The sequence below is a fragment of the Spinacia oleracea genome, chromosome 2 (assembly GCF_020520425.1).
Source record: "Spinacia oleracea cultivar Varoflay chromosome 2, BTI_SOV_V1, whole genome shotgun sequence".
Lineage (NCBI taxonomy): Eukaryota > Viridiplantae > Streptophyta > Magnoliopsida > Caryophyllales > Amaranthaceae > Spinacia > Spinacia oleracea.
This window is the reverse complement of record NC_079488.1, coordinates 7,377,659-7,442,998: the sequence shown is the minus strand read 5'-3', so window position 1 is coordinate 7,442,998 and position 65,340 is coordinate 7,377,659. Positions and strand designations below refer to the sequence as shown.

The 65,340-nt window shown below is 36.5% G+C and overlaps 2 protein-coding genes across 2 annotated transcripts; one reads left to right on the top strand and one right to left on the bottom strand.

Moving 5' to 3' along the window:
• The first annotated feature begins 19,206 nt into the window (after positions 1–19,206).
• On the top strand, positions 19,207–22,866 carry LOC110797725 (uncharacterized). Its single transcript, XM_022002839.1, has one exon. The coding sequence runs from the start codon at positions 19,207–19,209 to the stop codon at positions 22,864–22,866; it is 3,660 nt and encodes a 1,219-aa protein (XP_021858531.1).
• Positions 22,867–24,239: 1,373 nt separating this feature from the next.
• On the bottom strand, positions 24,240–31,989 carry LOC110797727 (uncharacterized). Its single transcript, XM_022002841.2, has 5 exons — positions 31,725–31,989; positions 29,090–29,221; positions 26,832–27,024; positions 25,514–25,557; positions 24,240–24,885 (listed from the first exon to the last, which is right to left on the bottom strand). Exons 1-5 carry the CDS (start codon positions 31,741–31,743, stop codon positions 24,452–24,454), a joined length of 822 nt encoding a protein of 273 aa, XP_021858533.1. The 5' UTR covers positions 31,744–31,989; the 3' UTR covers positions 24,240–24,451.
• Positions 31,990–65,340: the final 33,351 nt, after the last annotated feature.

Sequence of the window (65,340 nt, the reverse complement as noted above, 5' to 3'; positions counted from 1 at the left end):
AAACTCACTTTGAATACTTGAACTCGTTGTAAATATGTGACCCTAGGCACCTATTTATAGAGTTATGGAAAAGGATTTGGAATCCTATTAGGATACTAATTTATTTAATTATAATCCTATTAGGACTCTAATTAAATAAACTAAATCTTTTAGGATTAGATTTAATCATATGACAAATCCCGGTAGCCTTAGGATTCGAGTAACACACTTCGAGTAATACGCTAGCACCGCACGCAGGCCTTGCGGCCCACGCACAGCGCCAGCCCACTCGTCGCAGCCCCGCGCGCGCGCCCAAGCTTCGGCTAGGCCTGGCTTTTGCGCTGGGCCTGGTCGTATGCTTGGCGTGTGGTTGTTGCGCTTGGCTTGCTGGGCGATGGCCCGGCTTCGTGCTGGGCCTTCGTCTGGCAGGCCTCGTCCGATGCTAATTCGTACGATGCGCTTCCGATTAAATTCTCGATTCCGGAATTCATTTCCGATACGAACAATATTTAATATTTCCGATTCCGGAATTAATTTCCGTTTCGAACAAATATTTAATATTTCCGTTTCCGGAACTATTTTCCGATTCCGATAATATTTCCGATTCTGACAATATTTCCGTTTCCGGCAATATTTCCGATTCCGGCAATATTTCCATTTCCGATAATATTTTCCGATACGTACCATGTTTCCGTTTCCGGCAACATCTACGACTTGGATAATATTTATATTTCCGATACGATCCATATTTCCGTTTCCGGCAATATCATCGTTTCCGGAGTATTCATTTCTTGCCTGTGACGATCTTAGCTCCCACTGAAACCAAGATCCGTCGGTTCCGAATATTCATAGATGGAGTATTTAATGCCATTAAATACTTGATCCGTTTACGTACTATTTGTGTGACCCTACGGGTTCAGTCAAGAGTAAGCTGTGGATTAATATCATTAATTCCACTTGAACTGAAGCGGCCTCTAGCTAGGCATTCAGCTCACTTGATCTCACTGAATTATTAACTTGTTAATTAATACTGAACCGCATTTATTAGACTTAACATAGAATGCATACTTGGACCAAGGGCATTATTTCCTTCAGTCTCCCACTTGTCCTTAGGGACAAGTGTGCATTTCCTAATTCCTTTGTCGCTCGATGCTTGCTCTTGAACATAAGGTAAGAGTTGTCATCCTTATTATGTCCAGAGGTGTTCCTCGGTTTCAGAGTTCAACTGATCAAATAAACAGATAATCATAGCCTATGATTCATCCGAGCACGGCCATGCATTTCACAGTTTCTAGCTCTCCGAGTGGCCTTGTACAACTTTTAAGCATCTCATCCCGATTTATGGGAGGACAATCCCAATCTTGCGATCTTGAGATTAGACTTCGTTTGATAGGTGATTACCTGAGCGTTGCCTTTATAGCCTCCTTTTACGGTGCGACGGTTGGTCAACGTCAAAGCAACCAGTTCTCAAACAAGTAATCTCAAATCACTCAGGTATTGAGGATTTAGTGTCTAATAATTTAATGAAATTTACTTATGACAGACTTTCATCTCTTACAGTAAAGTTTCATAGGTCTTGTCCGATACTAGTCTTCCCAAAGTAAGTATCTATGCAAATGATTATGACATTGCCATGTCCACATAGTTCAAGAAACAGAACTACTAGTCATCTTGCATTCTAATCGTCTAACGTTTTCTATGCGTCCAATTTTATAGAAAACTCCGATTAGGGACCATTTTCAACCTTTGACATTCAAGTTCACTTGATAGACATTTCTTAGTCACAGGACTGGTCCTGACATTCTATCTTGAATATATTGTCAAATTGAAGGGACTCATCATTTAATAAACCACAAATTAAATGGAAAAATGAATTCTTTTCATTTATTGTGAATGATTAACCAATAATGTTTTACAAAGGTTTAAACTCTAAAACTTTAAAACATTAAACAGGGACATCAAAGCCATTCTCCAATATGCTTGATTCCCATAGCTGCAGTGTGCGAGTTGTGCTTCGCCTGCGGCAGAGGTTTAGTCAATGGATCTGATATGTTGTCATCAGTTCCAATTTTGCTTATCTCGACTTCTTTTCTTTCAACGAACTCTCGTAGAAGGTGAAATCTATGAAGTACATGCTTGACTCTCTGGTGGTGTCTAGGCTCCTTTGCCTGTGCAATAGCTCCGTTATTATCACAATACAGGGCTATTGGTCCTTTAATGGAGGGGACTACACCAAGTTCACCTATGAACTTCCTTAGCCATATAGCTTCCTTTGCTGCTTCATGTGCAGCAATGTACTCCGCTTCAGTTGTAGAATCCGCAATGGTGCTTTGCTTAGCACTTTTCCAGCTTACTGCTCCTCCGTTGAGGCAGAAGACAAACCCAGACTGTGATCTGAAATCATCTTTGTCGGTTTGGAAACTTGCGTCCGTATATCCTTTAACAATTAATTCATCCTCTCCACCATAGACCAGGAAGTCATCTTTGTGCCTTTTCAGGTACTTCAGAATATTCTTGGCAGCAGTCCAATGCGCCTCTCCTGGGTCTGACTGGTATCTGCTCGTAGCACTGAGTGCGTACGCAACATCCGGGCGTGTACATATCATAGCATACATTATTGAACCAATCAATGATGCATATGGAATCCCATTCATTCGTCTACGCTCATCAAGTGTTTTTGGGCACTGATTCTTGCTTAGAGTCATTCCATGAGACATGGGTAGGTAGCCTCGCTTGGAGTCCGCCATCTTGAACCTATCAAGCACCTTATTGATATAAGTGCTTTGACTAAGTCCAATCATCCTTTTAGATCTATCTCTGTAAATCATGATGCCCAATATGTACTGTGCTTCTCCAAGGTCCTTCATCGAAAAACATTTCCCAAGCCAAATCTTGACAGAGTTCAACATAGGAATGTCATTTCCGATAAGTAATATGTCGTCGACATACAATACTAGGAAAGCAATTTTGCTCCCACTGACCTTCTTGTATACACAAGATTCGTCTGCGTTCTTGATGAAACCAAAGTCATTGACTGCTTCATCAAAACGTATATTCGAGCTCCTGGATGCCTGCTTCAATCCGTAGATTGACTTCTTTAGCTTGCATACCTTTTTAGCATTCTTTGGATCCTCAAAACCTTCAGGATGTGTCATAAACACAGTTTCTGTTAAAACGCCGTTTAAGAAAGCAGTTTTGACATCCATCTGCCATATTTCGTAATCGTAATATGCAGCAATTGCTAACATTATCCGAATAGACTTTAGCATTGCAACTGGTGAAAAGGTTTCATCGTAATCCACACCGTGGACTTGCCTGTAACCTTTTGCAACCAATCTAGCTTTGAAAACTTCAAGTTTCCCATCCTTGTCCTTTTTCAGTTTGAAAACCCATTTGCTTCCAATGGCTTGGTAGCCATCTGGCAAATCGACCAAATCCCATACTTGGTTTTCAGACATGGAGTCTAATTCAGATTGCATGGCTTCTTGCCATTGCTTGGAGCTAGGGCTCGTCATAGCTTGTTTGTAAGTCGCTGGTTCATCACTTTCAAGTAATAGAACGTCATAGCTCTCGTTCGTTAAAATACCTAAGTACCTTTCCGGTTGAGATCTATACCTTTGCGATCTACGCGGGGTAACATTTCTAGATTGACCATGATTCTCACCAGATTCTTCTAAAGATCTCTGAGTTTCATCCTGAATGTCATCTTGAGCATTCTCTAGAGTTTGTTGTTCGACTCGAATTTCTTCGAGGTCTACTTTTCTCCCACTTGTCATTTTGGAAATGTGATCTTTCTCCAAAAAGACACCATCTCGAGCAACAAACACCTTGTTCTCAGATGTATTGTAGAAGTAATACCCCTTTGTTTCCTTTGGATAGCCCACAAGGATACATTTGTCAGATTTTGGATGAAGTTTCTCTGAAATTAATCGTTTGACGTATACTTCGTATCCCCAAATCTTAAGAAAAGACACATTTGGAGGCTTTCCAAACCATAATTCATATGGAGTCTTTTCGACAGCTTTGGACGGAGCTCTATTTATAGTGAGTGCAGCTGTATTTAGTGCATGTCCCCAAAATTCTAATGGAAGTTTGGCCTGACCCATCATTGACCTGACCATATCTAGCAAGGTTCTGTTCCTCCGTTCCGACACACCGTTCCATTGTGGTGTTCCAGGAGGAGTCATTCTGATAGAATTCCACATTCTTTCAGATGGTCATCAAATTCATAGCTCAGATATTCACCGCCTCTATCAGACCGCAGTGCCTTAATCTTCTTGCCTAATTGATTCTCTACTTCACTCTGAAATTCCTTGAATTTGTCAAAGGATTCAGACTTATGCTTCATTAGGTAGACATAACCATATCTACTCAAGTCATCAGTGAAAGTGATAAAGTAGCTGAAACCACCTCTAGCATTTGTACTCATTGGTCCACATACATTTGTATGGATTAAACCCAATAGTTCATTTGCTCTTTCTCCAACTTTAGAGAAAGGTTGCTTTGTCATTTTGCCAAGTAAACATGATTCGCATTTACCATAATCCTCTAAGTCAAATGGTTCTAGAATTCCTTCCTTTTGAAGTCTTTCTAAGCGTTTCAAGTTTATATGGCCTAATCGACAATGCCACAGATAGGTGAGATCTGAATCATCCTTTTTGGCCTTTTTGGTATTTATGTTATATACTTGTTTGTCGTGATCTAATAAATAAAGTCCATTGACTAATCTAGCAGATCCATAAAACATCTCTTTAAAATAAAACGAACAACTATTGTCTTTTATTAAAAAGGAAAATCCCTTAGCATCTAAGCAAGAAACTGAAATGATGTTTTTAGTAAGACTTGGAACATGGAAACATTCTTCCAGTTCCAAAACTAGCCCGGAGGGCAACGACAAATAGTAAGTTCCTACAGCTAATGCAGCAATCCGTGCTCCATTTCCCACTCGTAGGTCGACTTCACCCTTGCTTAACTTTCTACTTCTTCTTAGTCCCTGTGGATTGGAACATAAGTGTGAGCCACAACCTGTATCTAATACCCAAGAAGTTGAATTAGAAAGTATACAGTCTATAACGAAAATACCTGAAGATGGAACGACTGTTCCGTTCTTCTGATCTTCCTTTAGCTTTGGACATTCTCTTTTGTAATGGCCTATTCCATCACAATAAAGACAGCTTGATGTGGACTTGTCCTGCTTTGATTTAGCATTGCCCTTGGACTTTCCACCTTTCTTGAACGGTCTCCTTCTAGCCTTGAGTAAATCTTTGGCTTCACAGTCTAGTATTATTTCAGCCTTTCTGACAAGGTGAACAAATTTTGCAACTGTTTCTTCTCTTGGTTCACTTAGGTATAGTTGCTTGAAGCGACCAAACCCACTGTGTAGTGAATTGAGCAAGATAGAGACTGCCATCCTTTCGCTTATTGGTGTTCCTAGTAGACTTAGGCGATCAAAGTATGAACGCATAAGATCCACATGAAACCTCAGTGGGACGCCTACCCTCTGTTTAGTGCGAAGGAGCTGAACATGTGTTTCTTGGACCTCCATCCTATAACACCTGTTGGGAGAACTAACCTTTAGACCAGACATTGATTCAATCAACTCATGGACGTTCAGGTCCCTGTCCTCCGTGCTTCCACGACAGATATCCCTCAGATTCTTGATGAGCGTAAAAGGTTCATAGGCTACAAACCTTCTAGCCCAATCATCAGGGATATTGTTCAGCATGAGACTCATAACCTTTTTGAGATCCGCATCCCAGGCGTAAAATCTCTCAGGGGTCATGTCTCTGGCATAGTAGCTTGGCATGGGATGTGACAGTACATACTCAAGTCCATTGAGTTTGACTATTTCAACTAGCTTAGCTTCCCATTCAAGAAAATTTGCCAGGTTCAGCTTGACCATAAGCTCAGAACCTATGATGATGTTTTGATTGTTGTTTGCCATATTTAAAACTACAATTGAAAAGAATAAACAAATAAATAACCATTCACAGTTTCTCTTAATAAACTTAAATTCTAGCATACATGCATAATTCAATGTTTATCAAGCATTTTATTCAAGTTATGTGTTCCGGCAGGTGTGAATAAAATGATTCCAAGATCCTAAAATCATTCAAGAACTAAGCACAGTTTGTCGACTTAATCCTAAAACATCTTAGGTAAGCAAAATCCTTTTGCTAATAGTCTAGAAACTATTCTTGGTTGATAGGTACGTCTAAGAACTTATTAGGTAAACCTATCGATTTTGCCACGACATAAAAGGACTCCTTACTTATATCGTTGAGTTTCACCAAAACTAACATGTACTCACAATTATTTGTGTACCTTGCCCCTTTAGGACCAATAAGTAACACCTCGCTGAGCGAAAACTATTACTAGATTGATGTAAAGGATATCCAAACAAGTGTATATTTTGGCATGGCACCTTTTAACTCAATTTTTAAGTTTGGAACTTAAGGCTCTTACTATGTTGGTTAGATTTTAAGTGAACTAAAATCCTTAATCATGCAACATGATCAAGCTTTTGATCTCATGCATTTTAAGACATATTTAAAAGCAATAAATAACTTAAAACATGCATAAGATAAATGTGATCTAGTATGGCCCGACTTCATCTTGAAGCTTTAACTTCAAAGTCCGTCTTGAAAATCTCCGTGGGAGGCACCATTTTCTTCAAATAGGATAAGCTATAATTAAAACTAATTACAACTATTTGATGGTACGCGGACCATATTTGAATTGAAAAACAACTTTGGTACTTTAGACCAATTACATTCAAATTAATGGTACGCAGACCATATTTTCTATCCTATTTGGGCCATACTAGTCACTTCATAACCTGCAAAACAGTACATATACAATATATACCATTCACCCATTCATTATCATGAATGGCCCACATAGCTGGTTAGTAAAACACATTATGCATCACGTAAACATTTGCAACAATTAATCAAGGGCACCAATAATCTACCAATTATTCAGTCCTTATTAATTCTAATCAAGTTGTTTTAACCTTAAGGATTTGTAGACCTAATCAAGAGTTTATGACTAAAAGGGCTCCCACTTAAACCAATAAATTCATATGCTTTACTAATTTTAAACATAAAAATGTATTTCTAGTCTAACCGGAAACATACAAATTTAATTAAAATTTAAAGCTCATATAAATTTATAATTGAATCCAAAAAGTTTAATTTAATTTCAGTCGTATTTAAATTAATTCATGATTTTAATTTTAGTAAAATAATTAGAATAAGTAAAATTTTTTATAATTACAATATTCAAAATTAAAAACCAAGAAAATAATTTAAATTATTAATTTTAAAATTAATTAAAATTACGTAAATTGAAAATTTCAAATTAAAATTTCAAAACGATCTAATCGCAACGCAACAACCTCACGCATCGCACGCCCATGGGCCACACGCACACAGCCATCGCTGGCCATGTGCGCGCAGCCCATGCGCTGCGTCGCATAGCTGCTGCTGCTTTCCTTCGCAAGGCTCCACGCGAGCTGGTGCTCGCTGCGCGCGCGCCAGCGCTCGATGCACGCGAGCTATCGCTCGCTGCGTTCGCTCGCCAGCGCTCGCTTGATGCGAGCCAGCGCTCGCTGCGCGCGCTCGCCAGCGCTCGCTGTGCGCGCTCGCCAGCGCTCGCTTGTGCGAGCCAGCCCTCGCTCCGCGAGGCATCGACGCTGGGCGCAGCACTCGTGGCACGCGAGCTTGCGCTCGCTGTGCGCGAGGCTGCGCGCGCTTGCGCGAGGAAGTGCGCGTTGTGGCGCAGCTCGCTTGCTGCCCACACGCGACTGCTGTGCCTTGCATTCGCCCTCGCCCATTCGACCATTGCTCATAGCCCACGACACAAGGCAGGGCTGCTGCCTTGTGCTCGTGCACCATGGCCTTGCTCATTGCATTCGTGCCGCATGGGCGACGAGCTCCCTTGCTCGTCGTCACATGCCCGCACTATACAACACCCCTTAAGGGTAACACGTAGCGTCCATTGCTTTGTGCGTGCAAGTTATATGAGCGAATCGCATAAAATTAAAAAAATTTATATTTAAAATTAATGACAAATTAATAAATAATATTAATTTCATAATTTTAGGGCGAAAAATCGAAAATTTATTATTCAATTGATTTCCGATTAACATGGATTCAAGCCTAGGTCATAAAAATTTAAAATTTATCATAAATTTACAATTTTTATGGTGGTTTTTAATCATAGGTATCTAATTAAATTATAATTAATTATGAAAATCAAATTAATTCTAAATTATTCTAATTTTCAACAAATTAATCATAATTACAAATTAGATTGCATAATTAACAAGGCTAGGCATTCAAACTTGTTAAACATATACAGTAGGTCAATCAAAAATTCAAGATTTATCAACAAGAATCGCAAATATTTAATTTAACATCTTAAATTTACGAAATTTTGCATTCGAAAAACTAAAACCTCCGAAAAGTCATAGTTAGGCTTCGAATTTGAGAATTCTGGGTTCGGCAGAAAAATGATATTTTTGTCAAAATTTTAGAATGCCTTTTACATGCGGAATTGACACAAAAATCACTCGATTTGGATGAGTAACGAAGAAACTGCCGAAAAACTGCGTACGTATAATTAAATAAACGCAATTTGCAATTAATTAACAATTACGAAAATTAATCACCCCTTTTAATTCTTGCAAATTTGTATTATTTAACCATGTTCATGCAATTTAGATTATGAAAATAATAAGAGGCTCGTGATACCACTGTTAGGTTATGATACATATGACAATTCATAAATCATGCGGAAAAACCATAAAGCCAGGAATACATATTATTTACACATAATCATTTAGCATAGTTTAGATGCATACTCTTTGTTGCGTGCCTTCCCTAGCTGCGCCCGAACCGAACAAGAACAAGTCTTTAGGACTCCAAGTGTCGTCCCTCCGTAGATAGTCCACAGCACGTCCGGATCCGCCTTAAGATTGACCAACTAGAATCGCCCTTAAGGTACTATTATTTTCGGCACTTTTAGGCAAATGTGTGACTGAATTTTTCTCTCAAAAACTCACTTTGAATACTTGAAAACTCGTTGTAAATATGTGACCCTAGGCACCTATTTATAGAGTTATGGAAAAGGATTTGGAATCCTATTAGGATACTAATTTATTTAATTATAATCCTATTAGGACTCTAATTAAATAAACTAAATCTTTAGGATTAGATTTAATCATATGACAAATCCCGGTAGCCTTAGGATTCGAGTAACACACTTCGAGTAATACGCTAGCACTGCACGCAGGCCTTGTGGCCCACGCACAGCGCCAGCCCACTCGTCGCAGCCCCGCGCGCGCGCCCAAGCTTCGGCTGGGCCTGGCTTTTGCACTGGGCCTGGTCGTATGCTTGGCGTGTCGTTGTTGCGCATGGCTTGCTGGGCGATGGCCCGGCTTCGTGCTGGGCCTTCGTCTGGCAGGCCTCGTCCGATGCTAATTCGTACGATGCGCTTCCGATTAAATTCTCGATTCCGGAATTCATTTCCGATACGAACAATATTTAAAATTTCCGATTCCGGAATTAATTTCCGTTTCGAACAAATATTTAATATTTCCGTTTCCGGAACTATTTTCCGATTCCGATAATATTTCCGATTCTAACAATATTTCCGTTTCTGGCAATATTTCCGATTCCGGCAATATTTCCATTTCCGATAATATTTTCCGATACGTACCATGTTTCCGTTTCCGGCAACATCTACGACTTGGATAATATTTATATTTCCGATACGATCCATATTTCCGTTTCCGGCAATATCATCGTTTCCGGAGTATTCATTTCTTGCCTGTGACGATCTCAGCTCCCACTGAAACCAAGATCCGTCGATTCCGAATATCCATAGTTGGAGTATTTAATGCCATTAAATACTTGATCCGTTTACGTACTATTTGTGTGACCCTACGGGTTCAGTCAAGAGTAAGCTGTGGATTAATATCATTAATTCCACTTGAACTGAAGCGGCCTCTAGCTAGGCATTCAGCTCACTTGATCTCACTGAATTATTAACTTGTTAATTAATACTGAACCGCACTTATTAGACTTAACATAGAATGCATACTTGGACCAAGGGCATTATTTCCTTCAATTAGCATGTTCGGTTTTGGTGCCGAGCATTGTCGTCGTAGGAGACCTAACAACGACACAAAGAGTTATTTATTTTTTATAAGTCGCTTTTAGAATCGAGTGCTTTTTCTTACGCCCTCGTAGCAATTTTTACGAATGGATTTTTTTTTTGCTACGTATTTTTTGCGCGGGCACCGAGGCTGCTGCGCCTGACCAGAAGGCCAGGCAGAAAAATTCGGCGCCCAGCGTAGGGCGTGATAAATTTTGGCGCCCAGCCAGGGGCGTTGAAAATGCGTCCCTGGCTGGTTCTCGTTTGCTGTTTACGTCTACTTTTTGTTTATGCGACTTTGATTTAGCGTGCTTGCCTAATAACGTCCTTTACGCGTTGTGTAGAGTTTGTGGGATTCGTTACGGGCCATCCCGAACATCACTTATTTTTGTGGCGATCGTTCGGGTTTGCGGAACACGTATTTTGGTATAACTCTTTGGCCAATTGGTTTATGAATGTTTGGGCAATTTTTTTAAGGTCGTTGGTTTTCTAGCATGGTTTGTCACACACAATCATATATTTCGCTACACATAATTAACATTACATCATGAGGCAATAATAACATGTCATGTAGTTTTATGATAGGCTTCTATGGGTAGCATTTGCGCCTGGCTTGGTACCGCTTCTATCGCACATCCAACACATCCCCGGTCGAGGTAGTGTCTTCAACAGACGAATTTCACCCAAGAGGCCAATCACGATGTAAGCCAAGGGGGCATGCACCAATGAGAGGGACCTAATGGGCGAGCGATTGGGTTTGGGACGGGTGTACTACTAGCGAAAGTGCCGAGTGGACAACATTCGAAGCGTATGCACCCCCCGGTTGGAGATGGGTATCCTTAGTCCAAACTTCCTGAGGGAGCCAAGATTCGTTATGCGGTTCTGCCCGTTCACATTAATATGCTGATTTTCAGGTCGTCCCAACTTGATGGGGAAATAAACGCGGGGTAGGATCGTTTCACCCTTCGGCTATTTTGATTACCTACAAGCACGAGTATTTCCTTCACTATCCCCAGTGGAGTCGCCACTGTGAGGGGGTCGAAAAAGCACGAGACTAATGCGTGACCTCGTCCCTCGTGGGTGTGACGCTTCTTTTTGTCAAATCAAGTGTAATTGGATTTCCTGTGAGTTTACACCCAATTGACTAGTAATATAGGAGTCGCCATTCAGTTTTTAACGACAATGAGAAAAACTGACAAAATCCGGTTATCGTGACATAAAGGGAGTGCAATTATGTTTGACCACGACGACCGTATGTTCCCTTGTGATCCCTGGTGTGGGGATCTCTCAACGTACACCCGCAGGGTAGAGATTGAGGGTTCGGGGGACTGTAACTACCGAGAGGAGTACTCGCTCGTCGATAACTCCAGAGGCAGGATAACTTACTAGCTCAGCATAAATAATTGAAGGGACATACGTTACCTATTAAACTAATCTGAGTTGATTTTAACAATATGCAACATGTAATACTTGATCGAGCGCGATTATCTGATTTAGATTGTATTAAGGGACCTAGCATGATAATCCAATTTCCCAAAAATATTATATTTATTAGGCGTGATAGAACAATCAGATTTAATTAGTTTAACAGTTCATAAAAGGGCGAGAAAAGCAATTAAATCATGGAAAAGGGACACATTACGACGCACCCTTGAGAGGTGCGTCACGGTTCTCAGAAAACTAACCACTTTCACTTTGCTATTTCTCCTTTTATTTAACGAATCTCAAGATACGGGACAGGATACGTTTTGATCCATTTTTGGATCGATTGCGACAGAACGCGTGATCAATTTCGCAGCGTGAGGCTTAGGCTTAGGGGTTGGAGTCAATACTCAGAATAATAATTGTGTGTCTGTCTTTTTCACGTCGAACTTGGGGCTATATTTATAGAAAAGAGTTCGTGGAAAGATAGAATTGTAGAGCTCTAATCCACGAAGAATTAGGAAAGAGCATGTCCCAGGTAATTTCAGCGCCCAGGGCTGGGCGCCGAAGATTTCGGCGCCTAGAGCCAGGCGCTGAAAATAGGGCCTGGGCCGTTTTCTTAGTCAGATTCGGACTCTTAGAATCCGGAGTGTATGAGACTTAATCGAGTCTTTTAGTGCGTATTAATTTTATGACGGAATGCGTCTGGGCCCGTTACGAACTCTAGGCTCGTTAGGATTTTAATTAATACGTAATTCTTATTTTCGAATCGTATTAGGAATAGGATTCTCTCGCAATTTCTATCTCATTTAGGATTTATGTTGGAGTGCAACACCTAATTCTGACAGGTTCCAATCTTTTATGACTTGCCACTTTTAACAACTACCCATTACGACAGTTTACTATTTTTAGCAGGTTTCCATAAATAGTAGGTTTCAATAAATAGCAGGTTTCGGGTGAAATAAAAAGGGGGATTGAGATTCGTTATTTTATAGGAGATGCGTTGCCAAGTGGAGATTTATGTTCTCATCATCGAACCTTCCCTTTCGGGAATGGGGACAAAAGTAGGTGTCTACAGATTCCAAGTCCTTTTCCATAACTCTATAAACAGGTGCCTAGGGTCACATATTTATATCGAGGATTTCAAGTATTCAAACAATAAAAAGTTAGGATTTTTAAGTAGAAAAGTCAGCCATATTCTTGCCCTATTAGCCGAAAATATATAGTACCTTAAGGGCGATTCTAGTTGGTCAATCTTAAGGCGGATTCGGACGTGCTGTGGACTATCTATGGAGGGACGACACTTGGAGTCCTAAAGACTTGTTCTTGTTCGGTTCGGGCGCAGCTAGGGAGGGCACGCTACAAAGTGTATGGATCTGAATTATGCTAAATGATTATGTGTAAATAATATGTTTCCTGACTTTATGGTTTTTCCGCATGATTTATGTTTATTCATATGTATCATAACCTCACAGGAAGGGATCGAGGTGATGAAGAGGGGATGAATTTTATTTTGTACCTCTCGACATGGGGGTTGGGAGGGGTTAGTAACGTTCCTATAGTAGATGGAGGGAATAAAGATGTGAATTGTAGGCGGGTGCGGTGTATAGGCCCTTCCCCGTCTCAAAGTCATATCTAACTCAATAAATTAAATGGTCTAGATAGGTGTTAAGTGATCGGGTCATGAGGTTGACGAGGCGACTATACGAGTATTAAGTGGGTATATATTACTATCAAAGTGAAGGGCGAGTGAGATAATTTTATGCTTGACACAAGTGGTGAATGAGAATGAAAATTATTTTTATCTATGCACCCTTATTTTAAAAAAAAATTTCGAATGAGCAATAACAAATTTATCCATCATTATTATTTTTTATTTGGAGAATATTTATAAAATCCAGTTTGATGATAATTGTCTATCATATTTCACACGAATTTATATTTAGATTATAAATCGTGCATCGCACGGGTACTATACTAGTTACTATATACTAAAATCGCACCAGGAATGACACGTGTCAATTCCTGGTGCGATTTTTTCCCTCCAAAAACCACTTTCCAAAAAAAGTGTATATGTTTTATTTTATTTTTATTCTCTACCTACCTTTTTTATAAACTATTAATAAAATTTTGTTTATAAATTATGGCAATAATAGATACGACGTAATAATAATTATTCTAAATTGGTAGTATTTAAGTCAAATCTCTATATTAATAATGGAAAATATATCACTCAATATTTTGGTCAATTTACCATATTAGCATTTTAAATATGCATATTAGATGAATAAATTTAAACGAGTATGTTAAAAATGTTATAACTATGAAGTAGTTTGGGAGATATATGCAGTAGTTTGGGAGATATTCAGTTATTTTGTGAAAAAAATGATCAAAATCCGTGGGTGCACGGGATCTAATCTAGTGATTTAAATAAAGGTGACCTTTGAAGGTAGAAAGAATATAAAATATAAACTAAATGGTGAATTGATATTGAATGAGGAAAATGAAGTGAAAGAAGTGTTATATTGTAACATATAGCAAACAATGGAAGGAACAACTAGAAAAATAAAAACAAATTGATGGGGGGAATGAGGGGATGACACATGTTATATAATCATTTATGGTTTCGCTTTTTAAATATTTCACTAGGTATAGATATTTCAGTGTACTATTTAGGAAATTTGGTGAAACAATACCTTAAAGTTTGGTAGTTTTGTGAATTGCTACCTTTTAAAAAGAAAGTTATATTTTACTACCTTATTAGTTTGGTTTGTTTGACTAACACTACCATTTGACGTTTTTCGCTAATATTTTACATCATTGAACCCTACTACAACTGTTATTTAATATGTCAAATGAACAAAATGACAAAGAACGAAGCTATTTAAAGTACTAGAAGAAATACACGCTGGAAAACATTAACGGAAAACGTAAAATAGTAGTGTTAGTGAAATAAACGAAACTTATAAGGCAGTTAAATTAAAAAGAGTTTTTAAAAGATAGTAATTCACAAAACCACCAAAGTTTAATGTAATGTTTCACAAAATTTCCTACTATTTATGTGGTGAAAGTTGATTGTACTTTTTCTCCTTCATTGAATCATTATAAGACAGATGTTATCATGTAAAATCATGTTGCATTTGTATTATATTATTAATTTTTATTTTTATGATATCAACTTTTTCGTGATTTCACTTATACAAAACTAAAGGCATTATTATTTGTGAAATTTGAGTATTTAAGACTGCCCAGTATTAAAACTGGAACATTTGTATGGAATAGATGGAGTAAGTCCTCCCTTAAATGTTTAATCTAATAAGATGGAATATTATTTAGGAAAATTAGAAAGTACCTTTTAAAACACAAAAATTGTGAAAAAGAACCTTTTAAAAATTAAAAAAGTTGTGAAAGAAGGCCCATTGAGTTTTTTTGTTGTGATAAGGACTATAAGCGATTTTCCGGTGGTTAACGATTATTTCCCGGCGTTGACCATTACGTGACACGCACTTGTCTTAAATTTTAACAATTTTTTTTTTAAAAGTTTCCCTCCAATATTTTCTCCCAACCCCAACTAAGTTATTCAGATGTAAAAAAAAAACGATTTTCTCTCTCCTGCTCTGCTGCTCCTCCGCCATTTTCTTCTTCCTTCCAACCACGAATTTCTTCTCCTCAGTTGAAATCAACCAAATTCGCACAACCCAATTGCTCGTCGGTCCTTTCCGCACGAGGTAACACTAAAAGCCCAAATTTTTTCCCCTCAAATTTCTCCAATTTTTGGATTCTTGAAATTAGGGTTCTTTATTTATTATTATTATTATTATTATTATTATTTTTTTTTTTTTTTTTTTTTTGATTTTACTATACAAGATGAATGTGACTAAGAGAAAGATTAGGACATGACAGAGGGAGAGAGAATTTGTACCTTAATCAATGATGAGATGATTTAAATGTTATTTCAACAACCCTTGTTCAATGAATACTGGCAGGAGCAATGAATTGTCATTAATGATGAAGGGAAGGAGAAGCAGCAGAGAGTATCGAGGAGAGAGAAGCTTTTTTTTTTAGGGTAGTTGGGGTAAGTAAAGGGTGGGAGGAAATATTGGAGGGAAACTTTTTAAAAAAAATTGTTAAAATTTAAGACACGTGCGTGTCACGTGATGGTCAACGCCGAAAAACAGTCGTTGACCACCGTAAAATTGCTTATGGTCCTTATTCACAACAAAAAAACCCAATTGGGCTTTCATTCACAACTTTTTTTTAAAAGGTTCTTTCTCACAATTTTTGTGTTTTAAAAAGGTCATTTTTGACAAAATTTTCTATTATTTAATACTTTGTATGTTTAATTTCTCTTTAGTGATTTTCTAAGTCTTTGTTATATTCTCTTTATGTTTATTACTTATTAAATTAGAACAGAAAAGTTATACTAGACTAGACCAGTTCAGACCACATCAGACCAGAAAAAGTAAAAAAACAATTACAACAAATATTCAGACCAAACCAGATCGAAAACTAGAAAAATCAGACCAGATTAAGTGAAAGAGAAATATTATGCATATATACAACCCATACATCAGCACTGCAAATCTGCAATAGCCAACCCATTTAAGCCAAGCCCAAATTGTAGGTCCAGACCAGCTGCACACCAAGAATAATTAATGTATTAAAGATTTTATCTTCCTTCTTGTATGTAGGACAATACTCATCCAACGCACTTAACTTCTCCATCTTTTTTTGTTTTCTCTCTCTAAAAGTTGAGAGCCTCTCACTCTAGAAGTTTTATAGAGCCAGTTCAACTTTCTTCTTTTCTTCTATTTCTCATCATCAAAGTTTATCTTCTAACACCCCTATTTTGTTAATAATCATGGCAAACCCAGCTAGTCAATCCCCCCCAAGGATGGGAGCAATCCTAAACCATTCGCCTAATGACTCATCGCCAACCGCGAACCGCTACTCCCTGTCGGTGGTGGGGAAATGCTTAGACTACAGGCAATTTACTCAAACACAAATCCAAGATTGGATATATCATAAGTGGAAATCAAATGGTCCAATTTCAGTCAAAAAAGTGGGATACACAAAAGCCCTATTCTTCTTCTATTGTTCGAACTTGGAAGACCGAGATAACCTAATGTCGTTAGGTTCAGCCTCTTACAAAGGGGCTCTTTTCGTATTCAAAGGATGGCATGAAGGAGCTTCAGCAACAAATATTGATTTTGGGGACTCTTACATGTGGGTAAGAGTGGAGGGGCTGCCTACACCTGAAAATAACTTGCACGTAGCTCATAAGGTTCTGGAACGAATAGGCAGACTTATCAGGTTTGATGTGCCGTCTAGGCAGGACGGTCCAAAAGCTTTCATCAGAGCAAAGATGGTTATTCCAACCGAGAAAGTTCTAATCCCAGGTTTCTACTATGAGTACCATCAAAACAGCTTCAAATGGGTTTACTTCCGATATGAAGGCGTTTTTAACTTCTGCCAGAACTGTGGGAAAATAGGTCACCGTCGCCCAAACTGTAAAACTCGACCTGAAGATGGCCTCACAAAAATCAAAGTTAGAGTAAGAGGAGCCTGCGGGAGAGACCGTGACTTCATGGAAGAAAGCTCTAACTCATCTCTGTACACAAAGAGAATTATGGGCCTGGAAGATGTTGAAAAGTACAGAACTTCCTCGATAGATCTTCGAATTTATCCGGCACCGGCGCCGGGTGGATCTTCATCCAACTCAAGTGGGGGAGATAGCTCTGATAATGAACCGCATCAAGGAAATGAACCATCTCAACCTCCTCGTCATACCTCATCTAATGCTAGTGCTACCACCCCAACAGCAGTACGGGGAATCCGACCCATCCCAAGAAGTCCACCAAAGAGGAAACGTGTTCATGGGCAGGAAGAATCTGGCCATAATCCACAGCGGCGAAGACTTCATTCCATGCCAAATTTGACTACCGATCAAACTATCCGATCCCGGAGAGGATTGCCGTCGATGGCTAGATTGCATATCCCACCGCTACAGTTCGAAACGGCAACTCAAGGGCCTTTACTTGTGGGCCTCGGCCAAAAGGAGGATGACAGTGCAGTTACTGAAGTTCATCTTCAGTCAAAGAGTCAAGGTTCGAAGAGTCACACTTCTGGTCAAAACTTCTGCTGCGAAACGGGAGGTTGTGTTTCAAAGGTCAGTAAGCAATTAGTTCTGTTAAAAAAGCCTAGAGCTAACCTAGTTAGCCTTTTCAGGAAGAGTTATTTATGTGATCTAATCTCTTCTTCCTCGGTCCCTGTCTTGGAGACAACTCAATTTGGGGGGGATAAGGAATTTATGTTGGACCTGTTTGAACTCCCGGTTTATATGCTTTGTATTAATATGGTTCAACCAACTCCCACTTCCATTTATGGTAACACCCCAACCATATTTCAGCTGAACCTCCAGTCAAAGATGATTCGAAATTTCCATAAATACCCAATTTCTTTGACTTGTCCCAATCCAAAATCAAATCTCAGAAATATTATTCCATTCCTTCCAACTCAATACCAACTCTTAGTTTCTCAACCACCCACAAAAATGGAAAGTCCTTTAAGTTTGTCTTCTTCTTCTTCAGAAAACGCAACTGTTCTACTTTCGGAAAAAGACAGAATGATGGTCCCCCTCAATCCCCTTGCTGACCCGTTCTTGCCCATCAACCAAGTAACTGCTCCCTGTTTAAATCTCCAATTCGGGTCCATCCCCTTGACCATCTTTCAACCCACACAATTCAATGGTCCTACTGTCATCTCGAACATTTGCTACTCCACCACAACGGGCCAGGAAGGTCGAACTTCTAGCCCTAACCTTGGGATTGTCACCCAACCCACTCAAACCAGTGAAATTGAACCCTACCACTCCTCTTCAAACCTCCCACCAATCATCACCTCAAATAATGACGAAAACCCTAGCTCTCCCCTGATTGACTCTCCGGTCTTGGTTAACTCATTTGCGACTGCTCCCTCGTCCATTAAATCCCAAGAGTTAAATTCTATGATGGAACTGGGCATGTTAGCACTTGACTCAGAATCGAACTCAGACTCTAATGAGTCTTTCTACTCAGAAATCGAACCAGATTACTATGAGCATGAGGTTAAGAAAATGATTTACAAGAAGAGGGCTGGAATGCGCCTCGACGCCAATGGCCCCCGTAGAAAAAAGTGGAGAGAAGGAGTGCTTAGGGACCTCCAAGGTCGTGAAGAGGGAGAACCTAGCCTCAAAAGAATCGTTGCTGGCTCAGAGGAGAATCCAAGCCCAAACTCTTTCAACTACCCCTCTGCAGTGGTTCTAAAGAAAGTGAAGTCTCAGAAGGAGTATGCAGGTAAAGGAAAGCTTAAATTTGGACTATCAAAGGATGATGACATTTGGGAAAGTTTCTTCGATGCGGAGGAGGAGGTGGCGAAAGGGAAGGCAGTCAGCATCAATATTTTGAAACCAAAAGGCGCGGCAGGCCTCAATCTGCCTTGGTTTGTTAAATGAAATGTATTAGTTGGAATTGCAGGGAAGCAAAAAATTCTCTATCCCAAATTTTTCCTTTCCTTTCTAATATTACGGCAAAATGTAACGTAGATGTTGTTTTTATTTCGGAATCCAAATCTTCAGTAGCTAGTTTAGAACCCAAGTTCTCTAAGATGGGTTTCATAGGTTTTTCGGGTTGGGATGCTGATGAAAATTGTGGAGGCCTTTTCCTAGCTTGGTCTAGTCGGGTAGATATTAGTATCATTTTCGTAGATGCAAATGTTATCTTCTGTAATGTCACTTCGATTAGTAATATTAGCTACTATATCATGTTTGTTTATGGCTGCCCGTACATCAATGGTCGAGCACAAGTTTGGTCGACGATCCAAAACCTACTCTTAAACAACAAAGGGAACACCCTCCTCATGGGGGACATTAACCAAGTTGATCACCTCTCCCAAAAGCTTGGAGGGAGGCAAAGCATAAGGGGAATGGCAGATTTTATAGAATGGAGAATAGAATGTGGGCTATCTGAACTGCCTTTCCAGGGAGTTCGGTACACTTGGACGAATAATAGAGAAGGGGAGGGTACCATTTTTGAAAGATTAGACAGAGCTTATGGTTGCCCTAATTGGAGATTACAATTTCCCGATGCCTGCGTCACTAACCTCCCAATCTTCCTTTCGGATCATGGCCCAATCATGATTGATATGGCGCCAGTTAAAGACCGAAAAAACACACCATATAAGTTGGAGGCATGGTGCCTGTTCAAAGAGGACATTAATGAATTGATAAACTCTTCATGGGGTATGGTGTATCAAGGTTCTAGTTTGTTTTCTATCCAAAGAAGACTAGAGCTAATTGTCAACAAGGCAAGGAAATGGTGCCTTAACTACCGCCAACAGACGGGGATCACTTGGAACAACTTCGAAGACGAACTCACTTCTCTCCAAACTAATATTTATGATTCAGCAAGTGCAAGAGAAGCAGTCATCAAGAGTAAGTCTATCAAGGATAAAGCGGAACAACAATGGTGGTATTGGAAGCAAAGAGCAAAGTCCAAGTGGGATGCGTATGGCGATCAATCGTCATCTTTCTTTTACAAGAGTGTTAAGTGCCGTAGTGGAAGAAATACAATCAAAGCAATCCAGAATGAGGAAGGAAGCTGGGTAACTGATGGACGTGATATAAAGCATGAATTCCACTCTTTTTTCTCTAATTTATTCGCAGGTACCTCTGAAGACCTTACAGACCATACGGATTTGCAAGATGTTTGGCTTGAAGGGCTTCCTAGCCTATCTGGTGCCCACATTCAGTTGCTCAATAAGCCATTCTTAAAGGAGGAGATAAAGGTTGCAGCTTTCAGTTCTAAGCCGCTTAAGTCCCCAGGGCCCGATGGTGTACCGCCCATTTTCTTCCAAAAATATTGGGAGATAGTGGGCAATGATATCTGCAAGGGGGTCAATGCGTTCTTCAATGGTGGCCGCATGCTAAGGGAAACAAATAACACTTTCATTGCCCTAATTCCAAAAGAGCCTCGACCTCAGGGTGTTGGTCAATATAGGCCGATAAGCCTGTGTAACTCTCTATACAAAATCATCTCCAAGTGCATGGTCAACAGAATCAAAACAATATTACCAGACTTGGTGGGAGAAACTCAAAACGCTTTTGTCCCGGGAAGAATGTTAGCCGATAATTGTTTCATTGCTCATGAGTTGGTTAATAGTGTTAAAAGTCGAAAAAAGGGTGGAAGGTTCGAAGGCATCCTAAAGGTTGATCTTAGTAAAGCATATGATAGGGTTAGTTGGAGGTTCCTCATGAAGATTATCGCAAAGATGGGTTTCCCGGATCAATGGGCTACATGGATTTATCAATGTATTTCTACGGTGACATATTCGGTTTTGGTAAACGGGGAACCAACAAAGAAAATCGTGTCAGGAAAAGGGCTCCGCCAGGGTGACCCTCTTTCCCCTTACCTGTTTATCCTGCTCATGGAAACTCTTTCGCAAGGCATAAAAAGATTAGAAGTGGAGGGGGAACTCCAAGGTATAAAAGTGGCGCGTAATGCTCCGGCAGTGAGCCATTTATTTTTTGCGGACGACGCCCTCTTTTGCTTCAAAGAAACCCCGAATTCTTGCAAGGCCGTAAGAAAATGCATTGACGAGTTCTGCATGGTGTCGGGGGAGATGATTAATTTTGATAAATCATCAATTCTTTTCAGCCCTAATACTCCCCCTAGATTTAAGAGGTTGCTGAGAAGACCTTTAGGCGTGCAAGTTTCGGCAGAAATGGGCTCCTACTTAGGGTGTCCAATGGACGTTAATGGACGGTCTTCGCACAGATTCATGGGCATACTAGAAAAGATAAATTGCAAAATCTCTTCCTGGAAGTTTTCCCACCTTTCCGCCCCAGGTAAGCTTATTCTAATTAATGGTGTTATGTTGGCGATGGCTTCTCATATACTGGCTATATATATGTGCCCTTCACATATTTTAAAGAAGATCACTTCAGCCCTCACTAAGTTCTGGTGGGCCTCTTCTGCTTCTAAAAAGCCCGTTTATTGGCGGCGGAAGGAGGTCCTTTATGCGCATAAATGGGAAGGAGGGCTAGGGATGAAGGATGTGGGGAAATTGAATCAAGCGCTTCTTGCTCGCCAGGGATTGAGAATGCATACTAAGCCCCACTTGTTGGTTAGTCGTGTTTTTAATGGCAAGTACGGTACCGACCCCATTCAACTAGGTGCAGATAATAAAACACCTTACAACTGCTCGTGGGGGGCTAGAAGCCTTGTAAGAGCTGCTCACTCTATGCGGAAGGGTCTGAAGGTACAAATCGGGAATGGGAAGCGCACTAGTATCGACCAACACATTTGGGTGACAGATCATGTGATACACAAGAGACAGCTTGTTGCAGATTGGCTTCAAACGGATGCAAAGGTTTCAAACTTAATGACTTCAGATAGGAGATGGAACGCGGGCATTGTTTGGAGATCTTTCTCGGCCACGGATGCTGAAGCTATCCTAGCCATCCACATCCCTTCTGTGGATACGGAGGATAAATTCTGTTGGTCGAAAACTAAGAGCGGAGTGTACTCATTCAAGTCTGGCTACTGGTTCCTTATGAATGACTCTCAAATTGGTCCCTTACGCCACACAAATTTTTGGAGGGCTTTGTGGCATAGCAAGTTATTACCAATATGGAAACACTTCCTATGGAAAATAATGCAAAATATCCTGCCAACAATGGAGAACCTTCAGAAGAGAGGGATAATCACCTCGAAGCTTTGTCCTCTTTGCAACAATTACCAAGAAACTCAAGACCATTTGCTGAGGTCTTGCGATATATCACAAAGAATTTGGAGAAGTAGCCCTTTAGGCATTGTTGCGTGCAACTCGACTAACATCACAATCCAACAATGGATCACGAATTTTTTCATGTTATTTGTTCGACAGGATGGAGATGATTCAAGGAGGTTGATTACATTTACAACAACATTGTGGTCTATATGGCTACATAGAAATGAGATATTGTTCAGAGGCATGAGTGCTAATGTGGAAGGAGTTCTTCATGGTGCACAGTCACATGTCCAGAGATGGGAGAAAGCAATGCAGATGCAGCAAGACTCGAAGATGGCCCAAGCTGCAAATTTTGGTTCACACCATATACAACCACCTGCTATTTTTAGGAAAGGACGTTGCATGACAGGGGACTTCATCTCCATAGTTGTGGATGCCTCGTGGAAGACTAGAAAAAGGGGATCGAATAATCAATGGAGTGCTGCGATTGGCTGGGAGGAGGAGACGGATTGTGTTCCGCGAGTCAAGGGGGCTTAAAGGATTTTTGCTCATGACCCGTTACAAGCAGAGTGCTATGCTATATTGGAAGGTCTTCAACAAGCAAAAGGCACTGCAAATAATATCATCATCAAAACTGACTGTAGAGAAGCGATTCAAGCCATCCAAAACTCGTCAAGAGCAACTACAAACATAGCCAGAATTATTGAGGAGATTCATCGTTTAATAGGTAATATAGATTATTGTGTGTGTATTAAAGTAGACAGACATCAAGTTATTAAGGCCCACAATCTCGCAACCCAGAAGAGAAAGGGAGACTAATGTTGCTCTTAGTTTGTAATAGCTGTCAAAAAAAAAAAAAAAACGCACTTAACTTCACCACTAAAAGTACAGACACATTGCATAATATATTCAATAATTTCAAACAAGAAATTTTGATTAAAAAATCAGTTTCATAAACAGATAAGTTTTTCAGATAGTAGTCAAAATAAGTCAAATATAAAATAGAATTGACAAACGAGTGGTTTAGATAGGTTTCGAATCGGGTCATTACGGGTCACTCCTACTTCAGGTCTTGGTTTGAATCGGCTCCATTGGGGCGTCGAGATTACCGGTTTAATGGACGATCGAATCGGGTTTGGTTCGAGTCAGGACTTCGGCTCCAAAGCCCCAACACAACACCTAATATTGTAGCAACTTATTAATAATTGATGAAGAGAACATTAATTTGGTGAAGAGAACATGACCTAATATTATAAAACCAGTACATGGAGCAACTAATTAATTAAATATTGATGCACAATATATTTATTTTTTATAATCAAATTTATTAATTGATAAAAAGTTATAATCTACTTAAAGATTTGAATCTAACAAATACATAACAATTGTATCAAATAAAATCTTCATTTCACCATATATATGACCGTTGCTCTCAAACATTATGTAAATTCTCTATTTTATATCGCCGTGATTTACAACCTTTTTCAATGAGGGGGTACGTCTGTAAATCTGTTATAGCCGTGATGAATATGATTTCTATCTGATTCGTTTGATTGTAGTCAAAAAATTGACCTCATTTTCGATCCTCACAAATCTTTACCAAAGAAACAACTTGTACTAAACTAAACACACAAAATTTAGCTAGAATCAAACCCACCATATGGGTACGTACTACACTGAAAATGTGTAGTTTTATTGAAATGAAAACACAAAAAGTAAATCAGAATCGAAGAGAATTTAAAGGGACGGAAATTGCCAAATTTCTGAAGGCTATTTCCAACCTAAAAACCCTAATTGTTGTAAATCTATCATAGAGAGAGAAGGGGAGAAGGGAGAGAAGCATATCAATATAAATAATATAATCATTATGAAGTTAATTTCTTCTTTGCATTGCATTTGCATGCATGAAAATGGAACAAATAAAAAGATCAATTAATATCATGGTATTCACAAATCTCCCTTGAATGCAATCACTCCACACCATCAAGGTCATACATGCAACCTTGTAACCAATACAAAGTTAATTAAATACGCAAAAAAAAAAAAAAAAAACCAATTAATTATACAACATTGGATATATTTACATATATCCATAATTCCATCACAAAATAAAATTAAAATACTAGTCTTCTTTTTTGTTGCTCCATTGACCACAAATCTTTTGTAGTCCTTGTGCCAAAGAGGTTACACAATTATCCTCCACCTCTATCTTCTTCTCCTCCTCTTGCTCCCCCCCTTGATTAGTGGTTTCCACCGTTTTCGCCCGAGTCACCGCCCCGGTCGCGGCATCGACTACTTCATCTTGCACCCCTTGAGCTAGGCTAGACAACGGCACCGGTGGCGCGTTTGATTCGTCAATAACATTGACAGCCTTTTCTAGAGGTTGTAGTTGTGGTGGCTCAGTCTTGTGATCTTTTGATGTTGTTGTTATTGCTTTGTATGCTTGGCTTCCTTCATTGGCAAATTTGTGTAGTTGTTCTTTAACCTCCTCCTTGGTTTTTTTGGCCTTTTCCACGAATTTGTTAAAGAACTCAGCAGGTTTCTTCTCATCTATTACTGCATTATTGTCAAATCACATCTCATAAATACAAATTAAAAAAATATGTATTACTAGTTCCCAGTGATCTTTATGCTTACAATTTGCATGGTACGGAATAATTAAGAAACTTTGATGAGCTTGTGATGTTGGGGGTAATAAGTGGAAAATAACTGGTTATAAATAAACCAACAATACAGGTGAATGAAAACTACTTTGATGAGTACGTCGTATTAAAGTATAGTTATTGGATACAATATAACCGATTTTTTAAATTAATAAACTATTAATTCGCACTGGATAAAAACTACTACATCCATTTCAAAATGATATTTACACTTTCTGTTGTATTTCGTTTAATAATGTTTTTAACACTTTGTTTTATTTTATTTTGGACATAAAAATTTACTAATTTACTCTTCTTACCCCATAATATTAGCAATTTTCACCACTTTCTCTTAATTTATTATATTTTCTTACATCCATCCAATTTTTTTCACATTCATCTCCCTTTATCAATATTTTATTATATTTAACCAATTTTTTCATTTTAGTCTTAATATTTATGCAAATAGTAACTGTAAAAATCTTTATAAAACGAAAGTAATAGTTTATTATAATTACAAGACGATAGTACAATAAACTTACCTGGTGCAGACTCTTTGAATTCTGCCACGGGGTTTGCTTTTGTCCTGCAATTATCACCAAAACTATCCTTAGCTAAACCTAAAGTGTATACTTGAGTAACATGTTCTTAATAAGCTTGTGTAGTTACGCATGTAAGGATAAAAAAAAAAGCATGAACTTGTACGTACATGTAAGCAACTACTACTCGTGCGTAATTTATATTACCTCCGTTTTAAAATAATCTTTATACTTTTTGTTTTAGTTTGTTTCATAATATTCTTTACATACTATTGTATTCTATTTTAGGCATTAATTATCTTACCCCTTTTATACCACTACATTTACAACTTTCAACTCATTTTTTCTTACTTTATTCATTTTTTTTCTTACACCCACCCACATTTTTCTTACAAGTTTATAGGTTGATGCTCTTGTTGGGTTTGAAACCTTTGATTCACCTACCTTATTTACACATTTTTTCTATTTTGTCTTAATATTTATACAAATAATAACCGTAAAAATCATTTTGAAACGGAGGTAGTTCATTTCAAAACTCACATCACCTCTTATTACCCCCTTCGTTTCTAAATACTTGCAACATGACCAAGATTTTTTATTAATATATAAAAATCAAGGTAAATTTGCCAAAAATGACATTTTATAACCCAAATTTTGCGAGAAATTATCTTATATAATTTTTTTTTGTGAAATCACACCTTAATGTAATTTTTTTTTGCGAAAGACAACCCAAGGGAAGTTTTCGGCATTGACTGAGCATTTCCGCCATTGACTTGTACGTGAGCAACACGTGTGGCTTAAGTTTGGCTAAGAACACTTATTTTTCGATTTTCTTTTTCAACTTTAGATTTTAAAGCTTAAAATTTTGGAGGAAAATTGGGTGTAGTTAGCAAAATAAAGCCACACGTGCTTTTCACGTGCAAATCAATAGCCGAAAAAGCTCAGTCAATACCGGAAACTTCCATTTGGTTGTCTTTCGCAAAAAAAAAATTACATTAAGGTGTTTTTTCACAAAAAAATTTACATTAAGGTGTGTTTTCACAAAAAGAATTATATAAGGTCATTTCTCGCAAAATTTGGGTTATAAAAGGTCATTTTTGACAAATTTTATTGTGGAACATTTTGTTGGATTAGTCTTAATATACAATTTTTTTTTCCAAATATAGGAGTATGTTTCAAATATCAGTTTTTTAAGTTTTTATTAATATGTAATTGTATATAATTACGGTCAAATTAATGTCTTATTAAATGTATCAGTTAAACTGTTGCAAGTATTCAGGAACAGAAAGAGTAGATAGACAGTATGGTAAAGATAACTTACATTTGTTGAACCAAGTTTTCTGGATTAACATGACGAACCACTTCTTCAATGACTTTTGGAGCAGCTTCTTCTACATTATGTAGCATAGTTGCCAACGACGTCGTAACAGTCTCTTCTATCATCCCAGAATTATGTTCAGTACTGGTGATACTTGGATCGCTTTCAGCATCGTCATCCGGTATATTTTGCTTATCTACCAACACAAAGCGGTGCAAGATCCATTAGATAATACATTCTCCGATTTTTAATATTCGTAACGTTTGTGATTTTTATACTATTCACGTATTCTACTTTGATATTATTAATTAGTGATTTTTACGTAAGATAAAACATACTCCAGTCATATGGGATCTTGTTAGATTCGTCTAAATATGTATTTTCAAAATATTAACTTTTTATAAATTTTACTTAAAAAAAAATTAAGGATAATAATAATCAAAGTTTTGCATTGACATGCGTGAATGTGACCCACGTTGCAAGTATTAAAAATCGGAGGAAGTATTAAGCATTGTACTCTATCTACAGTTTACACTATCGTTGTAGATTAATGGAGTAATTAAGGATGTATTCTATTCACTTGATTTTCAATTTATTTTTGAACTTTATTAAAAGTTTAAAACATACTGGTATTAGAATTATATATTTTAGTTATAAATTGTACGTATCTAAACGATCAATCATTCTTTAAATTTTATTAGTTTGAAATAAGTGAAATTAAAGTGAACAAAATAAAACCTCTAAAGCCATGTCTGATATTGATTAAATGTTAAATTTAAGGTTTGAGTCCGAGCTTGTCTTCATAAAAACAATGATCAAACAAAATATTTCAAGGCACAAGGTGATCGAGTTCACAACCAACTTGTACCGACATATCTTTGTAATTATAGGTGAAGTTTAGGCTTTATGGTAAATATCGATAAGGGGTCAATAACTCAATACTTATAAGGTTTCAAAAAAAAAAAAACTCAATACTTATAACATTTTTGTTAGAATAATGCCTTGAATCGGTTAAGCCTTTACGGTATCTGTTATTCTGAACTAGGGTTATCTGTTTTGTGCCTATTTTCTAGATTTTTCCGCGTCTGTCGAGAGAGTACTATATAAACTCTCTAGGTCATGACCTAATCGTATTCTATGATCTGTACTCCTCAAGATCAAAACTTTCCTCCCCTTTGTTTGTGGACGTAGCTAACACAATGTTAGTGAACCACGTTAAATCTCTGCGTTTTTAATTTTCGTAATTTAATCTTTCTTTGTATCCGTTATAACACATAAACTAAGTTGATCATTCAAACGAAGGTAATTAAATTAAAAATTAGAATAAAGAAGGCGAAATTTTCAGCGAAGAACAATCAAAATGTTGAAAAGTACGAAGATATTAGAAAGTGATGTTTGAGTACAAACCACGTCTACCAAGTGTAAAATATACTACTCCGTATAGAGTTTATCCGTCTAATTGGTTTTGATTGCCGGTTTACTTAACATACGGGAGTACGGAATTTTTTTTTTGGGTGGAAGACGATAAAAGTGATAAATGGGAAAGGAGATTCGAATCAGTAACCTATTGTGCATAAGTACCTCATTGGTTACTCAAAATACTTAAAGAATGACCTCACTTTGAAGTATATGTCAAGCAAAATTTACCATTTTTTCTTTCTTTTTATACTATTCCCTCCATCCTAAAATTATAGTCTTGTTTTTCAAATCGGGCGTCTCAAAATTATAGTCATGTTTTTAATTTTGGCTATTAAGGTCCTCACTTTCTCATGTACTATATTAATTAAAAATGCAATAAAAACCCTACCCGTGTACTTTCCATGTACTTTATTCCACTTTTCTATCCAACACAATCATCATTTGTACTTTATTCTACTTTTTTTTTTTATAGGATTGTAATTTATTCTACTTTTACATGTACTATATTCTATTTTTCTTAAAATCCGTATTTTTGATCAAACGGGACTATACATATGAGATGAAGGGAGTATTATCCAAACGTTAACGTGCATACTATAAAATATTTAGCTACATTTTTTCTCCTTTTGAACCCCTATTTGAGTTTTTGTTGGAGATGATCTTATAATTTATGAGATGGGAATCCATGACGTTTGATGAAATTAAACAACTAGATTAATAGTCCCATTCGCATACACGTTATAGACTTATAGCCCATTTGTCAATTTTCAATTTTTCATTGCAAGTTAATTAAACTTAGGAAATTATTGAGGATAACGTAGTTAATCGGAAAATAAATGTACCTATCTTCTTGCTGCGGGAGAACATCTTACTGAAAGGATTTGCCTTTTTCTTGGATGACGGGGTACGGGCCGGGCTATTAAGCCCGAAGAACTTGAAGCTACTTGACTTCGCTACGCTTTTGTCATCGTTACCTATTCATTTGTTTCATAGAAAACACAACAATTAATTATTCAACATAACTCACTTTAAATTTCATTGAAATTTTTATTTCCTAGTTCGAATTAACATTAGGAAAGTTAGCAATCGAAAGTAAAATCAATTGTATAAAACAAATGAGACCCGGCCTATCACAAATAACGTTATAAAAAAATAAATACAACGATGTGTGAGATACACGTGCTTTTAATAGATACTCCCTCCGTACCGGAATACTTACACCGCTTTTCTTATAAAGCCGTCCCGAATTACTTGCACCGATTTTAGAAATAGTAAATTTTACTAATATTATATCAACTACTCCCTTCACATGTCACTTTGTGGTCACATGCAGCATCCCCCTACCCCCTTACCTCCTTTTAAAAGGAGCGATTTCCTTCGATATTGTTTAAAGAACGTCAAATTTCCAAAATGCGCCACTTTTTAACTTAATTCCCACCCTACCGTCCACGTCAGCATTAAAACCGGTCTCTTTTTTTTTAACGAAGCGACACTAAACCGTTATCTCAGGTAGCGGTTGACTTAAGTAAACCGCTATCTGAGATAGCGGTTTATAATCACGTAGGTAGTACTATTTATAAATGGTTAAAAAAAAAAACTGCATCAGCTAAGGGTCGAACCCACGACCTTTTGGTTAGGAAATAAACACTCTATCCGCTGAGCTACAGACAACAATGTTGATAAGTTAAATTTAGAAATGTTTATAATTAATATTAATAAATGGTTAAAAAGAAATAAACACATCAGGTAGGATTCGAACCCACGACCTCCTGCGTAGAAACAACACACTCTATCCACTGAGCTACAAACACAATTGATGTCATAAGAGGTTACTTCTAAATTATATTTCTATTTAAACTGTAATTCATGTTAAAAATAATTTACAATTAAGTAAACCGCCATCTGAGATAGCGGTTTTGTTTTAATACAAACCGCTATCTGAGATAGCGGTTTATAGCATTGAACCGCCATCTGAGATGGCGGTTTGCTTTAAAACGAAACCGCTATCTCATATAGCGGTTCAATGCTGAACCGGAAAAAAAAAATTACTTCTCTTTCTCCCTTGCTTACATGGACGGTATGGTGGGAAATAACTTAAAAAGTAACGTATTTAGGGAATTGTTGGATCTTTATGCAATATTGAAGGAAATCGCTCTTTTAAAAGTTTACACATATCCCTATCTATATTAAAAAATACCCCCTATCAACTACCATCTAATTAAATAATATGTCAATTACTTTGTATTAAATTTTGTGTCGGTCAAACCGGTTCAAGTATTCCGGGACGGGGGAATATGAGCTAGAAGCACCGATGTGGGCATTCTAGACATCAAATAATCAAACATGAATCTCCATTTGATGGTTAACTCAGATACTCCCTTTCCTCTGTTCTTTATTGATCTTCATGTTTTGACAGTGTATTATGCATTTGCTAATGCACATTTTTAATATCAATATCTTTAATTTAGTATTAGTAAAAAAAAGACTGTAAAAGATTGATATTTTTAAATCACTCATTGAGACAAAGAAAACAATACTCCACATGATTTCGTTTTTTTTCTTCTGATATTGAGAACAAATTAGTAGATTCTCTCAAATTTGAAATAGTTAGCAAGATTCCAAATAGAAGGAATATTAACAAACATGAAAGGAGTTGATAGCTATTACTTCATCCGTTTCACTAAATGCATCGTATTCTTTCTACATTGTTTACAGGATTTTTTGTTATTTAACACCTTAAAAAAAATTAGTTTTTGTAATTAAACACCTTACTTATTTTTTATTATATTTAAACACCTTAAAAATCTAAAAATTTATAAATCAACACTGCTTAACGATTTTCATAAGAAAAAAACGTTGATTTTTAATCATGCTATAACTTCCAAAGCATAATTTGATGGTAGAAGGAGTTGTTTACCACCATATCATGCCTTGGGAACTTTAGCATAGTTAAAAACTAATGTTTTTTCTAACAAAAATTGTCAAGTGGTGTTGATTTCTAAATTTTTTGTTTTTTAAGGTGTTTAAAAACAATAAAAAATAAGTAAGGTGTTAAATTACAAAAATTAGTTTTTTCAAGGTGTTAAATGACAAAAAGTTAATTGAAATTATACTAATTTTTATATACTAATTTTGACCATCCATATTTTAGTTTCATATTAATTGAAATTATAAAAACCAGATATTTTCAAAAATATATTTTGAAATGAACCTAATAACAACTAGAAGTACAAAACCTGTCTTACATATTTTTTTTTTGGTGTGAATGAGCCACAAAGGCAATATAAATTACAAATGGGAGCGGGGGGATTTGAACCTGAGACCTATTGTACACAGGCCCTCAGTCTTAACCACTAGGCCAAGAAATCATTGGTACCTGTCTTACATATTAGTAATAAATGTAGTAAATGTTAGTAAATGAATAGTATGAAAAGTCAACATATATGACACATCTATTAAGAAACGGATGCCACATACCTGTAGATAAATCCGACATTTTGGCTCGGCTCGGCTCGGCTCGGCTTGGATCGGATGGAGTAATAAGCAAGTGATTAAAACCTTACAGGAAGGCTTGGGTTTTGCAGTTCTGCTACTTCCGAGCAAACACAAATGCAAACAGAAGAGCAGAACAAAAAAACCAGCTTCAAGAAACAAAAACAATGAAAAACCAAAAGAAATAAGCAACAAAGTATGAGGAAGTCCAAATTTAAAATTACTTGCTTAAAAGCCAACTTTGTGTTATTGTGTAATATGATAATGTTTAACTTGTTGAGCACTAACATTTATTTATGTAATTATCAAATTAAATTTTAAAAAAATATTTATATTATGTATTATAAAAACAATTAAAATAAATAAATTATGTTATGAATATTTCTCCTGCCAGATTGGAAGTGGGTCCCACATTTGTGCCAAATGGTGGCTTATGAATTGAGTTTAGAGGTGGTGAAAGCAACAACTTGTAGTTTCGTATACAAGGCGTGATGGCACGGTCCAATACTTTGTTCTACAAGTTAGGGAAATTATTATATTTATATGGTTTTTAATTTTGATGAAATAGACTTGTATAATTAATGTTAGTAGTATATAATTGGGAGCATGATCTATTAAATCTACTTTTGATTGTGAATAAATTGTCATGTACCAACTGTTTTTCTTTGTCTAATTGTCAAATTTATTTTTATATATTTTATTAGGTAAGTAGAAGAGGTCATACTGATTAGAAATTATCACAGGTTAATTAACAAGTTCACCTGATCATACACAAGCTTGTATAAGAGAAGAGATTGACCGCATATAACTCTGATGGGGTTCCATCCTAAAACTAATTGGTGATAGGTGGAGTAGCCCACCAATCTTATATGTTAGTCAATCTCTCTCTATTTCTTCCATGTGAGAATTAGTCCCAAGTCACATGTGGGATAATCTTCTCAACATTAATCAACTCAGCTAAACAGGTCTACGTTTGAGCCACTCACAAGCATTTTGCCACTAATAAAACTCGATCATATGACTTTCGAGTCACAAGTTAATTTCCCACCAACTTGTTTTGGTTGTCTAATTATCAACTATTTTTTGTTATTTTATGTTTGTGGATATGTATAGTACTAGTAGTACTTGATTACTTGGGTTAATTATGTGGCTTAGAGCCCATGATCTTCCATATATATCAATTATCAATTATGTCAAGATGTTAATTAAAGAACTAGGTTTGATCCATAAACTTGGATCAACCTTGTTAATCATTTTTTGAGCTCGTGTCAACTTTTAACAATATTCCTGGGCCTAGTCTCGGCCCATTAGTAATTCGATTCTCCAACTCTTTTATTGATTTGTCTGAATGATCCTTTTGGAAATTAAGTCCCAACCGAGCATGGTTATTGGGAGGATCAGGGCGCGTTTGTAGCGGGTCACTTAACTGAGTTAACGGATAGGGTTAAGAAGGTCAGGGGTTGACCAAGGTCAAAATTACAATTAATGCTAGTCACTAACTTTTTTTTTTCTCGAAATATATAACGCGTCACTGTAGTGTATCGGGAAATTAGAATCCTCTATACTTTTAACTTTTAAAATTGAATCTAAAAGTAGGGGTAAAGGGTCAAGATCGGCCCTTTTAAAATTACCCCGACCCTATTTTCATTGGACTACTCTATTCAATAACCATGCCTATCTCAATCCATACGAAACTGCTTTTATCTCCTCCCTAAACGAATTGTATATTCCAAAATTGTACGCGTAAGCATGATATTATTAGTGTATTACGGAGTAATTTTTTTACCAAAATTAAAATTATGATCGAGTACTACAAAAAAAGAAAGTATTGTTGGGAGAAAATATTAACCACATAGAACACTGATAATTTTTTGACTGATTTCCTTAATGTTTTTCACTTTTTTGATGAATTTTCTTCGAAATTGTTTAAGAAGAGCATTTGAGGTTATAAAATATAGTAGTAATAACATAATCTTGCTTTCTTTTTACTTTTGTACGCATCACTTATGTATAAAACTAGTAATATTACACATATTGAGAAAATTATTTGTCACATGTCTTGTTATAGACAAATTTACCTGAATTAGAGATTGTGATGTTGTATTATCATTTATGCATTGGAATTTCGACACTAATAAGTGACATAGGCCCTGTTCTTTTGGACTTTTTTGCAGTTTCATTAAGTTCAGTTCAGTTCAGCTCTATTGAGTTAAGTTCAGTTCAGCTCAGTTCAGTTCAGTTCAGTTCCATTAAGTTCAGTTCAGTTCAATTCAGCTCCATTAAGTTCAGTTCAGTTCAGTTCAGTTCAGTTCAGTTCAGTTTAGCTTCATTGGTTCAATTCAGTTCAGTTCAAAAGAACGGATTCATCTTTCTTTGTAATTATTTTTATTCTTGATATTGCAATTAAAATTGACATTTATTAGTTATATAAGTATATAATAATTATTATTATCGTTATTATTACTTAAATATTACTATTATTATATTAATATTATATGTAATTATTGTTATTAATAAATAATTATGATTATTGTAGTTATTATTTATTATTATGAGTATTGTTATAAATATTAACATTATTTTTATTATTTATTATTTATTATTTATTACTCCCTCCGTCCCGGAATACTCGACCCGGTTTGACCGGCACAAAGTTTAAGAGACTTGAATTGACTTATTTAATTTAATAGGTAGTAGTTGATAGTGAGGTATTATTTTAATGTAGTTAGTGGGAGGTGGGTTAAGAGGTGGGGTTGGGGAAGAGTAGGGGTTGAATTTTTAATTATTTTTTGTATGGAGTAGGGGGTAGATGGGTTAATAGGGGTGAAGTGAGAAATAATATAATATTGTTAGAATATTTCCATTTTTAGAAACAAGTCAAGTATTAAGGGACGACCCGATAAGGAAAACAAGTCAAGTATTCCGGGACGGAGGGAGTATTTATTATTTACTATTCATTCAGTTCCATTCAGTTCAGCTCCATTAAGTTCAGTTCCGTTCAGTTCAGTTCAGCTCAGCTCCATTAAGTTCAGTTCAGTTCAGTTCAGTTCAGCTCCATTAAGTTCAGTTCAGTTCAGTTCAGTTCAGTTCAGCTCAGTTCAGTTCAGTTCAGCTCCATTAAGTTCAGTTCAGTTCAGCCAAATAAAGTTCAGAAGAACAGGGCCATAATTATTTTATCACCGGAATAACTCTCAATGCTATTCCAGTTCGGACACAAGGAGAAAAGAAACATGATACTTAATCCTATCTTATTAAACTAAATTGATAGTATAGCTAGAAAAACAACTTAACGAGTGGTATCAAAAGTCAAGTCACTAGAGGAAAAAAGCTCAAGTGCGGGCTCATTTTAAGGGGTTAAGTGCGGGCTTTTACATGTGCAGCACATGGCCTCCCCGCACTTGATGTTTTCTCAAGTACTGCCAAAATATTGGCAGCACTTGATACTTCAAGTGCTGCCAATTTACAAAATGAGCCCGCACTTGACAAATTTGGTGCTGCCAATTTTGCAACATGAGCCCGCACTTGACAAAGTTTGTGCTGCCAATTTTGAAAATGATCCCGCACTTGACAAATTTTGTGCTGCCAATTTTGGAAATTAGCCCGCACTTGACATAAAAATGGGCAGCACAAGCATAAAAAAGAGCCACACTTTATATATAAATGAGCCGCACTTGATCCAGAAATTTATTATATAACTGATATCCCTGCTACATATATTATACAATCAGACCACGCCCACTAGTTAACCACCATACATCACATAAAAAAAATATCCAATTATATAGATAATTAAATTGAATTGTACATAATTATGAATATAAAATTGATTACATTACAATCCTATGAAAAACTAGCATCCATAATCTAAGATTCACTACAAGAAAATATCAAAGACGAAATGGTAATGAAGTTTGCCAACTTTTCTCGAAATTCATTTATCTACTCAATGGTAAAAGGCTTCTCCCTTGGATTGTTGAATACCTAAAGAAGATCGACAATCGAGAAAAAAAAATATGTTAGTTATATTATAAATATTGTATGGTACATTAAAATAAGACATAATTTGCTCACAACAATGAAATAATGAACCTTATAATAATAAAAATGTCTTATGTCTCTCCTAACTTTCAACCAATGAACCTAAATAAGTATTTTAAACCTTTTGGATGTTTAATATACTTAGTTTTATGTTTCAAACACTCATTCTCACCTACTTTGTTTATGTTACGCACATTTAAGGCTCGTTTGTTCATTATTGTTCAAATTTTGACTAAAATGGCTTATTTCGCTCCTAACTTTGAACTAATGAACTTAAATAAGTATTTGAAAGCATTTACATTTCATTAGACTTAGTATAATATTTCATAGACTTATTCTCACCTACTTTGTGTTAGGTTATGATACATATAAATGAATATAAATCATGCGCAAAAACCATAAAAGTCAGGATTCCAAATTAATTGCCACATAACAATTAGAATAATTTAGGGATGCATACTCTTTGTAGTGTGCCCTCCCTTGATGCACCCGAACCGAACAAGAACAAGTCTTTAGGACTCCAAGTGTCGTCCCTCCGTAGAAAGTCCACAGCACGTCCGGATCCGCCATAGGTTTGACTAACTAGAATCGCCCCAAAGGTACTATGATTTTCGGCTATTATGAGGCAAATAGATGACTGAATTTTATGCCTAAAATTCTCTTAAATACTTAGAAGACTCGTTATAAATTGTGAGCCTTAATCACCTATTTATAGGGTATGGAAAAGGTATTGGAATCCTACTAGGAAACGAATTAATTAACATGAATTTAATTTAAACTCTATTAATTAATTTATCTAGTAGAAATAGGAATTTAATCTTTAAACAAATCCTACACTTAGGTTTCGTACGCAAGCACAAACACACACACGAGCATGACCCGCATGCGCGCAGGCCATGCCCGCGCAAAAAGCCCATGAAGCTGCCGCAGCCTAGGCGCGCGCTGGGCCTGCCTTGCGCTGGGCCTGGCGTGGCCTTGGGCTGTTTGTGAGGCGCGCCACGCTTGCTGGACGTGGGCCTGGCTTCGCGCTGGGCCTTCGTCTAGCAAGCTCGTCCGATGCTAATTCGTACGACGCGCTTCCGATTAATTTCCCGATTCTGAAATTCATTTCCGATACGAACAATATTTAACATTTCCGATTCCGGAATTTAATTTCCGTTTCGAACGAATATTTAATATTTCCGTTTCCGGAATTATTTTCCGATTCCGATAATATTTTCGATTCCGACAATATTTCCGTTTCCGGCAATATTTCAGATTCCGGCAATATTTTCATTTCCGATAATATTTTTCGATACGTACCATGTTTCCGTTTCCGGCAACATCTACGACTTGGATAATATTTATATTTCCGATACGATCCATATTTCCGTTTCCGGCAATATCATCGTTTCCGGAGTATTCATTTATTTGCCTTTGACGATCTCAGCTCCCACTGAAACCAAGATCCGTCGATTCCGAATATTCATAGATGGAGTATTTAATGCCATTAAATACTTGATCCGTTTAAGTACTATTTGTGTGACCCTACGGGTTCAGTCAAGAGTAAGCTGTGGATTAATATCATTAATCCACTTGAACTGAAGTGGCCTCTAGCTAGGCATGCAGTTCACTTGATCTCACTGAATTATTAACTTGTATAATTAATACTGAACCGCATTTATTAGACTTACTATTAAATGCATACTTGGACCAAGGGTATTATTTCCTTCAGTCTCCCACTTTTCCTTAGGGACAAGTGTGCAATTCCTAATTCCTTTGTCACTCGATGCTTGCTCTTGAACATAAGGTAAGAGTTGTCATCCTTATTATGTCCAGAGGTGTTTCTCGGTTTCAGAGTTCAACTGATCAAATAAACAGATAATCATTGCCTATGATTCATCTGAGCACGACCATGCATTTTACAGTTTCTAGCTCTCCGAGTGGACTTGTACAACTTTCAGCATCTTATCCCAATTTATGGGAGGACAATCCCAATCTTGCGATCTTGAGATTAGACTTCGTTTGATAGGTGATTACCCGAGCGTTGCCTTTATAGCCTCCTTTTACGGTGCGACGGTTGACAACGTCAAAGTAAGCAGTTCTCAAACAAGTAATCTCAAATCACTCAGGTATTGAGGATTAGTGTCTAATAATTTTAATGAAATTTACTTATGACAGATTTTCATCTCTTACAATAAAGTTTCATAGGTCTGTCCGATACTAGTCTTCCCAAAATAAGTATCTATGCAAATGATTGGGACATTGCCATGTCCACATAGTTCAAGAAACAGAACTACTAGTCATCTTGCATTCCACTCGTCTAGCATTTTCTCTGCGTCCATCTTTATAGAAAACTGCGACCAGGGACCATTTTCAACTTCTGACATTCAAGTTCACTTGATAGACATTTCTTAGTCACAGGACTGGTCCTGACAGTCTATCTTGAATATATCGTCAAATTGAAGGGACTCATCATTTAATACTAAACCAAGATTAAATGGAATATGAAAATACATTTCATATATGATAAATGTTCAACCCCATTATTTTACAACCATGGGTCTTTAACCCATCTTTAAAACAATTCATGGAATTCAAAGCTATGCTTGATTTCCAGTGCCACAATGTGAGTGTTGTAGCTCACTTGTTGCATACGTTTAGTTATCATGCTTTGCCAATCTTAATATCCTTTTCATCGAATGTTCTTCGAGATAGATGATAAGATATTTTGAGTTTGTTTATTTTGTGATCTAGTCTTTCTTTCTACAATAGTGGTTCTACGCATTTTGCAATGAAGAACCATTAAGCTAGCAGACAAGTGATCCACCCAAGTTCAGAGAAGAGCTCCTTTACATAAACAACCATGTTTTATTGCTTCTTAGGCAATAAGTACTTTTACTTCAACTATGTAGGTTGCTAGTGATGCTTGTTTGGATGTACTTATCCAAGCAGTTCATAGATATGTGGAAGACTTTCCATTTGTACCTTAGAACATAGAAATTAATATTTAATTTCCCACGCAACAACTCATGATCTTTAATCCATGTTGCCATTTCAAAACACGATGCATATAGCTCGTTCTTGCCAATTGTTAACTCCAAAGGGATCTTGCTTGATCCTTTGCCAGTTTTTATGCATGTAGCATCAATATTTAGCATATCTTTATTTCCTTGAATCAAGAACTATTCCTATGTACCTTTTCAAGTACCATAAGTTTTTCTTGATCTCAATCTAGTTGATCTTCACTTAGATCAATAGAGATTGGTATATGTTCATCATGCCTAAAGTCATACGATACGTTTTTGGCGATCCTCATATTATATCATACATGATAAATTCTTTTGCAGAATAATTCCCAATTGAATTCTATTCATGTAACTTTAGCTCATTCAATTTCAGTAGACACTGAATCTAGCTAAATTCTTTGACCTATGATATAGGTTAAGAATTTGATGTTTAAATTAGTAAATTCTTATACAGAGTTCAAACATTCTTTACTTAGATTTATTCATATGGGTCGAATATCTCCAATGGAGTCTTTCGTGTTTGATTTAGTAAATTGCCATTACTTAATCCAAAACAATATTCTAAGATCTTTGTAAATAGATCTTAATACCCAGTATGCACTAAGTTTCGCCTTGGTCCGTCATTGATAAATAATTTTCAAATCTAAGTCATTAGCATTTGAATGTTATTTCACAATAGAGAGATATGTGTGTGATACACATAGGACCTATTAAGTTTTACGTACTTCCACTAAACTTCTTATATATCTATAAGAATCATGTACATTTTATGAAACTAAAATACTTATTAACTTCACTAAAATATGGTTTAATTCCCAATTGCTTGCTTAAATCTGTACTTAGATTTCATAAGCTAGCTTTCCTTTTCAAGCATTTATTTGGATCCACAAATCCTATGACATACCATGTACATATTTTCTTCCAACATTTGATTGAGGAAGATGTTTTGTCATCCAATTGCCATATGTACCAATATGCAATTATTGCTTGATTTATAGACTTGAGCATTATGATTTTGCATGAGGTTTCAACACAATCCACACCGTGAATTTGCTTGTAACCTTTAGCAACTAATCTAGCTTTGTGTGTGAACACAATTACATGTTTGATGGTTTTTATCCTTAAAACAAACTTGCAACCAATAGGTGTGAAAATATTCTTGCAAATCAACAAAATGTCAATTTTGTCATCAAAACATTGAGTATGTTTTATGGCCTTTAACCAATTAAACATTAAGTCTATATATGGCCTCTAACCATTTTAGGGAATCTAGGTTTTGTCATAGCTTTCTTACGAGTCACAAACTCATTAATCTACATGATAATAGTTTGACTGCAAGTTGTAGGTTTCTTTACTATCTAATAGAAGAATCGCATAGCTTCAGTGACCTGAACTCCATGTTTCTTCACTATCTAATAGAAGAATCTCATAGTTTCAGTGACTTGAACTCTATGCCTACTTGGGCATAGAACATCAAACAAATAGAATATCAACAGACACTTTGAATGTCCTTTGAATATACTGTTCTCCTTGAAGCACTTGTAAAGTCTTCTAAGAGATGTCTATTCTTTAAAGCCACCTCTAAAGTCCTTAAAGAATAAGTGTTCGGATTTTCTGAAGAACTTCGAAAAGCCTTCGGAATGTCCGTTTATGTTTGTTGTTCGCCTCGAAGACTTTCGAGGTCTATTTTCTCCCACTTGTCATTTTGGAAACGAATCTCCAAAAGGACATTATTTCGAGCAAACAAACATTATGTTCTCAAAAGTTCGTGGTAGAAACAATACCCTTGTGTCTCATTTGAATAAATTACAATGAAACATATATTTAATCTTGGGCCTTAGTTTGTTGAATAACAAACACTAAGCTCCCACTGAGTTTAGGAACTCTTTAGATATATATTATGAAAAGATATTCTGAAATTACTTTTCAATAGCTTTGACGAATTTGGTTTAGTTTGGTGGTAGTTGAGCATTTTGTTTAGAAATTATAGGAAAAATCTTTATGATTCATCATTGATCGAATCAAGTACTAATTGACTTCAATCATTCCAACGTAGATATGCCATATCTTATGGAGCTAGATCGTGAAATTACAACACACAATTATTGATGATCATTCTTGACTTAAGTAATCATCAACATGATCTAACCTAGATCTTTATGATTTCTTGCCAAGTGGGTTTTATACTTCTGAATCTTTGAACTAGCCAAACAGATTCAAATTTATATAACATTTGAGTAAATAAACCTATATTCACTCAAGTCCATGTGAAATAATAAAGTCATAAAATATTTCTTTAGTTTTGAATTCTATTGTCTAGGCGTTCTAACAATAGTTCATATTCTTTGTTACTTTCAACAAGTAAGACTAGCTTGTCTTGAATTGATCTAGAAATCAATCAACTTTCAAAAGTCCATCAAAATAGAGTTTATGGATGTTAACTTGTTGATATGGTCTGAGCAACAATGCCAAAGATTAGTGGAACTCAAATCAAGGGGTTGATTTGAACCTAGTAAAGTTCTTATTGTTAAAGAGTTGTCTGTTTTAATCAAGCATATTGACTCAACCCGTAAATGACCATTTCATTCAAATAAACAAACAAAAAAACATAGTTTTTGTTTTTATTGAATGTGAGTCTTTCTGTGTTTAAAATCAGAAAGTTAGGTATGCTGATTATGGAACGAAATAGCCATTAAGTTCCAGCCTTTGAAAGGACTTAAAACAAACTAGATGACCCTACAACTAATGTAGCATTGCCATGCTTCATTTCCCACTTGTAGGTCATTAGTGTAGCCTATCTTCCATTGTTTGAGTTATTACCGAAGTAAGAACCTCAAGAGGTATATGATACCAAGGAAGTTTGATTGCTAGGTCACTTTTCTTTAAACATAAACTTTTAGGTAGAAACAGAATTGTAGATTCCTTTCACTTGTTCCTTGTTTTTCCTATTTCTTGTACCCTTTCTTATAGTCTTAAGAGTTGAATTCTTTAGTGTTGACTTTTATATATACTTTGTTTAGACATGTCCAATGGTACTCTAACAAAGTTCTTACCATTTATGTTGAATATTATGTTTCAACTAGATGATCTTACCAGAAGCTTCTAAAGTTCTCTAAGCATCGATCTATTCGAATGTCTAGGGACTAGACTCATTCGTGAATTAAATGGAAAAAGATATTAGGTTGTTAACCATTGGTAAAGCTGAACGTTTAAACTCAATGCTTTATGATCTCAAAACTACATTGTATTTTAAATTCACAAGCACCAATAGATTTGCCGTTCGACTTTGATACTCGAAACAACCATAAAAGTCTCTATAAGAAACACACGTTTTAAATTGCTCACTTTCTCTCATTTCCGTGAATCGTTCTTGGATTCACTATCAATCGAGGAAATTTACTGTTACGTTTCTAAAAGGATTTTACTACAGTGCAAGATATATAATTATTAACAATAATTAAAACATACATTGAAGCATGCAAAGTCTAAACGTTTATCATGAGTAATAACTTGAAAATTAAAGCAATCATGCAATTTAAACAAGTCATTAGCATTTTATTCGAGTTTATTGTTCCGGCAGGTGTGAATAAAATGAATCCAAGATCCTAAAATCATCGAAGAATTAAGCACATTATGTATTTAGACTCAATTCTAAAATATTTTAGGTAAGCAAAGCCTTTGCTAATAGTCTAGAAACTACTCTTGGTTAATAGATACGTCTAAGAACTTATTAGGTAAACCTATCGATTTTGCCACGACATAAAAGGACTCCTTACTTATATCGTTGAGTTTCACCCAAACTAACATGTACTCACAATTATTTGTGTATCTTACCCCTTTAGAATCAATAAGTAACACCTCGCTATGGCGGAAAACTATTACTAAGATTGATGTAAAGGTTATCCAAGTAAGTGTTATTTTGGCATGGCACCTTTTAACTCAATTTTAAAGTTTGGAACTTAAGGCTCTTACTATGTTGGTTAGATTTTAAGTGAACTAAAATCCTTAATCATGCAACATAATCAAGCCATAATCTCATGCATAATTAAGACATATTTAAAGCAATAAATAACTTAAAACATGCATAAGATATAAATGTGATCTAGTATGGCCCGACTTCATCTTGAAGCTTCAACTTCAAAGTCCGTCTTGAAAATGGATTGGAAACTCCGTCTTGAATTTCACCATGGGAGGCGCCATTTTCTTCAAATCGGATCAACTATAATTTAAACTAATTACAGCTATTTGATGGTACGCAGACCATATTTAAATTGAAAACACTTTGGTGCATCAGACCAATATTACATTCAAATTAATGGTACGCAGACCATATGTACTATCCTATTTGGGCCATACTAGTCACTTTCAATAACCTTTAAAATAGTACATATACAATATATACCATTCACCCATTCATTATCATGAATGGCCCACATAGCTGGTTAGTAGAACATATCATGCATCATATAAACATTTGCAGCAATTAATCAAGGCTTCCAATAATCTACCAATTATTCAGTCCTTATTAATTCTAATCAAGTTGTTTTAATCTTAAAGGAATGTAGACCTAATCAAGAGTTTATGACTAAAAGGCTCCCACTTAAACCAATAAATTTACATGCTTTACTAATTTTAAACATAAAATTGTATTTCCTAGTCTAACCGGAAACATACAAATTTAATTAAAATTTAAAGCTCATATAAATTTATAATTGAATCCTTTAATTTATTTTCAGTTGAATTAATAAATGAATTTAAATTTATTCAAGATTTTATTTTAGTAAAATAATTAGTATAAATTAGAATTTATAATAATTAGATTATTCAAAATTAAATTCCGAGAAAACAATTTAAATTACGAATTTTAAAGTTAATTAAAATCGTTTCCGAACTGAAAATTCAAAATTAAATTCAAAACGCATCAATCGTAACACGAAGAGGCACTTGGGCTTGCGCCCAACCCCCATCGAGTCATGAGGCAGCTGCGCCCCATCGACTGATTGCTCGGCATGCACGAGCAGGCCACACGCATCGCAGCCATGCCAGGCCACGCTGCGCGCAGCCCGCATTGCTCAACGCTGCTGGTCTGCTCGCTGGGCGAGGCAGCGCGCGCTGTGGCGCAGCTCGCTTGCTGCCCACACGCGACTGCTCGCCTGGCACCCGTATTGCCCATCGCCCCATCGCCCATCGAGCCACACACGCCCAATCCCTTGCTTCGCGCGCGCGCCTCTTGCTTGTTGCTCGTTGCATTCGTACCGCATGGGCGACGAGCTCCTTTGCTCGCCGTCGCATGCCCGCACTATACAACACCCCTTAAGAGTAACACGTAGCGTCCTTTGCTTTGTGCGTGCAACAATTATGAGCGAATTTCATAAAAATTAAAACTTTTTAATTCAAATTTATTGACAAATTAATAAAACATATTAATTTCATAAATTTAGGGCGAAAAATCGAAAATTTATTAATCAATTAATTTCCGATTATCATGGATTCAAGTATAGGTCATAAAAATTTAAAATTTATCATAAATTAACAAGTTTTACGGTGGTTTTTAATTATAGATACCTAATTAAATCGACAATTAATTATGAAAATCAAATCAATTCTAAATTATTCGAATTTCAAAAAATTAATTACAGTTACAAATTAGGGTTGTATAATTAACAAGCTTAGGCATTCAAGTTTGTTAAACATATACCGCAGGTCAATCAAAAATTCAAGATTTAACAACAAGAAGCGCAAATATTTATTTTAACATCTTAAAATTACAAACTTTTGCCTTCGAAAAACTAAAACCTCCGAAAAGTCATAGTTAGGCTTCGAATTTGGGAATTCTGGGTTCGGCCGAAAAATAAATTAAATAATCCTAGTAGGATACGATTTAATTAAACTTAGAATCCTACAAGGACTCTAATTAATTAAATAATCCTAATAGGAATAGGAGTTTAATCATACACCAAATCCTAATAGATTTAGGAATTGTGCATGGACACAAACACACACGCACGGAGCCACGAGGGCGCCCGCACGCGTGCGCTCGTCCCACGCAGCCCGCGCTGGGCAGCCTTGCCTTGGCGCGCTGGGCCTGCCTTGCGGTGGGCCTGGCGCTGCCTTGGGCTGGGCGTTGGCGCGCGTCCTTGCTTGCTGGGCGATGGCCTGGCTTCGTGCTGGGCCTTCGTCCGGCAGGCCTCGTCCGATGCTTATTCGTACGATACGCTTCCGATTAAATTCCCGGTTCCGGAATTCATTTCCGATATGAACAATATTTAATATTTCCGATTCCGGAATTAATTTCCGTTTCGAACAAATATTTAATATTTCCATTTCCGGAATTATTTTCCGATTCCGATAATATTTTCGATTCTGACAATATTTTCGTTTCCGGCAATATTTCCATTTCCGATAATATTTTTCGATACGTACCATGTTTCCGTTTACGGCAACATCTACGAATTGGATAATATTTATTTTTCCGATATGATCCATATTTCCGTTTCCGGCAATATCATCGTTTCCGGAGTATTCACTTGCTTGCTTGTGACGATCTTAGCTCCCACTGAAACCAAGATCCTTCGATTCCGAATATCCATAGATAGAGTATTTAATGCCATTAAATACTTGATCCGTTTACGTACTACTTGTGTGACCCTACGGGTTCAGTCAAGAGTAAGCTGTGGATTAATATCATTAATTCCACTTGAACTGAAGCGGCCTCTAGCTAGGCATTCAGCTCACTCGATCTCACTGAATTATTAACTTGTTAATTAATACTGAACCGCATTTATTAGAATTAACATTGAATGCATACTTGGACCAAGGGAATTATTTCCTTCAGTCTCCCACTTGTCCTTAGGGACAAGTGTGCATTTCCTAATTCCCTTGTCGCTCGATGCTTGCTCTTGAACATAAGGTAAGAGTTGTCATCCTTATTATGTCCAGAGGTGTTTCTCGGTTTCAGAGTTCAACTGATCCAATAAGCAGATAATCATAGCCTATGATTCATCTGAGCACGGCCATGCATTTCACAGTTTCTAGCTCTCCGAGTGGCCTTGTACAACTTTTAAGCATCTCATCCCGATTTATGGGAGGACAATCCCAATCTTGCGATCTTGAGATTAGACTTCGTTTGATAGGTGATTACCTGAGCGTTGCCTTTATAGCCTCATTTTACGGTGCGACGGTTGGTCAACGTCAAAGCAACCAGTTCTCAAACAAGTAATCTCAAATCACTCGGGTATTGAGGATTTAGTGTCTAATAATTTTAATGAAATTTACTTATGACAGATTTTCATCTCTTACAGTAAAGTTTCATAGGTCTGTCCGATACTAGTCTTCCCAAAGTAAGTATCTATGCAAATGATTATGACATTGCCATGTCCACATAGTTCAAGAAACAGAACTACTAGTCATCTTGCATTCTAGTCGTCTAACGTTTTCTATGCGTCCAATTTTATAGAAAACTCCGACCAGGGACCATTTTCAATTTTTGACATTCAAGTTCACTTGATAGACATTTCTTAGTCACAGGACTGGTCCTGACAGTCTATCTTGAATATATCGTCAAATTGAAGGGACTCTTCATTTAATAAACCACAAATTAAATGGAAAAATGAATTCTATTCATTTATTGTGAATGATTAACCAATAATGTTTTACAAAGATTTAAACTCTAAAACTTTAAAACATTAAATAAGGACATCAAAGCCATTCTCCAATATGCTTGATTCCCATAGCTGTAGTGTGCGAGTTGTGCTTCGCCTGCGGCAGAGGTTTAGTCAATGGATCTGATATGTTGTCATCAGTTCCAATCTTGCTTATCTCGACTTCTTTTCTTTCAACGAACTCTCGTAGAAGGTGAAATCTATGAAGTACATGCTTGACTCTTTGGTGGTGTCTAGGCTCCTTTGCCTGTGAGATAGCTCCGTTGTTATCATAATACAGGGCTATTGGTCCTTTAATGGAGGGGACTACACCTAGTTCACCTATGAACTTCCTTAGCCATATAGCTTCCTTTGCTGCTTCATGTGCAACAATGTACTCCGCTTCAGTTGTAGAATCCACAATGGTGCTTTGCTTAGCACTTCTCCAGCTTACTGCACCTCCGTTGAGGCAGAAGACAAACCCAGACTGTGATATGAAATCATCTTTGTCGGTTTGGAAACTTACGTCCGTATAGCCTTTAACAATTAATTCATCATCTCCACCATAGACCAGGAAGTCATCTTTGTGCCTTTTCAGGTACTTCAGAATATTCTTGGCAGCAGTCCAATGTGCCTCTCCTGGGTCTGACTGGTATCTGCTCGTAGCACTGAGTGCGTACGCAACATCCGGGCGTGTACATATCATAGCATACATTATTGAACCAATCAATGATGCATATGGAATCCCATTCATTCGTCTACGCTCATCAAGTGTTTTTGGGCACTAAGTCTTGCTTAGAGTTATTCCATGAGACATGGGTAGGTAACCTCGCTTGGAGTCTGCCATCTTGAACCTATCAAGCACCTTATTGATATAAGTGCTTTGACTAAGTCCAATCATCTTTTTAGATCTATCTCTGTAAATCTTGATGCCCAATATGTACTGTGCTTCTCCTAGATCCTTCATCGAAAAACATTTCCCAAGCCAAATCTTGACAGAGTTCAACATAGGAATGTCATTTCCGATAAGTAATATGTCGTCGACATATAATACTAGGAAAGCAATTTTGCTCCCACTGACCTTCTTGTATACACAAGATTCGTCTGTGTTCTTGATGAAACCAAAGTCACTGACTGCTTCATCAAAACGTATATTCCAGCTCCTGGATGCCTGCTTCAATCCGTAGATTGATTTCTTTAGCTTGCATACCTTTTTAGCATTCTTTGGATCCTCAAAACCTTCAGGCTGTGTCATGAACACAGTTTCTGTTAAAACGCCGTTTAAGAAAGCGGTTTTGACATCCATCTGCCATATTTCGTAATCGTAATATGCAGCGATTGCTAACATTATTCGAAAGACTTTAGCATTGCCACTGGTGAAAAGGTTTCATCGTAATCCACACCGTGGACTTGCCTGTAACCTTTTGTAACCAATCTAGCTTTGAAAACTTCAAGTTTTCCATCCTTGTCCTTTTTCAGTTTGAAAACCCATTTGCTTCCAATGGCTTGGTAGCCATCTGGCAAATCGACCAAATCCCATACTTGGTTTTCAGACATGGAGTCTAATTCAGATTGCATGGCTTCTTGCCATTGCTTGGAGTTAGGGCTCGTCATAGCTTGTTTGTAAGTCGCAGGTTCATCACTTTCAAGTAATAGAACGTCATAGCTCTCGTTCGTCAAAATACCTAAGTACCTTTCCGGTTGAGATCTATATCTTTGCGATCTACGCGGGGTAACATTTCTAGATTGACCATGATTCTCACCAGATTCTTCTAAAGATCTATGAGTTTCATCCTGAATGTCATCTTGAGCATTCTCTAGAGTTTGTTGTTCGACTCGAATTTCTTCGAGGTCTACTTTTCTGCCACTTGTCATTTTGGAAATGTGTTCTTTCTCCAAAAAGACACCATCTCGAGCAACAAACACCTTGTTCTCGGATGTATTGTAGAAGTAATACCCCTTTGTTTCCTTTGGATAGCCCACAAGGATACATTTGTCAGATTTCGGATAAGTTTGTCTGAATTTAATCGTTTGTCGTATACTTCACATCCCCAAATCTTAAGAAAAGACACATTTGGAGGGTTTCCAAACCATAACTCATATGGAGTCTTTTCGACAGCTTTAGACGGAGCTCTATTTATAGTGAGTGCAGCTGTATTTAGTGCATGTCCCCAAAATTCTATTGGAAGTTCGGCCTGACCCATCATTGACCTGAACATGTCTAGCAAGGTTCTGTTCCTCCGTTCCGACACACCATTCCATTGTGGTGTTCCAGGAGGGGTCAATTCTGATAGAATTCCACATTCTTTCAGATGGTCATCAAATTCATAGCTCAGATATTCACGGCCTCTATCAGACCGCAGTGCCTTAATCTTTTTGCCTAATTGATTCTCTACTTCACTATGAAATTCCTTGAATTTGTCAAAGGATTCAGACTTATGCTTCATTAGGTAGACATAACCATATCTACTGAAGTCATCAGTGAAAGTGATAAAGTAGCTGAAACCACCTCTAGCATTTGTACTCATTGGTCCACATACATCTGTATGGATTAAACCCAATAGTTCAGTTGCTCTTTCTCCAACTTTAGAGAAAGGTTGCTTTGTCATTTTGCCAAGTAAACATGATTCGGATTTACCATAATCCTCTAAGTCAAATGGTTCAAGAATTCCTTCCTTTTGAAGTCTTTCTAAGCGTTTCAAGTTTATATGGCCTAATCGACAATGCCACAGATAGGTGAGATCTGAATCATCCTTTTTGGCCTTTTTGGTATTTATGTTATAAACTTGTTTGTCGTGATCTAATAAATAAAGTCCATTGACTAATCTAGCAGATCCATAAAACATCTCTTTAAAATAAAACGAACAACTATTGTCTTTTATTAAAAAGGAAAATCCCTTAGCATCTAAGCAAGAAACCGAAATGATATTTTTAGTAATACTTGGAACATGGAAACATTCTTCCAGTTCCAAAACTAGCCCAGAGGGCAACGACAAATAATAAGTTCCTACAACTAATGCAGCAATCCGTGCTCCATTTCCCACTCGTAGGTCGACTTCACCCTTGCTTAACTTTCTACTTCTTCTTAGTCCCTGTGGATTGGAACATAAGTGTGAGCCACAACCTGTATCTAATACCCAAGAAGTTGAATTAGCAAGTATACAGTCTATAACGAAAATACCTGAAGATGGAACGACTGTTCCGTTCTTCTGATCTTCCTTTAGCTTCAAGCAATCTCTCTTCCAATGCCCCTTCTTCTTGCAGTAGAAGCATTCGGATTCAGAAGTGGGTTGACTGACCTTCCTCTTTTTCAGACTTGGCGCCAGTTTGCTTAGTTGGGCTGGCCTTGTTGCCACCTTTCTTAGCATTCCTCTTCTTTCCAGATTTCTTGAACTTGCCCCCACGCACCATAAGCACATCTTGCTTATCACTTTTGAGCGTCTTTTCAGCGGTCTTCAGCATACCGTGAAGCTCAGTGAGCGTTTTGTCCAGACTATTCATACTGTAGTTCAGTTTGAACTGATCATACCCGTTATGAAGAGAATGGAGGATGGTGTCTACAGCCATTTCCTGAGAAAATTGCTGATCCAGCCGACTCATATTCTTAATGAGTCCAATCATTTTGAGAACATGTGGACTTACGGGCTCGCCTTTCTTAAGCTTGGTCTTAAGAATTTACCTATGAGTCTCGAATCTTTCGACTCGAGCCAGATCTTGGAACATGTTCTTTAACTCACTGATGATAGTGAAAGCATCTGAGTTGATGAATGTTTTCTGCAGATCTGCACTCATGGTGGCGAGCATTAGACATTTCACATCCTTGTTGGCATCAATCCAACGATTGAGGGCTGCCTGAGTGACCCCGTCGCCTGCGGCTTCGGAAATCGCCTCTTCCAGGACATACTCCTTTTCTTCCTGCATAAGAACTATTTGCAAGTTCCTTTTCCAGTCAAGGAAGTTTTTCCCGCTCAACTTTTCCTTTTCGAGAATTGATCGAATGTTGAATGAATTGTTGTTTGCCATAATTAAAACTACAATTGAAAAGAATAAACAAATAATTAACCATTCACAGTTTCTCTTAATAAACTTAAATTCTAGCATACATGCATAATTCAATGCTCATTAAGCATTTTATTCAAGTTATGTGTTCCGGCAGGTGTGAATAAAATGATTCCAAGATCCTAAAATCATTGAAGAATTAAGCACAGTTTGTCGACTCAATCCTAAAACATCTTAGGTAAGCAAAAACCTTTTGCTAATAGTCTAGAAACTATTCTTGGTTGATAGGCACGTCTAAGAACTTATTAGGTAAACCTATCGATTTTGCCACGACATAAAAGGACTCCTTACTTATATCGTTGAGTTTCACCAAAACTAACATGTACTCACAATTATTTGTGTACCTTGCCCCTTTAGGACCAATAAGTAACACCTCGCTGAGCGAAAACTATTACTAGATTGATGTAAAGGATATCCAAGTAAGTGTATATTTTGGCATGGCACCTTTTAACTCAATTTTAAAGTTTGGAACTTAAGGCTCATACTATGTTGGTTAGATTTTAAGTGAACTAAAATCCTTAATCATGCAACATAATCAAGCCACAATCTCATGCATAATTAAGACATATTTAAAGCAATAAATAACTTAAAGCATGCATAAGATAAATGTGATCTAGTATGGCCCGACTTCATCTTGAAGCTTCAACTTCAAAGTCCGTCTCGAAAATCTCCGTGGGAGGCACCATTTTCTTCAAATAGGATAAGCTATAATTAAACTAATTACAACTATTTGATGGTACGCATACCATATTTGAATTGAAAAACAATTTTGGTACTTTAGACCAATTACATTCAAATTAATGGTACGCAGACCATATTTTCTATCCTATTTGGGCCATACTAGTCACTTCATAACCTGCAAAACAGTACATATACAATATATACCATTCACACATTCATTATCATGAATGGCCCACATAGCTGGTTAGTAAAACACGTTATGCATCACATAAATATTTGCAGCAATTAATCAAGGGCACCAATAATCTACAAATTATTCAGTCCTTATTAATTCTAATCAAGTTGTTTTAACCTTAAGGATTTGTAGACCTAATCAAGAGTTTATGACTAAAAGGGCTCCCACTTAAACCAATAAATTCATATGCTTAACTAATTTTAAAAATGTATTTCTAGTCTAACCGGAAACATACAAATTTAATTAAAATTTAAAGCTCATATAAATTTATAATTGAATCCGCTTATTTAATTTATTTTTCAGTCGTATTTAAATTAATTCATGATTTTAATTTTAGTAAAATAATTAGAATAAATGAAATTTATTATAATTATAATATTCAAAATTAAAATCCAAGAAAACAATTTAAATTATTAATTTTAAAATTAATTAAAATTACGTAAACTGAAAATTTCAAATTAAAATTTTAAAACTCGACAATCGTGACATGACGAGCACTTGGGCTTGCGCCCAAGCCCCGTCGAGTGCACGACCCATCGAAGTCCATGGCACAACGTCGCAGCAGCCACGCGCAAGGCAGCAAGACAAGCCACGCTTGCGCGCAGCCTGCCTGCCCATAGCATCGCAGCAGCTACGATGCTCCTCGCTCGCTCGCTCGCTCGCTCGAGGCCACGCGTTGTGGTACGCAGAGCAGCGATCGCTGGGCGACCAGCTCTCGCTCGCTCGCGCGCCCACAGCGTGCCATGGCTTCGCCCATCGCCCATTGCGCACAGCACTCGACACAAGGCAGGGCTGCTGCCTTGTGCTCGCGCGCCATCGCCTTGCTCGCTGCATTCGTACCGCGTGGGCGACGAGCTCCCTTGCTCGTCGTCGCACGCCCGCACTATACAACACCCCTTAAGGGTAACACGTAGCGTCCATTGCTTTGTGCGTGCAAGTTATATGAGCGAATCGCATAAAAATTAAAATTTTATTTTCAAAATTAATGACAAATTAATAAATCATATTAATTTCATAATTTTAAGGCGAAAAATCGAAAATTAATTAATTAATTGATTTCCGATTAACATGGATTCAAGTTTAGGTCATAAAAATTTAAAATTTAATATAAATTTACAATTTTTATGGTGGTTTTGAATCATAGGTATCTAATTAAATTATTAACTAATTATGAAAATCAAATTAATTCTAAATTATTCCAATTTTCAACAAATTAATCATAATTACAAATTAGATTGCATAATTAACAAGGTTAGGCATTCAAACTAGTTAAACATAAACAGTAGGTCAATCAAAAATTCAAGATTTATCAACAAGAATCGTAAATATTTAATTTAACATCTTTAATTTACGAAATTTTGCGTTCGAAAAACTAAAACCTCCTAAAAGTCATAGTTAAGCTTCGAATTTGAGACTTCTGGGTTCGGCCGAAAAATACTAATTTTGTCAAAAATTTAGAATGCCTTTTACATGCGGAATTGACACAAAAATCAATCGATTTGGATGAGTAACGAAGAAACTGCCGAAAAACTGCGTACATATAATTAAAAAAACGCAATTTGCAATTAATTAACAATTACGAAAATTAATCACCCATTTTAATTCTTGCAAATTTGTAATATTTAACCATGTTTATGCAATTTAGATTATGAAAATAATAAGAGGCTCTGATACCACTGTTAGGTTATGATACATATGACAATACATAAATCATGCGGAAAAACCATAAAGCCAGGAAAGCATATTATTTACACATAATCATTTAGCATAGTATAGATGCATACACTTTGTAGCGTGCCTTCCCTAGCTGCGCCCGAACCGAACAAGAACACGTCTTTAGGACTCCAAGTGTCGTCCCTCCGTAGATAGTCCACAGTACGTCCGGATCCGCCTCAAGATTGACCAACTAGAATCGCCCTTAAGGTGCTTAGGAATTTTCGGCTATTATTGTGCAAGAGTGTGGCTGAATTTTCTTTCAAAACTTACCCTTTTGAATACTTCATTCGTGTCCATAAATTATGACCCTAGGCCCTTATTTATAGAGGTTTGGAAAGGGAATTGGAATCCTAGTAGGATACGATTTAATTAAACTTAGAATCCTACAAGGACTCTAATTAATTAAATAATCCTAATAGGAATAGGAGTTTAATCATACACTAAATCCTAATAGATTTAAGAATTGTGCATGGACACAAACACACACGCACAGAGCCACGAGGGCGCCCGCACGCGTGCGCTCGGCCCATGCAGCCCGCGCTGGGCAGCCTTGCCTTGGCGCGCTGGGCCTGCCTTGCGGTGGGCCTGGCGCTGCCTTGGGCTGGGCGTTGGCGCGCGTCCTTGCTTGCTGGGCGATGGCCTGGCTTCGTGCTGGGCCTTCGTTCGGCAGGCCTCGTCCGATGCTTATTCGTACGATACGCTTCCGATTAAATTCCCGGTTCCGGAATTCATTTCCGATACGAACAATATTTAATATTTCCGATTCCGGAATTAATTTCCGTTTCGAACAAATATTTAATATTTCCGTTTCCGGAATTATTTTCCGATTCCGATAATATTTCCGATTCTGACAATATTTCCGTTTCCGGCAATATTTCCATTTCCGATAATATTTTCCGATACATACCATGTTTCCGTTTCCGGCAACATCTACGACGTGGATAATATTTATTTTTCCGATACGATCCATATTTCCGTTTCCGGCAATATCATCGTTTCCGGAGTATTCACTTGCTTGCTTGTGACGATCTTAGCTCCCACTGAAACCAAGATCCTTCGATTCCGAATATCCATAGATAGAGTATTTAATGCCATTAAATACTTGATCCGTTTACGTACTATTTGTGTGACCCTACGGGTTCAGTCAAGAGTAAGCTGTGGATTAATATCGTTAATTCCACTTGAACTGAAGCGGCCTCTAGCTAGGCATTCAGCTCACTTGATCTCACTGAATTATTAACTTGTTAATTAATACTGAACCGCATTTATTAGACTTAACATTGAATGCATACTTGGACCAAGGGCATTATTTCCTTTAATTATTAACTTGTATAATTAATATTGAACCGCATTTATTAGACTTACTATTAAATGCATACTTGGACCAAGGGCATTATTTCCTTCACTTTGGTCAACTTATACACATTTAAGGCTCGTTTGATCATGATAGGTCACATTTTGACTAAAATGGCTTATTTCGATTCCAACTTTCAACCAATCTTAACACCTTAAAGCTTTGAACTTCATCTACTATTCACCCAACAGTAGTTTTCCTTTCTTGCCCCCATTTTATGCTTTGTTTTTATTTTTGTCTTATTCTTAATAATAGTGCACATACCATCTTACCCTTTGATCATTTACCACTTCCACATTTCAGCTTCTTTTTTATGAGATTTTCCACTTCGTTCATTTGAGCCCTTCCTTCTTTTTCTTTACTTCCCCCTTCTACTCGAGCCCCCATATTCACCAAATAGTAGTTTTCCTTTCTTGCCCCTATTTTATGATTTGTTTTTATTTTTGTCTTATTCTTAATAATAGTGCACAAACCATCTTACCCTTTGATCATTTACCACTTCCACATTTCTGCTTCCTTTCTATGAGATTTTCCACCTCGTTCATTTGAGCCCTTCCTTCTTTTTCTTTACTTCCCCCCTTCTACTCAAGCCCCCATTTCCATGGCTACCTCTTCTCAAGCCTCCTACTTCTCTTCGACAACTTGCTCACCCCTTTCCATTTTCGCACCTGGGTTTCATCTCAACTCTTCGACAATTCCGATTCTCAATTGTTCGACTTAATCCAAAGGCTTTCAGGTATGTTCTCCTTATCTTCCCTTAATTTCTGATTTTTTACAATTTTCTAGGGCTATGTATTCAAAATTCCGTTTCTTTTGGGGGGTTTTAGGTTTCTTATCTTCCCCTAATTTCTAACTTTTTAGGATTTTCTAGGGCTATGCTTGAAATTTACCCCCGATTTTTTCAAATCGAAAGCCTAATTCGTCGACAAATCTAGGGTTTCAGACACCGGGTCCAATTTCTTCTGAAGAGAGTGAAAATCGTTGAGACGGCGCTGCCGCGATTCCAAGACCATCTGAAATTAGTGAGAGAATAAGCGGTTGAAGGCCTCTATAACACCTATGTATCTTCTTCTATGGCGCCATTGCTCAAATTTAACAAGTAATTTTCCCTTTTTTCGATATGTGTCTTTTACTGAATTATGTTTACGAGCTTCAATTTTATGTGGCTAAGTTTTAATTTGGGTCTGATGGTGGTTAATATAGTTGAACTAGAGCCTTGCTGATATCAAGTTCCAACCACGTTTGAGTTATGAAGCCTATATGGTTAGTATATTTTTGATATCTTATTCAATTATCGTCCTCATCTGGTTAACCCCATTGTTAAATTTATCTTCAAGGTTCCTGTATCTATTCATATGCCTTTTCTGTTTTAATTGAATCAATCTTAAGACACGTTTTACAATATTAGGTTGTTAGATGTTCATCATTCGTGTTAGTTATAGATTTTTGATATTATTAATTGAACATTAGGATTTATTGCTTTTTTTATTGAATTTAGTTTTTTAGAGATTGTTAATTCGTAGTATTCTTCTTGATGTTGATTGAGTTGTCTAATTTGTGATGCAATAGTGTCTTTAGTTCTATTTTCCTAATATTGTTTGTTTTGATTATGAAGTAGTGATGTTGAACAATGAATAGTAATTTAGACGAATTTCACATTGAAAATTTGGGTTAAGTATTATGGATTATAGGTTTATTGTTTTTTCTTCGTATTTGATGGAATTATTCAGGGTTATTGTGTTTGTAAGAATATGATTAGACTATTTGCTTAATAACCGACTGGTAGGAAATTCAGATGCCCAAGCACAAATCAAAGATGGTTTCATGTTTTTATATATATAAAAAAAGATGATTTCATGTTCCTCTAATTCATTTTCTTTTTGTTTTTAGTAATCCGGCCGACATCATTGAACTGTGAGGCATACCTTGCCATGTTGTCATTCAAGTCAGTGTGCTTTGCTAAAATCTTACTCATAACATGTCATAGGCAAACTATTATTTTTGTGGTTAATGGGATACGACTATGAACATGAAAACCGTGCATTATTTGCTAGGAACGACCGCGACTGAGAGTCGTCACAGATACCTCTTATTAATGTGTTTTTCAGTACAGTAGATCCTTCTTAAAGAGTCGTATGTATTCATAACTAATGTCTGGTTCTCCATTTTAGCAGTGGACTTCCAGTCGACATGTTTATTGCTTTGTTTGAGATGATGGGTCTGCAATGCTGATATTTGAAGGTCTTTCTGAGACTCCAAGTTCCTGAAGAAATGGGTGTCATTCTGTAAACGCTCAGTAATGATCCTAGAACACTAGAATTCTACTTCCAACAAAGATTGATTACTTACAAGACCATATTCAACCTTCTTTTGTCAAGGAACGCAGCTTAATGAAGGTAACTAATCATATATATTGTGCCATTTTAGATATTCCTGGCTAGACTCTAGCATGTTGCCTAGGTTGCTCATTCCAGATGAAGACGCACAAGACCTTTGATGATCTATAGTGTGTGGTTTTGCAATTCATATTGTCATTGCATGTTCATTCATCATCTGAATCTCATTCTTCTCTTTCTTTTTCATTTGGGAATCATCTAATGCTCAAAATGAATACAGATAATTAGGTACTCGAACTATGCTTTGAGTTGTATTGGAAATTGTCCATACTGGTCAACATATATCATGTTTGCTCACTTCTGTTAATAAAATTCTTGCTTTCGTTACATGATAGATGAGTAATCTCTTGCAAAGTATCTGACTTTCCTTGTTCATTTGAACAATTTCCACTGTCAGGTACACTGCTTTCATCCCTCTTTCCAGTGGGTGCCATTTATATCTCAGTATTGGCATTCCTTTTCCATGTAATTTTTGTTTTTATCATAATAAAATTTGTTTAATCCTTTCTGTGTTGTTGTTGCTCAGCTCATGCCTTAAGCTCGCGTAAAAGTCTGGAAATTCAATATTGTTGTAATACCTCGTATTTTTCTGTATTTATAAATATATTTTATTATATTTATAAAGCATTTTTATGATTTTTAGAATTTAAATCGCATTTAAATATTATTTAAATGTATTTTTAATTAATTAGAATATTTATTATTTTAATTAATTACAAAAAGAATTTTTTTATTTCACGTTGGGAATTTAATTGGGTTTCAAAAGCAAAACGATTTTTAATTAATCTAGCCCAATTCAATTCCAAGCTCAAGTCCAAACAAATTAAGCAAGCCCGTCTTATTTTTAATGAAGCCCGAAAGTGAATCCTAAAGCCTAGCCCATCTTGGAGTTTCCTAAGCCTATAAACATAGGTACTCACCCTCAAAATCCCTCACTATAATTCATTAAACCTAAAAGTAAAACCCTAACCCTAAATTCTTCTTTCTTTCGTCGAACTTATGTTTGGCCGTTTTTCTCCTACTTCCGTTCGTTTTCAGAAAAATGTTTCTTCTTCAAAGTTGTAGATCTCAAAGAGTTCTTGAACTTTGCCTCCAGAATCGATCAATTCCGAGTTATAGATTAGAAGTTATGTGCGTTCTAAATTCCTGCTGCAGTACTTCACTTTTTTCTCTCCTCTCTATTTTTCGTCCGTGCACAACCCAGCCCCGAGCCTTGCTCGTCGCTGCTGCCTTGTGTCGCTGCCCACACGCAACACAATTGTGTTGTGTGTGTTTTGTTGTTGTTGATTGTTCATACTCCGTATACTTTTAACCTTTTCCAAATTCCATTTTTTTTAATTATTAAATTATTATCATTGATTTGGATTATTTAAATTGTTTGGAACGGTTATGAACACCGTATTTAAGTATTGTCGTATTTAAATTAAAGAGATTGATTTTGATGATTGGAATTATTATTTTCAGATTTAAGGAATTAATAAAGTGTCAATTTTTGAAGTCAAAACATGGTTTTTATGATTGTTTAGTACTAGGGTTTTAATCCCAACTGTATAGGCAATTGATTTACATAATTTAATGATGATTTAAATTATGGGAATCAATCTTAATTTTCAGATTTAATATAAGGCCGTAAAGTGTTGATTTTTAATGATTTTAAAGCTAAAAAGTCAATGTTTTTATATTAGGACTTGAGTTGACTATTTGAGACTATTAAATTGACAAATAACGATTAATTTCTAATTAAACCAAGGGTTTTAGTTTCTTAAATAGTTGCTGGAAATTTAGTAAACATGATTAGTAATTAAGTTTCTCCTTTGTGTTTATAGGAGTTGATTTCTAGTGAGTCGTGATTCGCAAAGTGGCCCCCGTACTTAGGTATTCCAGTTACGTACAAGATTAGGGTGACCACCCATCCTTTGAGGACTTTATGAAGTGTATTGAATGCGAATCATGTGAACTTATATGTTGTTGTGAATTCATGTTTGATGATTGGGAATGAATATGTTATTATGAATTCATGTTTGATATTAAGAACGAGCATGTTATTATTATTATTGAATCTATGTGAACGAGAATGTTATTGAATTATGCTTTATAGATTCTATTGAACTATCATGTTATAGAATTTTATAATCATTGAATTATGTCAAGCATGTTGTTCAAATTGGTTTGCATGTATGATTATTGCGCATGCAAGTTGTTATTATTATTATGCTATAGTACAGGATGTCTAGCATAAATATTGAGCCAGTCGAATACTGCCAGTGAGCAATATATATTCTACCAAGGGGTAGAATATGTTAGAGAGTCTTTGTGAATTGAATTAAGGACAATTCGTGCTAAGGGCACACCCCGCTTGTTACTAGGCAATGTCGGGTTATCTCAAACTGTGGTTTTGAGAAGGAACAATGGGAGTAATTTCACTTGAGTCTATGTTTGATCACAAGTCCTAAAGAATTAAAATAATGAATAGTCATTGTTGAATTGTTTAATTGTTCAATTGTTTATACGTTGTGTCTTGAGTAGAGTCTTGAGTCGCCTTGAACATAATACATTAATTAACGTAAAGTGCAACCCAAAAGAGCTTCAAAACTCTTGGAACGTATATACCTTGAGTATGAACAATGGGGGGAGTCTTGCCGGAAAACTTGTACTCCTAGAATGATACAAGACGTTGTTTCATTCTTCTTTTATGCCGTTGTGCATTGGATCCTGTCGGTATGGCCCGACTGTCGGTAGTAGCCCGACTTATTTTGGTGTATGGTTGGCTCCCATCACCCTTTTCTTTCCTTTTGAGCATACTTTACTTTACCCGTTCGAAGCTACTTTTTATTAATCTGTGGGTCAAGAGTCGTGTCAAGTGTCGAGTCTTGTCTCCATGTTTGTTTGTTTATTACATGGCTTTTGCATGTGAATTATTTAAATTATCGAGTGAAGCATGTTAGGATAGAATGTTATTCTAGCTTGTTCGTACTCAGCTTTTGCTGACTTCGTGCTTCATGTCTTCTGGTCAGGGCCTTTGCCTTAATGACCCTATGACGATCCATCAATTGCATTTGAATTGTTGGGGAGTAGATTTTTAATAAAGCAGGTTTGTAGAGATAAATTGCGGGAGAAGTTATCATGGGATTCGAGTTGAGAGTTTAGTTCTTCCGTATTTATAAACTCTATTTTTATTTATAGTCATGACTAACACTATCTACAGTTAATGGATTTTTAAATGATTTAACACTTTGGATTTGGGCCTCAACGGTTCCAATTTGTTTTAATGACCATTAACTATTAATTTAATATTTTTGAAAAATAGTTAATTCCGCTGCGTAATTCTGGTAAATAGCCTTAGCCGTTATCACGGTGGCGGTAATATCTTGGTAATTCCTGTTTTTTTAAGTCGGAAGATGTTTTATAAAAAGCAAGGAATTATTAGGGTGTTACAAAGTGGTATTTGCAGAGCTCTAGTTTGAGAGCTGTTTGCATTAATTAATAGTGCAAAGTGGTAAATCCTTAAACTACGATTGCAGAACTTTAGGATTTTTTTTCGAAAATTATTTTCCTAAAGTCAAAACGTGTTTTTGAGTACTCAAAATTTTGAAAAGCCAAATACCAATTATTTTAAGTATTTGAAATTTATTGATTTTATTTCAAATTGTTCGAATTTATTAAATTCGAATGAATTCGAATTATATTTTCGAAATTCCGATTTTTTTTCTTTCTTTCGGAATTTCCGAATTTTTCAAAAAAAAAAAAAAATCGGTTTTTTCCGAATTTAAAAAAAATAAAAATATTTCCGAATTAATTAATTATTTATTTATTTATTTTCGGAAAATGATCGATTTAATTAATTAAATTATTCGGTTAATTAATTTCATTTTCGATTTAATTTTAATAATTCCGTGTATATTTGAAGTTATTTATTAAATTAATTTCGAAAATCATTCCTTTTTATAAGTGAGAAAGGGTAGATTAAGAAGGGCATTTAATTTAGGTTTGCATTAATTAAGTGCTATGTGTGAAGTATTTATTGTGCATGTATGTACTCAAGTTTGATCATGTTTTTTTTTGCTTTATGTGATTAATTGCATCATGATTCGTGATTAAGCATGTACTTGTGCATTGAAATTGTATGGCTCCACGAACTTAAACTGTTTTCTCTCCTTGGGGGTTGAATTTTGTTGGGAACACGATTAGTGAAACTCTTAAGTGTGTGTTTTTAGGACTTAAGAATGTTGCCTTCAAAGTTTTCCAATCTAAGACAGCTAGAGGAGCTTGATAGTGAGACACCACATTTGTATGTGAAGAAGATTGAGTTTGCATACAACTATTTTGCTACGTTTAAGAATACACCACATTTGAGGAGAAATTGATGTTATGCCTGAGATGATTGTATATTGTTTACCCCATAGGACACCTTATATAGAGCCTAAGTATAAGTTTAGTGATATGCATTTTGAGGATGATACACCTAACTGGAGGAAGTATGATACTGTAGGTGGTAGATGAAGGTATAATACTAAGGTTATGACTACTATCATGGAATTAGCAGAAAGGTGCTATGAAGATGGTATATTTGCTATGGGATTAGGTCTATGTGACATAGATTATGATGAGTATGAGATGGGGATAAAGATGATGATGATGATTGAGTATGAAATGGAAGAAAATGAGGAATTGAATGATGATGATCAAGTTGTTGAGGTTGGAATCTGAATCCGAATCCAGTGGTTTGTGAACCTATTATTGAAGTTGTCTAGTGGTTTTGGGATAGAACAGAAAGCTAATATTGATGTTAATAGAGTGTCACAATAGGATGATGAGGTTATGGATAAATATTCTGATCGGGAAGATAACATGGATGATCTAGAGGATCAAGATTTTACTCCCAAGTATTACAGAGAAAGAGATGATAGGCGTGATGCCGCTAACATTTGAGTATTGTTTGACTTAGTAAGTTCTACCAGTTAATGTTGAACAATGAAGTAGCGAAGCTACTATTTATGGTTTCAATTGAACAAGTTGTTCATCGATTAAAGGATGTGGAATTCTCATTGAAGTTATAAGAGTACTTTGTTTTCTTTCAATATTATTCTCTAAGTTTCTAAGCTTGTCTTAATTCAAGTGAGTTCGAGCAATCAACGCAAAGGGATTATGTGTTTTATTTCTCGAATTAATTATTAACTAAGTGCATCGTGGTCATGACCACTTAGCTATGTGGTACGAACAAGTCAAAGGGGTGGCCAGTAGGGGGCGCCACTTTCCCCATCATGTTCGAAATTTTTATGCATTGTTGCAAAGTAATTTGATTGGTTTGTTGGTCCGTAACCTTAGTGTTGTCCATGTCAAATCCAGTCATTAAAGTGAGTCTTCGATGAGCAAGGAATAGCCGATGTTGTTAGGCAACTAGCCGCAGTACTTTAGAACCTAGCAGAGACTAGGAAAAATCCAATTAATGACCCTGCTATGGGAATGTTCAAGATGGTAGTCCAGAGTGATCTTCCAATGTACCAAGGGGAGTCTGACCCAAGTGTACTGGAGAACGGGCAGAGAGAATTTGATAGGTCAATATTGGCTGTGAATTCTCCCAAAAACCTTAAGGTTAATAGTGTTGTGTATCACCTTAGGGGAGAAGCTGATTTGTGGTGGCGAAGGTGTGAGAACGCTTTGAGAGCTGTACCTGGATTTGGATGGGAATCATTCAAATTTTCCTTGAGAAACAAGTTTTACCAACCGTACTTGAAAAAGCAGAAAGCCCAAGTGTAATACCTCGTATTTTTATAATATTTATAAGTATATTTTATTATATTTATAAAGCATTTTACGATTTATTAACATTTAAATAATATTTAAATGTATTTTATTTAATGTATTTTAATTAATTAGAATATTTATTATTTTAATTAATTATGTTTCGAATTTAATTCTTGAGTCGGGAAATTAAATGAGTTGCAAATGATTTTTAAAGGCTTCGGGTTTTAAATGAAAAGTCCAATTCGTTTTATTAAACGAGCCCAATCAAAAGAATTTAATTCAAGTCCTAAGCTAGCCCAATCATTTAATTCCCTAAGCCCAATTCTAATTTCCTAAGCCTAGCCCATTAACAATAAGGAGCCTATAAATAGGACTCCTCATCGTTAAATGAACCCCTAAAATTTCATAAAACCCTTTTTGGCTTGCCTACACCCCACTCCTTCTCTCTCCTCTTTGCTCGGCACACCGCACGCCCGCACAGCAGTGCTCGTGCGCTCGTGCTGCTCGGCCTCACGCCCAGCGCTGCGTGCCTCGCGCCCTTCGCTCGCACGCTCCCTCTATTCCTCTCTCCCTCGCGCACAGCGCGCCCCTGCTGCCCTCGTCCCCTCGTCGCAGCGCGCGCCCCTGTTGCCTCGTCCCCTCGTCGCTGCGCGCACACACACGGTCGTGTGTGTGTGTGTGTTGTTCGTGTTCGTTTTTCCAATCTCTTTTCGCCCAATCACAATTAATTCGTGGTTGTTCCGTGCTATAGGCCGGATTGGTATAATTCTCTTCTTCCTTACCTATTCTATTTAAATTCCGTATTTTAAGTTATTATATTAATATTGCTTTGAGTAATTAAAATGCTGGGAACCGGTTTTGAATACCGTGGTTTGAGGATTTGTGTGTTGTGATTCATTAGGTTGGTTTTAACTATTAAAGGATGAATTTTCAGATTTGTTTATTTATTAAAGCATTGATTTTTATGATAATAAACTAGTTTATTGGGATTTTCAAGTTAGGGTTTTAACCTAGACCTAATGAGTCAATTGATTAGCATAATTAGGTGATGATTTTAATTATGATGATCAATTATATTTTCAGATTTGAATAAAAGTTTAAAGTGTCGATTTTTATTGATTTTAAAGGCGGAAAAAGTATGTTTTCGTACTAGGGATTGATTTTGCAAATTGAGACGATTTTATTATTGAAAAACGATTGAATTCTAAAGTTTAAAGGAGATTTTAAATTTTATAAAGTTGCTGGAAATTTAATGAACATGGAAATAATTTAAGTTTCATTATTTTGATGATAGGAGGTGATTTCTAGTTTAGTGCTCGTTATTGCAAAGTGGCCCCTACGCTTAGGTATTCAAGGTACGTACAAGTCTAGGGCGGCCACATCTTTTGTCAATGAAATTACATGATTGTTGATGATGTGAATTACATTTTGTGAATCATGTTTATTTTGGTGAACGAGCATGTGATTTGTGATGTTGGATTTATTGGATTAGTTGTTGAACAAGCATGTTGAAATTATTATGAGTATGGATTTCATTGTCAATCATGTTGTTCAATATTTATGCATGTATGGTTTATTTCACATGCAAGGGATGGATTATTTATTTGTATGCTATTGTACGGGATGTCTAGCATACTTTGAGCCAATTATTCGTACTTCGTTGTACCATTTATTTTACCACATGTGAAGGGTTAGCTCACTTAAGCCATCGCACATGTAGGGTTCAGTTGGGAATATTTTGTATGAAATGAATTAGGATTTGTCGTGCAAGGGCACAACCCTCATGTTAATGTGCATGATGTGGAGTCTCACTTTGGTGAGGAGGAACATGGTAGTAATATCACAAGTGTCTTGCCTTGCTGATCACAAGTCCTAAAGCAATTAAAATAAGATTGTTTTGGTTGTTGTTTATTAATTGTATGTATGCATGTTGTCGTGTCTTGAGTTCGCCTTTAATAAAATATATATAAACGTAAAGTGCAACCAGAACAAGCTTCAAAACTCTTGGAACGTATATACCTTGAGTATGAACAATGGGGGGAGTCTTGCCGGAAATCTCGTACTCCTACTAATGATACAAGACGTTGTTTCATTTATATTATGCGCAGGAATTCCGTCGGTATGGCCCGACACTCGGCATGGCCCGATTTTATTATTATATATTTGGTGTATGGTTGGCTCCCATCACCTTTTCCCTTTGTGGATTATTCTTTTGGCCCGTTCGAATCTTATTCTAATTAAATTGTGAGTCAAGAGTCGAGTCAAGGGTCGAGTCTTGTATTCATGATTGATTGTTTATTATTATATGGCTTTTGCATGTTGATTAGCACTTAGTGAGTGATGCATGTTTTAGTTTCATTCACTCTATGCTTGTAAGTACTCAGCTTTTGCTGACTACGTGCTTTGTGTGTTCTGGTCATGGCCTTTGCCTTAATGACCCTATGATGATCCATCATTTGCACTTGCATTGTTGGGGAGTAGAATAATATAGCAGGTTGGTAGATCAAGTACGATCGAAATCATGTGGCTTGGGATGATTGAGAGAGTTGCATGCTTTCGTTCTTTGAAACTATTTTATTTAATACTTTAACTATGTTTGAATTCGTTGAACTTTTATACTTTGGTTTTTGGGCCATCATGGTTCCAAATTGTAGGAGGCCTCAATATTTCATTAATTATGGTTTTTAAAAGTTAGTTGACATTTAATTCCGCTGCGTAATTCTGGTAAT

What these genes read in the sequence shown, in the direction of transcription:
- LOC110797725 (XM_022002839.1), top strand. Translation starts at nt 19,207, where the DNA reads ATGGGTTTCATAGGTTTTTCGGGTTGGGATGCTGATGAAAATTGTGGA.
- LOC110797727 (XM_022002841.2), bottom strand. An exon ending in GAAAACTTGGTTCAACAAAT is followed by an intron (nt 25,558 to 26,831) that starts GTAAGTTATCTT and finishes TGATAATTGCAG; the next exon opens with GACAAAAGCAAACCCCGTGG. An exon ending in ATTCAAAGAGTCTGCACCAG is followed by an intron (nt 24,886 to 25,513) that starts GTAAGTTTATTG and finishes ACAATAATGCAG; the next exon opens with TAATAGATGAGAAGAAACCT.